The 72,089-nt window shown below is 46.0% G+C and overlaps 1 long non-coding RNA gene across 2 annotated transcripts; it reads right to left on the bottom strand.

The window, feature by feature from the left end:
* Nucleotides 1-20,991: 20,991 nt before the first annotated feature.
* LOC140905145 (uncharacterized) lies at nucleotides 20,992-48,197 on the bottom strand. 2 transcript variants are annotated; one of them, XR_012156769.2, is made up of 5 exons: nucleotides 47,668-48,197; nucleotides 28,603-28,646; nucleotides 25,347-25,568; nucleotides 22,794-22,898; nucleotides 20,992-21,296 (listed from the first exon to the last, which is right to left on the bottom strand). It is a non-coding gene; the product is annotated as an uncharacterized LOC140905145 (long non-coding RNA). The 2 variants fall into 2 exon arrangements; XR_012156770.2 differs by lacking the exon at nucleotides 22,794-22,898.
* Nucleotides 48,198-72,089: the final 23,892 nt, after the last annotated feature.

Raw genomic sequence — 72,089 nt, 5'->3', positions numbered from 1 at the left:
GATCCTCCTTCTTCCCTTTTTTAAAGATGGGCACTACATTAGCCTTTTTCCAATCGTCTGGGACTTCCCCGGATCGCCATGAGTTTTTAAAGATAATGACCAATGGCTCTGCAATCACATCCGCCAAATCCTTTAGCACTCTCGGATGCAGTGCATCCAGCCCTGTGGACTTGTGCTCGTCCAGCTTTTCTAAATAGTCCTGAAACACTTCTTTCTCCACAGACGGCTGGTCACCTCCTCCCAATGCTGTGCTTCCCAGTGCAGTAGTCTGGGAGCTGACCTTGTTCGTGAAGACAGAGGCAAAAAAAGCATTAGTACATTAGCTTTTTCCACATCCTCTGTCACTAGGTTGCCTCCCTCATTCAGTAAGGGGCCCACACTTTCCTTGATGAAGAGAGGGAAGAGCATCTTTGCAAGCAGGCTGGCTAACCTAGTGAGCAGGGCTTTAAACTAGGTTCACTGGGGGAAGGAGACCAGAGCCCTGAGGTAAGTGGGCAAGCAGGATACTGGGAGGAAGCACAGGCAGGAACATCTGTGAGGGGAGGACTCCTACCTCATACTGAGAATGAGGGGTGATCAGCAGGTTATCTCAAGTGCCTATATACAAATGCACAAAACCTTGGAAACAAGAAGGGAGAACTGGAGGTCCTGGTGAAGGCAAGGAATTATGACGTGATTGGAGTAACAGAGACTTGGTGGGATAACTCACATGACTGGAGTACTGTCATGGATGGGTATAAAACTGTCCAGGAAGGACAGAGAGGCCAGAAAAGGTGGGGGAGTAGCACTGTATGTAAGGGGGCAGTATGACTGCTCAGAGCTCCGGTATGAAACTGCAGAAAAACCTGAGTGTCTCTGGATTAAGTTTAGAAGTGTGAGCAACAAGAGTGATGTAGTGGTGGGAGTCTGCTATAGACCACCGGACCAGGGGGATGAGGTGGATGAGGCTTTCTTTCGGCAAATCGCAGAAGCTACTAGATCACACGCGCTGGTTCTCATGGGCGACTTCAATCACCCTGATATCTGCTGGGAGAGCACTACAGCGGTGCACAGACAATCCAGGAAGTTTCTGGAAAATGTAGGGGACAATTTCTGGTGCAAGTGCTGGAGGAGCCAACTAGGGGGAGAGCTTTTCTTGACCTGCTGCTCACAAACCGGGAAGAATTAGTAGGGGAAGCAAAAGTGGATGGGAATCTGGGAGGCAGTGACCATGAGTTGGTCGAGTTTAGGATCCTGACACAGGGAAGAAAGATAAGCAGCAGAATACGGACCCTGGACTTCAGGAAAGCAGACTTCGACTCCCTCAGGGAACTGATGGGTAGGATCCCCTGGGGGAATAACATGAGTGGGAAAGGAGTCCAGGAGAGCTGGCTGTATTTCAAAGAATCCCTATGGAGGTTACAGGGACAAACCATCCCGATGTGTCGAAAGAATAGTAAATATGGCAAGCGACCAGCTTGGCTTAACAGTGAAATCCTTGAGGATCTTAAACATAAAAAAGAAGCTTACAAGATGTGGAAGATTGGACAAATGACAAGGGAAGAGTATAAAAATGTTTCTCGGGCATGTAGGAATGAAATCAGGAGGGCCAAATCACACCTGGAGCTACAGCTAGCAAGAGATGTTAAGAGTAACAAAAAGGGTTTCTTTAGGTATGTTGGCAACAAGAAGAAAGCCAAGGAAAGTGTGGGCCCCTTACTGAATGAGGGAGGCAACCTAGTGACAGAGGATGTGGAAAAAGCTAATTTACTAATGCTTTTTTTGCCTCTGTCTCACGAACAAGGTCAGCGCCCAGACTGCTGCGCTGGGCAACACAGCATGGGGAGTAGGTGCCCAGCCCTCTGTGGAGAAAGAAGTGGTTCGGGACTATTTAGAAAAGCTGGATGTGCACAAGTCCATGGGGCCGGATGTGTTGCATCCGAGAGTGCTAAAGGAGTTGGCGGCTGTGATTGCAGAGCCATTGTCCATTATCTTTGAAAACTCATGGTGATCGGGGGAAGTCCCGGACGACTGGAAAAAGGCTAATGTAGTGCCAATCTTTAAAAAAGGGAAGAAGGAGGATCCTGGGAACTACAGGCCAGTCAGCCTCACTTCAGTCCCTGGAAAAATCATGGAGCAGGTCCTCAAAGAATCAATCCTGAAGCACTTGCATGAGAGGAAAGTGATCAGGAACAGCCAGCATGGATTCACCAAGGGAAGGTCATGCCTGACTAATCTAATCGCCTTTTATGATGAGATTACTGGTTCTGTGGATGAAGGGAAAGCAGTGGATGTATTGTTTCTTGACTTTAGCAAAGCTTTTGACACGGTCTCCCACAGTATTCTTGTCAGCCAGTTAAAGAAGTATGGGCTGGATGAATGCACTACAAGGTGGGTAGAAAGCTGGCTAGATTGTCGGGCTCAACGGGTAGTGATCAATGGCTCCATATCTAGTTGGCAGCCGGTATCAAGTGGAGTACCCCAGGGGTCGGTCCTGGGGCCAGTTTTGTTCAATATCTTCATAAATGATCTGGAGGATGGTGTGGATTGCACTCTCAGCAAATTTGCGGATGATACTAAACTGGGAGGAGTGGTAGATACGCTGGAGGGGAGGGATAGGATACAGAAGGACCTAGACAAATTGGAGGATTGGGCCAAAAGAAATCTGATGAGGTTCAATAAGGATAAGTGCAGGGTGCTGCACTTAGGACGGAAGAACCCAATGCACAGCTACAGACTAGGGACCGAATGGCTAGGCAGCAGTTCTGTGGAAAAGGACCTAGGGGTGACAGTGGACGAGAAGCTGGATATGAGTCAGCAGTGTGCCCTTGTTGCCAAGAAGGCCAATGGCATTTTGGGATGTATAAGTAGGGGCATAGCGAGCAGATCGAGGGACGTGATCGTTCCCCTCTATTCGACATTGGTGAGGCCTCATCCAGAGTACTGTGTCCAGTTTTGGGCCCCACACTACAAGAAGGATGTTGAAAAAATGGAGAGAGTCCAGCAAAGGGCAACAAAAATGATTAGGGGACTGGAACACATGACTTATGAGGAGAGGCTGAGGGAACTGAGATTGTTTAGTCTGTGGAAGAGAAGAATGAGGGGGGATTTGATAGCTAATTTCAACTACCTGAGAGGTGTTTCCAAAGAGGATGGTTCTAGACTATTCTCAGTAGTGGAAGATGACAGAACAAGGAGTAATGGTCTCAAATTGCAGTGGGGGAGGTTTAGGTTGGATATTAGGAAAAAGTTTTTCACTGGGAGGGTGGTGAAACACAGGAATGCATTACCTACGGAGGTGGTGGAATCTCCTTCCTTAGAAGTTTTTAAAGTCAGGCTTGACAAAGCCCTGGCTGGGATGATTTAATTGGGGGTTGGTCCTGCTTTGAGCAGGGGGTTGGACTAGATGACCTCCTGAGGTCCCTTCCAACCCTAATATTCTATGATTCTATGACTTTCTTCTTGTTGCTAACATACCTGAAGAAACCCTTCTTGTTACTCTTAACATCTCTTGCTAGCTGCAACTCCAGGTGTGATTTGGCCTTCCTGATTTCACTCCTGCATCCCCGAGCAATATTTTTATACTCTTCCCTGGTCATTTGTCCAATTTTCCACTTCTTGTAAGCTTCTTATTTGTGTTTAAGATCAGCAAGGATTTCACTGTTAAGCCAAGCTGGTCGTCTGCCATATTTACTATTCTTTCTACACATCGGGATGGTTTGTCCCTGTAACCTCAATAAGGATTTCTACTAAGTGCCTTGAACTCAGCTTAACTGTCAATGTAATTCAGTTTCTTTTTCAAGCTTATCTAGAAACTCTTGCCATAAGGTTTGATTTTGTCAGCAGATACACAGAAAAGGATAAATTCCCAAGCTGCTCGAGAGTTCATTTACTGTTTATTTTAAACACTTTGGATGGCAGCCTCTCAGAAGTGATGTGTGACCTTCATACAGTGTTGCTATTCTTACTAGAGTTGTTTTAATTGCAGAGATGAACTTTAACTTCTAAAGAGTCTTAATCCACTTGTTTGATGCATACGTCATTAGCTTTCTTGTCCTTTATCTATTACAAAATATCCTATTCAAGTTCAAAGCTAGCTAGATGGGTTTTTTTTTTAAATTTTATCTGAAAAAAGTGCAAGGTAATGTGTAATGTAATGCAGCCTTACATTTTTTCCCTTAAGAAAGGATTTGATGATATTGTTATGATGTACTCAGGGCCTCTCTTAGTCACATATAAATGGAGAGTTTAAAAATCAACACAGATTTCTTCATAAAAGGAAAGGTCACTCTTCTAATGTCTTTCACTGTGGTGCACTGAGACAAATATCATAAGATCCAATCATAGAATCATAGAATCATAGAATATCAGGGTTGGAAGGGACCTCAGGAGGTCATCTAGTCCAACCCCCTGCTCAAAGCAGGACCAATCCCCAACTAAATCATCCCAGCCAGGGCTATGTCAAGCCTGACCTTAAAAATATCTAAAGAAGGAGATTCCACCACCTCCCTAGGTAACGCATTCCAGTGTTTCACCACCCTCCTAGTGAAAAGGTTTTTCCTAATATCCAACCTAAACCTCCCCCCCGCAACTTGAGACCGTTACTTCTTGTTCTGTCATCAGCTACCACTGAGAACAGTCTAGATCGACAAGGCTTTGCCTCTTTTTTGTGTTCTTATATATTTAAAAAAACACTCCTTGGCTAACATAAATAACATCTGTCAATAAACAGAATGCAAGAGCAAGAACATGTTTCTAGAGTATTTGTCACTTTGGACTCTATGTCTACTCAGTCAGTAAGCATAATCAATGTCTGCACAAGATGCTTAATCATCAACAGTGTGAACTTTCTACTTGAATTGATTAGTTTAAGACTAAAATCAAAGGAGCTAAACACTAAAGACTCCCATTGATTTTAACAGGCTATGAGTATAACTGCATGATCACATATTTGCAACCCTTGTCCATACCTTCCCCTGTTCTCAACCAATTGTTACTATAGCTCACTTCTTTGTCTGTATTTTAGATTGTAATCTCTTTGGAGTAGATACCCTGTTTTTAATTTGTATGTATAATAGAACTCATTTGCATGCACTTGGGGAACATCTACACTGCAATAAAAGCCCTGTGGCACAACCATGGCTGGCCTGGGTCAGCTGACTCCAGCTCACTGGGTTTGGACTGCAGGACTAAAAGTTGTGATGTAGACATTCAAGATCTGGCCAGAGCCCAGGTACTGAAATCCCACAAGGCGGGTAAGTCTCAGAGTCCGGGCTCCAGCTTGAGCAGGAGCATCTCCACTGCTGTTTTTAGCCTCACAGACTGAGTCCAATGAGCCCGGGTCAATTGATTGGAGCTCTGAGACTTGGTGTCATGGATTTTTTATTGCTGTGTAGAGGTATTCTTAAGGTCTGATTCAAAACCTATTAAGCCAAAGGGAATGCTTCCATTGGCCTCATTGAGCTTTGGATTAGGCTGTCAATGAATACATAGAAAATAAATCAAACAACAGTCCACCAAAAGCTCTTTTTGCTATATAATCTTGAAGACAGAGAAGGGATACTCAGTTTGTCACATAAAGAATCGTTACTGGTATTCTGACAAGATACTATATGTTATGAACTTTAATTATGTATTTTGATTATTTGTTTTTATTATCCTGTACATACTAGTGCTATAACAAAAGCTGAAGCTAAAAGGCTTGAATGTTTGATTGAAAGCATATAATAGAGACTATAGATGTTTAAAAATACTGTCTTTGTTTGCTCATTTATAAAAATTTCTGATGCAAGCTCTAGCTGAAAAGCATGGTCTGATCCCATTCATTAGTATAAGAAAGTTATATTATCATCACTCAAATCAGGATGTCCCTGCTAATATACTCACATTGGTTGTGCAGTGAACATTCTTTCAACATAGCAAATAACGTTGAATCACTAACAGCGTTATTCCAATAGGTCTCCCTCAACTCTTGGGGATCATAGTAATATGTTACACATGGCCAGAAATATTAACATTTAGATGAAACTTGGGTGAAATAATGTCATTGTCTATATGTCTCCTTAAAGTTTGTGGTAAACTATCTATAAACTGCTTAATGGATAATTACCTTATTTTAATCCATGTAGTTAATTACTGGTGATGTTTAGGAAACAGGATTTACTTCAAAAGCCTGTTGTTCAACCAAGGACTCTGCACTGCCCAGGAACTGTCTGAAGGACTCTTGGGACCTGATCCTTTCATCTCAAATCTGCTTATGTTTAATCAGGGGAGCATGAGTTGCAAGACTGAGGTCTCCAATTTCATTTGGATCACCCTGGTATCATCAATTTTATGGACTAATTTATGGATTATGAATTTATGGATTAATTCTAAGAACTCTTTGCAACTCCAAAGCTCACCATCTCTGTTATGAAACTGATCTCAGAACCGTTCTCATGTCTGTATGTATACTGATCTTTTAACCAATACTCTCTCTCTTTTCTTTATAAATAAATGTTAGTTTAGTTAATAAGAATTGGCTGTAAGTGTGTATTCGGTTGGATCTGAAGTATTCATTAACCTAGGAGGTAATGTGTCCAATCCTTTGGGATTGGTAGAAGTTTTCTTACGATGAACAAGATTTTCAGTAATCTCCTTCATATTTGATTTGACTGTCTGGGAGAAAGCCCAAGGCTGGGTTGCTTTAAAGCAACTGTGTTTTGGCTTCTATGTAACCAGTACGGTATTATAGAAGCTGTTTTGTTGCTGGCTCAATGAATTTTAGTATTAAGATAACCACCATTAGTTTTGAGGGATTATCTGCCCCATTCTGTGCAGTTTGCCCTTATTGAACATCCTCAACGTGACCCTTGGGACCCTAGTCACAGTTACACACAGGAATCATCATATTTGACCTTTTACATGAGTAAACTGAGAAGAGACTTGGAGCTAACCTTTCGGGATTTTGCTGAATACATCTCTTGAATTCCATTTCTACCTATGGATTGGGAATTAGTTTGTAAGTGATTTTTTTGTTTGTTTATTTTGTTTTTAAGCCTTTTTGTTTTTAATCCAGTCTTGTTTTCTAGAACAATTTTTTTTTAATTAGTGTTTGCAGAATATTTGATTTTGTGCAAAGATTCCCTCTTGAATCCCATTGTTCTCAGCATTCAGAGTCATTTCTGAATGCTACAGTAGTATTGTCTTCCCTGGAAGAGTGTAAATCTTGATGACAAAATTTTAAAAATTGGCTATAGCTCTCACTGCTTAGTATTAGGCTTGAAATGCTTTAAACATTCATTATCTTTTTAGCTCATAGCACATTTAACTCGGCCTGACTATGGGCCTTTTGCATTTTACATCACTTTCCTCTCCATGTGAATCAAACAAGAATCAAATGTGAAAGGCAATCTGGTTGAAACAGTGGACATCTGAGATAAATCTGACATAAACAGAATACTATGAAACAAAATTCTCAGAAAAGGACATTTGGGTGCCAACTTTAAAACATATGCACTTTAGCAGAAGTTAGTCAGCTTGAAAAGCAAATGCTCTCAAAGACATGATGCCAGCTCAGATGTGAGTTCAAAGCCCAACAAGGGGATGAGCTTTGACCCTACAAAGGATATATGGACTGTGTCCTAGGGCACCTGCTTACAACGGGTTTATGTTACCTAGCCATTTCTTCACCCGCTATAAAATAAATTTAAAGATAATATACCTATAGGGATATAAATAACTGAGAATAGCAGTCCCATAACATGACATTTTTTCCATAGTGTTCCCTGTTGACCGACTTCAAAGCAGTGGCAAAGTTATCACTTACAGAGAGCAATTCCTTTCCCAAGAAACACAGTTTATTCTCACTTTGGATGAAATAGGATTTTTTTTTATTTTTAATATTATCCAGTGCCAATTCTCAAGTACTGCAGCAATACACAATAATAAACACGTGGCAGGATTATCTTGGTATAACTCACTTAATCATTTCCCTGCCATTGGGGGTGGGGGTCTTGGTCACTGGTGCACCCCTGGTCTTCCTATTCTCCGCCTGTGACACACCATAGTCTAGTATCCTGTGGTTGTTGTAATACTTTGGTCTAATTTTGGGTGTTAGTGTGCAGGTGCTGGGTGGTACTGGTGGCCTGGGATATACAGGCAGTCAGACTAGATGATAAGGTTGTCCCTTCTGATCATAAACTTGATGACTCTAAGATGACTGTGGTGTTGATTATCTGAAGAAGGGAAAATATTTTAAAATAGTTCTCATATAAATTAGATAAGCAGCATCCTGCTAAAGCTGTTATTGATATTTAAAGAAGGAAATATTTTTGCCATTTAGAATGATTACAAAGCAGGATTTTTAATATAAAAATTCATCCTCAGCTGCACAAAGTTTGCATTCAGTGCAGGTGAGGAGATGTGGGGAGAAGAAAGACTCTTCTTCTTTATGATTCTGGGCTAGATAGGGGCTATAACAGCTCCTGCTAAAATTTAGAGCCACCTCACGGTTGCTCTACATTACCTTGGCTGCAGCCAGAGTGTCACAATCCAATGGCCCCCGCCCCGTAAGGAGTCCCCTGGGAAGGCAGATTAGTACTGTATATTGCTAATGCTGTTGCAAGCATCACAAAGCATTTTGGGGCGGGTCAGAGGTGTGTGAGTTGGGAGTAGAAGTTTCCTTTGCAGGTACAAGAGGAGGAGAGGGGGAGAGAGAAAGAAGAGAGCAGAGAATGGGTTAATTCAACACTGCAGCTAGTAAGTTCAGTCTGAAGATAAGAAGCTGACTTTAGCCCAAGGCCAGCTGCTACCTGCCAGGACAGAAAGGGGAAAGAGAGCTGGTAGAGTGGCCCTAGGCTTCCATACACATGGCTCTGACTGCCCACTGATCATTTTGGATCTGCATGGGGCTTAGAGATGGGTCCCACAACCTGTTTCATGGCAGTGGGGCAAACCCTTCCATATGTCAAATATTTGCAGAGGAACTCTGAGAGGTTCCACATCATCTGTGGAAATGTTTTTCCTCCCTAAAAGCCTTCTTCTCTGAATGATCCAGTGTTACTGTTTGTTTTTCTTTTCTTTTCTTTTCTTTTCTTTTCTTTTCTTTTCTTTTGGAGTTGCCAACATTTCTGGCACATAGGTAGTACCAGAGGGAAGACTAGAATTAACTCAGGTGAACTTTATTGCTATTTCTAAACACTGCAGTATGTATATCCTTATCATCAGAATTCTACTTCTTTTAACAGAACTGAATAACTACAAACCAATGATGAATGACAGATTACATAGTGGTGACTCAAGCCAGTCATTCAATTTCCTGGTGTGCATATTCTGCATTACATACATAGACCAAAACAACAGCAAAAAAACATTTCCAATTAAATAATGGAAATACTGACCGGTGGTGTTTAATTTTGCTCCACTGAAAGATGTGTGGTTTGAAATTAACTCTGAACAGGGCCAGGCCATAAGGATAGACACAAGTACAAATACTGCCTGATTTCTAGGAGAGTTGGATTAAGCCCTTCATGAACAGCACACATTTCATAGCATTCTGAACCAGGGGTGATGGCTTCTGTCTAAAAGTGGGGAGGGGAGCATGAGGCCTCGCCCCTCTTATGGCCCTGACCCTCCTCTTCCCCCGAAATGCCGTCCCCCAGCCAAGCCAAAAGCTGGAGTTTGGATGGGGGTCCCAAGAGCAGCCCCTTGCCCATGTCCCCACCTCCTGGACCCCCATCCAGGGCAGGTGGAGGGTACATGGCTATGCACAGCTGCCTGTGCAGCTTTTACCTCAACCCAACTCCAGCTTCTGTCCTGGCAGCGGGGCTGAAGACCCAGAGCTGGGCCATGTTAAGAGCTGCTCAGGCAGCTGTGGGGAGCTGTGGACCCTCCTCCAACTGCCCTGGGCGGGGGACCCAGGGGTTGTTGACACTGGCAAGGGACTGCTCTTTGGCCCTCCCCACCCCGGGCAGTTGGAGAGGCCAACACTCCTCACAGCTTCCTGGACACTCCGGACTGCTCTTAGGTGGGCCGGGTTCCACTTTCAGCCTAGGCAGGGGGCAGGCCTTGGGGGGAAGAGGAGGGGCAGGAGGACAAGGTCATGGTGAAAAGTGGAAGGGCCTTGGCCCCTTGGCCCCATCCCTGTTCCGGATCCCCTGTTCTGAATTCAGAATTTCCTTGCAAAATGGAGACACAGAGAGAATGAGTCTCTCTCTCTCTGCTAGATAATAGTAGATAGGGCCAAGTATGGGATGATGATGGCCAGGCTTATGAGGGAAAGGCATAAGTTAATCATGGGTAGTAGGCATTCAGCTAGGGGAAAGGTTCAGATGGCCAGAATTTACTTCTAACTGCCATTGCCTTCTGTGGGATTTGTGTGTGAAGATTGCATTTACTGAGACAATTTTGTTAAATAAAACCTGATGAGTACTGTGATATTTATTATGTTCTGTGCTATAAGCTGAAAAACATTCTTACTCACCTGAGGTCATTTTTTCTAGGTCATTAGTTTTTCCTATAAACTAAAAGCTCTTGTTTAAATATTGCATTTTATTCTAACCTTTAAAACATTATTTTTGAATCAGGGTCTTGAGGATGGCATTAGCCGCCTACAACCTAATGGGGGGCAAGTTATTCCCTGACTGAATGTCAGTCATCTGGCAAAGATTTTTAAAGGTCAGTGACCTTATATTATTGATCTGTCCCTGGTTGATAACTTGATATTGAAGATCAGCCAGAAAAAGGAAGAAAATTATTATGTGGACTGGAGACTGGGGAAGGAAGGAGCCTCTCTGCTACAGACTATTGATCAGGAAGATAAAGATATCTGCGTGGGGCTGGTTCTATCAGACATTAAGTCTGTCAGGTAAGCTGCCAGTGGAAGATGCACATGGAAAACTCCCAAACGACAAGCTTGCAGGTGTTCACTGACAAACCAACCGAGCGCTCAATAATAACCCCTTATATAGCAACAATGGTCATGAGCGAGGGTAAACATAAACAGGGGCAGGGAATTTAGCAGGGAAATTAGAGCACAATTATTGGGCTGAGACCAAGACCAGAATTACCCACCTGGGGACGGGGAGGCCTGGTGATTACAATAAAGGGGAAACACAAAAGGATCTCGGTGCTCACTCCTCGGGATGTGGGGGAGGTAAACGAGTGGTACAGCTGTGCTTCTGTAGGGTGTAGCTGAGTTTCTGCTACAATAAACGTGACCCATAACCGAAGACTCCAGTCTCCATGTGTTCCTGTAAGTGTGTTGGTCATGCCTGAAATGCATAAAGGACTCCCCAACAGTATTCCCAACATTTCCCATTACTCGAGATTTTTCTGATTCATCTTTACCCTAGAAAAGAGCATCTCTTACCCAGTGCTAAACAGAGGAGTTACTAGGGCTGGTCAAAATATTTACAACAAAATGTCATTGAAAAATGGAGTTTCATCAGAAAGTTTTCACTGAAAGATTTTGTTCAACTAAATTATTTTAAAAAACAACTAAAAAAAGAAATCTCTAAAGGATTTTTAATTCAAATTTTTTGCCCAATTTTCCATTCTGTAATAGTAGGAACATCCTTAGTTTAACCTTTTCCTTATTAGAGAAAAGGGATGGGAAGGTCACTTTTTCTCTCACTCGTTTATTTTTTCCCACATGAACTTTTTTTTTTAAGGTTAGGTGGGGATCCACTTTATTGCACTTTTTAACTTTTTCCCAATGGAAGGTGTTACCATCTCTCATTTTTAAAACATTTTTAACCAGACCTGCTCACTCCAGTTTTTTATTGGAAAAAAACTGTCAGTACCCAGCCTCGGCCAGGGAAGCTAATGATCCAGCCAAGAGTCCAAATTTGGTGCTGAATCCTGAATCTACCTGAGGCACAGTGTGCATATGCTAAGAAGAATCAAAATGATTAGGTAAGGCAAGAGGGTATCCCATGCTGAGAAAGGTCATTAAACACTGAACTCCCTCACCCAGGGCAAAATTTTCAGATACAATAATTTTTCACTGAAAAATGCAGATTTGGGTCAACTGAAACCTTTTGCCAATTTGTGTTGAATTCCCTCAAATTGTTTTAGTCAAGTCTTCTTCCGGTCCCCCAAAAAATCCAACCTGCCAAACATTTTGTTTCAATGTTTTCTGAATTAATTGTTTTGGTTTTTTGAATCAAAATGATTTGTTGTTTTTAATTTCACCTCAATGTTATTAAAAATATTTTAAAAATTAACAAAAAAACCCTTGAAAATTAAACACTGTTTGACCTATTTTTTTTTCAATTCAGTTACCAAACTGAAAAATCAATTATTTACACAACTCTTCTTCCACCCCCATCTTCCAAAATAATACAGGCAAATACAACAACAACAAAAATCATCACTTTATAGCAGCTTGGGGGAGAGGAGAAGAGTTCAGACAGACAAGTTCCTATCCTCCTGAACTCTGCCAGACCTGATTTTTGTAACATGCTTCCTCATCTGCAGTAACAGTACCAGTGGGAGTACAGCTGCCAAATACTACGTCAATATGCCACCAAATATTAACCCTTATTGCACTCCCCCCAAAAAGTCTGGGTAAAAAGATGTGCATGCAACTTGCCCTCGAAGTAATCAAATTCATATTTTAGATAAAAGCAGAGGTGAAGAGGTGGGACAAGAATTCAAAATAATGAACGGCTTTTGGAAAACATACTGCTAGCAGCTCCTTTTCTTTTATTCTGTGGGGTCTCCAATTTGAATGTCTCTGTTAACTCCTGCTGTGGCAGGACAGCATAGCGAGAGAAGCTGTATCTCAAATAGGCAGGTCCCTGACCATTTATTGACCAGTTCTCCAATACACTTAGTTTCTAAGATTCTTGAATGTACCCAATGGCTTGATTTCCTCTGATCCAATTACCTCCCCTCTTCAATCTGAGTTTTGTTCATTCCACTCTCAACTGATTTATATTTCTTTCCTCATAAGGAAACATTAGACAGCTTGAACCTCTGCATCTCCCTCCATGAGAAATTTCTATTGCTCAGTGTGTGCCATCAAAATCCCATTGAACCCAGGAAGTGAATTTAGCTCAAAGATTGTAAACCCTTCAGGGTTTGCAATTTGTCTTCTTCAGTGGTTTTAAAGTGGTGGTGCTAAATAAATAATAATAACCTACCATCAGAGCTTATTTTTTGCCAGGGCTGAGCCCTTGCACTCTAAGCTTGGCCGTTTCAAAGCCCCGGCATCCCTGGGCTTGCTGCATCAGTTATGAATGTTAAAAAAATGGCTTGAGCCCCAGCACCTAATTGCTTGAGCCCCAGCACCTCTTCCATTACAAATTAAGCACTGCCTACAATAGAAAGTGTTCAAGACCTTCTGAGGCATGCAAAACTCAAAAGCGAACAAACATATTCATGTAGCTCAGGCCCATAATCAGCACTATTCTTGCTTTATGTCTCTGTCCCATAATGGTTTGGGGTTAGTGTGATGACACAGCAATAAACAATCATATAAAGCATTTTCTACCCTGCTTAGCAAGTGATGGTCCCCAAACTTTGTTGGCAAAATTCAGGCAATGACGTTTGTACAACTCTATTTTATCTAAAGAAGCGTAATACCGTCAACTAGATTAATTAAATTCCATTTTGTAGCTGGGCTAAAATCTGGAAAATGCTACAAATTGCAGCAATTCCCACCAACTTGGAAACCCATAAGAACCAGTCATATGCAAAGAATTAAAGCAACTTTCCCATGTTTACAGCAGTTTCCCATACTAATCTATCCGTACCCAGTGTAATATTGGAAAGCAAGATGTCTTACAACACTCTAACATCTCCCTTGCTGATGATAATCCTGCCTTTGAATTTCTCTGGCAGATTGGAAATGGTAAAATATTGCTGGCCACTTTGCAATGACAGCTGGATGAAGTCATTGTATATACTGAAGATAACTTTCCATATGGCAAGAATTTCTGCTTATTTGATGCTCACCACTGTACTCTCATTAGTACCCAGGGCTGCATAACCTTATTGTATGTGATTGCTTGTTTAGAAGTTCTTTTGTGTTAGGTGGCTCTGTAACATGTTACATCTAGAGATGGGTCCAAGTCATACCAACTGGATCCAAATGTGGATTTTGAAAACCAAAGTTGGGAGCTTTTGGAATCTGGATTTTCCCCCTATCCTGCCAGAGGCCAAATACAAAATTCAGATCCAAATTCAAATTCAGTTTTCACATCCCAAATTTCAGAGCCAGCCTTTTAAACTGGCCCATGAAGAATTATATCAAATTCTATCCAAGACTGATATGCTTGAATTTTGAAATAAATATTTTAAATGCTCCTTTTGCACTTGCTTAGTACCTGTATGATGTGTGAACAAGAGAGAGATACTGATTCCAACTCCTGTTGTGTTAATGAATAAAGCTACTTGGCAGTGCCTCCAGTGAGACAAGGGGTTAACCACTCTAAGGCAGTGGCTGCCACACTTAAACTCACAAATAATTCAAATTCACACAAGCAATCAAATGAAAACACTAACTAGAGACTTCATGTGAGAATTTGATTAAAGAGAGATGTGATGTAATCAATAAAAATATTAAATAGTTAAAGTGATTAGAGATATTAATAATTCTTTTGAATGACTAAAGGCTATGCCAGCAAGCACACTAGGTCATGTGACCTCACACTCCCCAGTGCGTCAAAAACCAAAAGCTCCCCTCACATCAGTTCCACCTGTCCTCCATGTCTCAGGGTTGCCAGGCGTTCGGTTTTCTCTAAAAGTCCAGCTAGCAGCGGAGCAGGGCTAAGGCATCTCCCTGCCTGCCATGGCTCCCCGTGGCTCCCGGAAGCTGCCGGCATGTCTGGCTCCTAGGCACAGGGGCATCCACTGGTACCCCCACCCTGAGCGCTGGAACTGCAGCCAATGGGAGCTGTGGGGGTGGCACCTGTGTGTGTGGGCAGTGCGCAGAGTCACCTGGCCGCCCCTGTGCCTAGGAGCCGGATATGCTGCTTCCGGGAGCCACCTGAGGTAAGTGCCGCCCAGAGCCCACACCCCTAACCTACTCTCACACCCCAACCCCCTGCCCCAGCCCTGAGCCCCCTCCCACACCCAAACTCCAAAACCCGCATCCTACACCCCCTCCTGCACCCCTAACCCCTCCCTCATCCCTGGCCTCACCCCAGAGCCCACACCCCCAGCTAGAACCCTCAACCCTCCTGCACTCCGAGGCTCTGCCCCAGCCAGAGTCCATTCCTGCACCCTGAAACCCTCATTTCTGGCCCCACCAGAAACTCCCTCCTGAAGCCCGCATACTATACCCCCTCCTACACCCCAAACCCCTCATCTCTGGCCCCACCCCAGAGCCCGGACTCTCAGCCGAAGCTCTCACCCCCTCCGCACCCCAACCCCCTGCCCCAACCTGGTGAAAAAAAGGGAGGGTGGGGGAGAGTGATCAATAGAGGGATGGAGGATGGAGTGAGTGGGGGGGGCAAGGCCTGGGAGAAGAGGCAGAACAGGGGTGGGACCTTGGAGAAGGGTGAGCAGGGGTGGGGCTTTGGGGCAGGGGTGGGGCAAAGGTGTTAGGTTTTGTGTGATTAGAATGTTGGCAGCCCTACTCAGGTACCTAGGTGGTGCACATGAAGACATGTTGCAGGCTTGCAAGGTGATGCTGTTGCAAACCCACTTTATTATACTAGGAATTGGCAGGGCAGGTCTTGACGAACCAGGTAGATGAAGTCTCTTTCACAGATGCAATGTGCCTTGATGCAAAATTAAACTCTATCTGTCTAACTATAATACAGTGCTCTCATACAGGTTTCTTTTCTGGCTGAGCAATCAGGAGACTGATGCAGACAAGCAGGCCCTCCCTGGGAATTGCTGGAGAGGGATTAACCCACCTGTTCCCTTCTGGAATGGGGCTAACAGTCTTTAAAACTTGGAACCCACAGGTTCAGTTTTAAGCCGGGCAGGTCTCTGGTCCAAAATCCTAGACCTGGTGTGGGTTGACTGCAGGGCAGGCAGGCTGCAGACGATGGCAGGAGAGATGGGCTGTCTCCTGTTGCCGGCAGAAGGAACATATTGTCCCCTCCTGAGGCTTTTCTGCAGGCTGAGATCACAGATACGCCAACTGCTGGGCTGGGAAGTGTTGTGCAGGCCAGTTGTAGGGAGACCTTCTCGCCTCTCCACTCTATAGCTGGTCTATGCCCTGTGCAGGGAAAACCAGGCTATTAAGAGCCTCCCTCCTGCTTTCTAGGGCACCTGGGGCTCTACACAGAATCAGAGACTGCTTGCAGTCTGCCTGGCTGTCTCTGCCTTCTGATTGACTGCTGGGAACAACTACTGTCTCCCCTCTGTTAAGGGAGGAGGGTTGCCAGGGTGACTGAGGGATCACTGCCCCCTTCCCTTCTCTTCTCTTCTGCTTCTGGGGAACTCAGTGGTGCAGGGCTCCAGAAGGGGTGTCTGTTCTCCCTTTACAAATGGGGTGGGGCTGGGGATATTGAAATAAATATAGTAAATAGACTATTTTTATTTGTGTAAATTAAATCCCCAGTCTCTAAGATCCTTACAGCACATTGATTTTAATCAGGTCATGCTTGTCAATTATGGGACTGATCCAAAGTGTATTAAAGTGAATGGAAATCTTTCCATTGACTTCTATGGGCTTTGATTCAGGTTCTAAATGGTTAATACCTGAGTTATATGAAATTATTAGTTTAAACTCATATTTATTTCTTTTAACTTTATGGAAAGATGCAAGCGGGATTATTGCTATTAAATTAATGAAAAATACATGTTTTGTTTTTTAAGTCCTTAGAACATGAAACAGAGTCACAGAGTTTAAGGCCACAAGGGACCACCAGATCATCTAGTTTGACCTCCAGTAGATCATAGGCCACCAACACCACCCAGCAACCGCATATTAAATCCAACAATTGAAATTAGACCAGAGAAGTACAGCCCATGGGAGACTAGAATATTATATGCCACATGCAGAGAATAGGAGGGACCCAGGTGTACCAGTGTTCGATTCTCCAGAAATAGCAGGGAAAGGATTGAGGTATACCCAGATAATCCTGGCAAGTGACTCTTACCCACACACTGCAGAGAAGCGGACCTGCGCCTCCCCTCCCCCCAAAGTCACTGCCAATCTGACCTGGGAGGAAATTCCTCCTGACTCCACATTTGGTGATCAGTTAGACCCTGAGTATGGGAGCAACAACCAAATAGCTATGTGCCTGAGAAAGAATACTTGGTGCTGTCAAATGTCCAATCTCCAGCTGTAACCATTCATAAGAACATAAGAATGGCCATACTGGGTCATATCAAAGGTCCATCCAGCCCAGTATCCTGTCTTCCGACAGTGGCCAATGCCAGGTGCCCTGAGGGAGCGAACCTAACAGGTAATGATCAAGTGATTTCTCTCCTGCCATCCATCTCCACCCTCTGACAAACAGAGGCTAGGGGCACCATTCCTTATCCATCCTGGCTAATAGCCATTAATGGACTTAACCTCCATGAATTTATCTAGTTCTCTTTTAAACCCTGTAATAGCTCTAGCCTTCACAACCTCCTCAGGCAAGGAGTTCCACAGGTTGACTGTGCGCTGAGTGAAGAAGAACTTCCTTTTATTTGTTTTAAACCTGCTGCCCATTAATTTCATTTGGTGGCCCCTAGTTCTTATATTATGGGAACAAGTAAATAACTTTTCCTTATTCACTTTCTCCACACCATTCATGATTTTATAGACCTCTATCATATCACCCCTTAGTCTCCTCTTTTCCAAGCTGAAAAGTCCTAGCTTCTTTAATCTCTCCTCACAGGGGACCCGTTCCAAAACCCTAATCATTTTAGTTGCCCTTTTCTGAACCTTTTCTAATGCCAATATATCTTTTTTGATATGAGGAGATCACATCTGTACGCAGTATTCTTGACGCTTCAGAGGAAGAAGTTAAAAGAACACTCCACCAAAACAAACAAATAAAAAACAACAACTCCTCCTCCTGAATACACTGTGGGGAGGAATCCTTTCCTGGCCACTGTGGTTCACTAGCTGAAAAGCTGAAGAATGAGCTTTTAGCAACATAGGACATAAACCAGAAGTGAGCCCAGGGCTGCTGAGGTCTGCACCTTACCATCCTAGTAATGCTTGTCATACAATATTTGTCCAGCTCTCTCTTAAAAAAAAATAAGTTGTTTGCCCCCACAACTACTATTTGGAGGGTGTTTTAAAGCCATACCCCTCTGATATTTAGAAACCTCTGTTAACTTCCAGCTTGAATTTGTTTATGGCCAGTTTATATCCATTAGTTCTTGTGTCAATGTTGTCTTTAGCCTAAATAGCGCTTCACCCTCCCTGGTATTTACAAAGAGCAATCATATCTCCTCTAAGCCTTCTATTTGCTAGACTAAATAAGCCAAGCTCTTCCAGTCTCCCCACATTAAAAAACCCCTTCATTCCCTTGATCATCCTAGTAGCTATTCTCTGCACCTGTTGCAGTTTGAATGAATCTTTCTTGAACCTGGATGACTTAGATTATACACATTATGCCAGATGAGGTTTTACCAGTGCTTTGTACAATGGCATTAATACTTCTCTATCTCTATTGCAAATACCTTGCCTGATATATCGTAGGATTGGATTTGCTTTTTTCACAGACACATCTTATTGGTGGCCCACAGATACCTTGTGATCAATCCAGACACTCAGTTACCTCTCCTGTTTTGTTGCTTATATCTGATGAGTCCCCAGCTTGTAGCAGAAATTCCTGTTATTGGACCCTAGATGCATGACCTTGCATTTTGTAGTACTGAATTTCATGCCATTTCTTTTACTCTAATCTTCAAGACCATCCAGATCTTCCTATTCCTATTCTCCTCTGCATTGACAATGCCTCCCATCTTTGTATCATAAGCAAATATAATTAGCACACTCCTATTTTTGTGCCAAGGTCATTAATAAAAATATTGAATAGGATTGATCCCAAGACTGAAGCTTGAGGAACTCCACCAGTAACCTCCCTCCAGTTCAATAATTCATCTTTCAGCATAAGCTTTCATGGGTAAAACACCACTTCTTCAGATACATCTGCAGAACACAATTCCATCCACAGCCTTAGAAACAACTCTGACATCATAATCAAAAAGGCTGACAAAGGAGGTGCTGTTGTCATCATGAATAGGTCGGAATATGAACAAGAGGCTGCTCAGCAGCTCTCCAACACCACTTTCTACAAGCCATTACCCTCTGATCCCACTGAGAGTTACCAAAAGAAACTACAGCATTTGCTCAAGAAACTCCCTGAAAAAGCACAAGATCAAATCCGCACAGACACACCTCTGGAACCCCAACCTGGGATATTCTACCTACTACCCAAGATCCATAAACCTGGAAATCCTGGGCGCCCCATCATCTAAGGCATTGGCACCCTGACAGCAGGATTGTCTGGCTATGTAGACTCCCTTCTCAGGCCCTATGCTACCAGCACTCCCAGCTACCTTCGAGACACCACTGGCTTCCTGAGGAAACTACAATCCATTGGTGATCTTCCTGATAACACCATCCTGGCCACTATGGATGTAGAAGCCCTCTACACCAACATTCCACACAAAGATGGACTACAAGCCATCAAGAACACTATCCCTGATAATGTCACAGTTAACCTGCTGGCTGAATTTTGTGACTGGTTGATAGAGCCAGAAGAGTTCCCAGAAGTCACCTAATACAGGACAGGCCTAACAAGAAAATAACAGAACGCAACTAGCCGTCACCTTCAGCCCCCAACTAAAACCCCTCCAACGCATTATTAAGGATCTACAACCTATCCTGAAGGATAACCCAACACTTTCACAAATCTTGGGAGACAGGCCAGTCCTTGCCTTCAGACAGCCCCCCAACCTGAAGTGAATACTCACCAGCAACCACATACCACAGAACAGAACCACTAACCCAGGAACCTATCCTTGCAACAAAGCCCGTTGCCAACTGTGCCCACATATCTATTCAGGGGACACCATCACAGGGCCTAATAACATCAGCCACACTATCAGAAGCTCGTTCACCTGTACATCCACCAATGTGATATATGCCATCATGTGCCAGCAATCCCCCCCTGCCATGTACATTGGTCAAACTGGACAGTCTCTACGTAAAAGAATAAATGGACACAAATCAGATGTCAAGAATTATAACATTCATAAACCATTCGGAGAACACTTCAATCTCTCTGGTCACGCGATTACAGACATGAAAGTTGCGATATTACAACAAAAAAGTTCAATTCCAGACTCCAGCGAGAGGCTGTTGAATTGGAATTCATTTGCAAATTGGATACAATTAACTTAGGCTTGAATAGAGGCTGGGAGTGGCTAAGTCATTATGCAAGGTAACCTATTTCCCCTTGTTTTTTCCTACCCCTCCCCCCCTCCTCAGATGTTCTTGTTAAACCCTGGATTTGTGCTGGAAATGGCCCAACTTGATTATCATACACATTGTAAGGAGAGTGATCACTGTAGATAAGCTATTACCAGCAGGAGAGTGGGGTGGGGGGAGAGAAAACCTTTTGTAGTGGTAAACACCCATTTTTTCATGCTTTGTGTGTATACAAAGATCTTGTGTACTTTCCACAGTATGCATCTGATGAAGTGAGCTGTAGCTCATGAAAGCTTATGCTCAAATAAATTGGTTAGACTCTAAGGTGCCACAAGTACTCCTTTTCTTTTATATGAGATACAGTATCCCTGAGGGAGAAAGCCAGCCCCCTGCAGACCTCCCTAGTACACAATCAATTGCCTGATTTCTAGGTTGGAGGGAGGATCTACCCAATTAAAACAAACCCCAAACAACCGTGCCCAAACAAGCAAACAACACCCCATATACAGGGAAGTCATTTAAAAAAAAAACCCAACAACTGTAAAACTCTATATACTAAGTAATTCCATAGAACATTTTGACATTAAACCTAAAAAAATAGATTAATTGTTTTGTGTGAATTTTTCAGTAGATATAAAAGATGAAAAAATGATAACACTTAAGACTGGGGACTTGTTTATTCAGATCCTCTGTAAGTAGTAACATTCCACAGACTTTAATAGAACTTTACCAGTTTGCAGCCAGCTGAGCACCTGGCCCCATTGACTGAACAGAGAGAACAGGATTACAAGATCCTTTAAATTATTGTACCATTGGGCCCTGACACTGCCATGGAAGACCAGCTTTCATGGGTGTGGGACAAAATATAGAAGTAATCACCATGTGCATTTAATTCTCTGCGAAAGCTTCCAGGAAGCCTGACAGTTTGGTTCCAGTTTAGAAGGGATTATTTAGCCAGCCAGTCAATTACTGTGCACCAAACACCTTGTTGCAGTATCTAAAATAAAAATACAAGAACTTTAATTGTGTGCATTGTTTCGACAGTACTATAATATGAGCTCTATTCTTGGTGAGGTTGCTTTATGTAAACAGAAACATTCACAGTAGTATTCCAAAGGCTGTCTTTCTTCAGGAAGATATCTAATGGGGGGACAAAGGAGAGGTGTCATAAATATAAAGGGAAGGGTAAACACCTTTAAAATCCCTCCTAGCCAGAGGAAAAACCCTTTCACCTGTAAAGGGTTAAGAAGCTAGGATAACCTCGCTGGCACCTGACCAAAATAACCAATGAAGAGACAAGATACTTTCAAAAGCTGGGAGGAGGGAGAGAAAAAAAGCCTCTCTCTCTCTGTCTATGTGATGCTTTTGCTGGGGACAGAACAGGAATGGAGTCTTAGAATTTAGTAAGTAATCTAGCTAGATATGCGTTAGATTCTGATTTCTTTGAATGGCTGAGAAAATAAGCTGTGCTGAATGGAATGGGTATTCCTGCTTTTTGTGTCTTTTTGTAACTTAAGGTTTTGCCTAGAGGGTTCTCTATGTTTTGAATCTAATTACCCTGTAAGGTATTTACCATCCTGATTTTACAGAGGTGATTCTTTTTACTTTTTCTTCTATTAAAATTCTTCTTTTAAGAAACTGAATGCTTTTTCATTGTTCTTAAGATCCAAGGGTTTGGGTCTGTTTTCACCTCTGCAAAATGGTGAGCATTTTTACCAAACCTTCCCCAGAAAGTGTGTGGGGGGTAACATTTGGGAGGATTTGGGGGCAGGAAAGAAGTTTCCAAACGGACTTTTTCCTAATAATAATACCGGTTAGACGTTTGCTGGTGGCAGCGAAAGTCCAAGGGCAAAAGGTAAAATAGTTTGTACCTTGGAGAAGTTTTAACCTAAGCTGGTAAAAATAAGCTTTGGAGGTTTTCATGCAGGTCCCCACATCTGTACCCTAGAGTTCAGACTGGGGAAGGAACCTTGACAAGAGGGTTCAGTTTCCAGATTGGAAGCCAGACTGTGACTATCAACATAAATCCCTGAACTGTTACTCTTGACCTGAAATGAATTTGAAATAGAAGTCTATGGGTGAAGGGAACTGTTTTTTTTTTCTCTTCTGTCTTTTCCATGCCATCCCCTATGTGTGGAATAGCCTCCCATAAGATAAATACCCTCATATGCCCTTCAAGTTACTCTGTAAAATTCACCTAATCTGCAAAGCCTTCCTATGTTGAACTCCCCTTCAATGTCCTTCTATCTTCTTTTATTATAATAACTAATTTTACATGCATCATTTTTACCTACATAGACTATGTCCTTTAAGCTGGATCTTTCTCTTTATATATCACACATATAGCACTACATAAGTAGTATGCAATATCCATTTCCTTTCCCATGAGCCACCAAGCACACTACAAAGAAGGCAATTAAAGAAAATAAAAACTCAACAGCTCTGATTTAAATAAATCCAAAATACTAAAAAGAATTTAAAAAAAATGCATTACCTTCTTCTCCATTTCTGTTAATTTACTTTTTACGTGTCATTCCTTCCTTGCCTATTTTCTCTCTTTTTAAGACTATTTCCTCCTTCATTTCCATAATACTTGTCTCTGCATGGAGGAGACTGATGGTCAAAATGGAGTCGCTTTAGATAAACAAGGAGTACATCTTTACTCCATGTCTCATGAATTTATCAATTGAAATGACAATTCCACTGGAAAATCGATATATAGAAAGCAAGAGATATTTGAGGTTGTCAGGTAAGCTCAGGAAAACAGACTACTTCAAAATCCCATGCTTAAGTGAGGAGACTACAATATGATAGATTTCAATTATATCTTGCAAAGTAGACTTCTCTTCACATTCACTGATCCATGTTCTCCTCTCCACATGTTCCCTCTATCAATCAAATCACCACCAAAAAAAAAAAAAAATCACAAATGATGGTAGAAACTAACTACATTTTCCATCTTTGGCAAAAACAATGAGGAGACCGGTGGCACCTTAAAGACTAACAGATTTATTTAGGCACTCTTTGTTGTTTTTGTGTATTCAGACTAACATGGCTACCCCTCTGATACTTGGCATCTTTGGCAGTTGTCCCTGTGTTTTCTTCTATTTATGAACAGTTCAAACTTGTAGTGTATCTAAATCTTTAATGTTCCAGACCATCTGGTGTGCGCTTTGTCTGGTTTGCATGCATTTTTGAACACTGTCATTTGAAAAAGTAGTCTGATAAAATATTATATACTTTTCAAGAATGAGTTGAAATAACAAATAGTCATCCAACGTGAAGTACAATGGTGGTATATAGAAGTGGGGCCAATATTGGAGGACAACGTGATTATCAGTGCATTTCACTTACCACTTCTCAAAGCGAGAAGATATTATTAAAATGTGGCTCCACCATGAGACCTTTGAGGAAATTATATGGGATTCTGCAAGTATGAAACTGCATGTACTAGTCTCCTGGATCATCCATGCTCTTGGTAATACAGGATTGGCATAGCTGATCAAGTCAATGTTCCCTCTAGTCTAATATCCTATTTCTGACACTGGTCAATATCAGATGGTCCAGAGAAAGGTGTAAAAAGCCCTGTAATGAAAAATCCAGAGATCTTCAGCTACATAGGTGTGTTCAGAACACTATGTCCACTGTACCCACAGCCTACTTTCTGCTACCTCTATTAGCAGGTTATCTTTATTTTCCTGTCTCCATCATGAAAATTTCACTTCAGTAATGAATATTTGAATATGATACAAAGTGTCCACTATTCTAGAAGTTCCCACCCTCTTTTACTACTTTTTATCAAGTTGTGTTTTCTGGCCAGTTAAGCTTCTAGTTTTTTGGCTTATTTACTTTATCTTCCAGGTTGTTTTTTCTTGTTCAGTGTTAGGCCCCAGCTCTGAAAATTACACTTGTACCAGATTTTACATACAAGTAGTCCGATCAGGTTAAGCACATGCATGACTGTTGGCAACACTGGGGCCTAGTTTGTTAGGGTTTTTTTTAAGCTACAGAAGCACCACATGGGGATTGTATTTCACATTGTGTTTTACATGTGTCTTGTACTTTGGACAGGTGTACTTTATAAAACCATTATAAATAAATATACAAGTATGAGTATATTTGGCACTCAGATATGTATCTACAAAACAGCTGCCTCTGATTTTTCTGTTGGGGATATCCGTGCCCTGATAGATCTAGTAAATCAATACAAATACTACTAATTATTAATGCTGGATATAACCTACTGTTGGAAGACAATTTACAGTAAGGACCACAATGTTTTATCACTTTACAAAATGGCTTTTTTTTTGTTTTCAGAAATTGTTTATGAAAAAGGAGGGCAAGAACTGACAATATGTATTTGTGTAAATTAGGAGGCGTCAATCTTCAACTTTTCCAAATGCTGTGTTTAATTTTATTATGTGTGAATGCAATCTACCAATGGATTCTCTTGTATTGTATTTTATTGAATACAATTGTATTATGTAATCCTCCTGTCTATTGGTAAAAAGATATTTTTCCCATCCCTATATTTGATTTTTGAAACTGTGCTCCAACCTTATTTATTTGTCGATATGTTCTTTCAAAATATTATTTCTTTCCTTCCAGCTGTGCATACAGAAGTACTCTGATTCCCCTATAAGGTCCATGCTTTCCATTGTGAGATTCTTTTAATTGACTTCAATACTCTTCAGATCAGGCTGTGAAATATCTGTGGCCAAATTTCCTTTTATTGTAACATCCACTGAATGCATCAGATGAAGTGAGGTCACAAAAGCTTATGCTCAAATAAATTTGTTAGTCTCTAAGGTGCCACAAGTACTCCTTTTCTTTTTGCAGATACAGACTAACATGTCTGTATCCTCTAGTCTAATATCCTATCTCTGACACTGGTCAATATCAGATGCTCCAGAGAAAGGATAAAAAGTAGGATTTAAGTGGTTCCAAGTAATAACAGACAGAACAAAATAAGTTACCAAGCAAAATTAAACAAAACACGCAAGTCTAAGCCTAATACATTAAGAAACTGCAGACAGGTAAATCTCACCCTTAGAGATGTTCCAATAAGCTTCTTTCATAAACTGGACTCCTTCCTAGTCTGGATCCAGCAATCACACACAGCCCTGTAGTTACTGTCCTTTGTTCCAGTTTCTTCCAGGCATCTCTTGGGGGTGAAAAGGCCATGTCTTGAGCCAGCTGAAGACAAAATGGAGGGGTTTCCAGGACCTTTTATATTCTTGCTCCTGTGGGTGGAAACCCCGTTGTTCTCCTGTGCAAAATCACAGCAACAAGATAGAGTTTGTAGCCACCTGGGCAAGTCACATGTCCATGAATGATTCAGCTTTTTGCAGGCCAACGCCATTGTTTACATGTTAATTTGAACATTCCCAGGAAAGCTCAGATGTGGATTGGCATCTCCCAAAGTTCATTGTCAGTTAGGTGTTTCTTGTTTGGGCACTTACTGAAAATAGTCCTTTCTCAAGAAGCTGACCAGATGCTTCACTGAGGCTACTTAGAATCAAACATATTGAGATACAAGTACACAGCCAATATTCATAACTTCAGATACAAAAATGATACACGCAGACAGCATAATCATAACCAGCAAATGACAACCTTTCTATAGACACCTTTCTTGACCTTCTTTGTACAAGATTTGGTGCAACTATAGGGCCTTGGTTGCAACAATGATCTATACCAGGGGTCAGCAACCTTTTAGAAGTGGTGTGCCGAGTCTTCATTTATTCACTTTAATTTAAGGTTTTGTGTGCCAATAATACATTTTAACGTTTTTTAGACGGTCTCGCTCTATAAGTCTATATATTATATAACTAAACTATTGTCGTATGTAAACAAGGTTTTCAAAATTTTTAAGAAGCTTAATTTAAAATTAAATTAAAATGCTGATCTTACACCGCTGTCCCACTCAGCCCATTGCCGGCCTGGGGTTCCGTTCACCTAGGCCGGCAGCAGGCTGAGCGGGGCCTGCGGCCGGGACCCCGGCTGGCAAGGGGCTGGCAGCCAGAACCCCAGACCAGCAGTGGGCTGAGCGGGGCCAGCCGCCGGCACCCCAGACCAGCACTGGGCTGAGCAGCTCAGCCCGCTGCCTCTCAGTCCGCTGCCTGTCTGGGGTTCCGTCTGCCAGATCCTGCCAGCCAGGGTCCCAGCTGCCGGCCCCGCTCAGCCCGCTGCTGGTCTGGGGTCCCGGTCCTGTCCACCTGAAGTAGGTACCTGTCTTCTCCCTGGTTCTAGCCATTCTCTGCTGCTCTCTGCACTGAGATGAGGGTTGGAGTGTGCTGAGACCAGGCTGGGGGTGAAGAAGCAGGTTGGGATGCAGGGCCTGGCCAGGAGCTAGAATGAGGGAGGGGGCTCAGGGTTGGGGCAGGAGGTTTGGGTGTAGAGCGCTTACCTGGGCAGCTCCCATTTGGTGTGAGGGATGCAGGTGGGAATGTGGGGTGTGTGTGTGCAGGAGCTTCCATTTGGTGCTCAGGGCACGGGGCTGGGTGTCTGTGAGGAGGGTGCAGGAGTCAGGGCAGGGGGCTGAGTATGTGGGGGGAGGTGGTGGAGTCAGGGTGCTGGGGGGTGCAGGGGTCAGAGCAGAGGGCTGGGGGTGTGTAGGGGGGTGCATGGGTCAGGGCAGAGGGATGGAGGGTGTGGGGGGGTTCAGGGTCAGGGCAGAGGGCTGGGGATGTGTGAGGGGGTGCAGGGGTCAGGGCAGAGGGCTGGGAGTGTGGGCTGGGATCGTGGGGGTGCTGCCATTCCCCTGCCCTGAGCAGCTCACGGCAGGGGGCTGGAGGGGATATGCCATGATTCCACCCCCCTCCCCAAGGTCCCCGGAGCAGAGAGCGCGCTGTGGTTCTGCTCTTCCCTCTCCCCTCCGTAGCAAGGGCCGTCAGCTGATCGGCCTCAGGGAGGGAGAGAAGGAGGGGCAGGAACCTGGCACACTGGGGGAAGAGGCGGGGGGAGGGGGAAGCTTACCTGCCCTGCAAGGAGAGAGCGGTGGGCAGAAAAGAGCGGGCCGGGCCAGGCAGGAATTTTAATGGCACGCTGCTGTCTGCCGGGGCCCAGAAGACAGCAGCGTGCCATTAAAAATTGGCTCGCGTGCTGTCTTTTGCACACGGGCCATAGGTTGCTGACCCTGATCTATAAGGTCACAGTTCATGTCAATAACGTCACAGGGGGAACTAAAGTTGGATCTCTCACAGTCTGGAAGAATGTCCTAAACACTGGACTGAACGTTATAAGAGAACTCAGTGCCTCTTCATCCTGGTTGATTTGTGCAGAGTTAGGCAGCCTCTGAGCATGACTATCAGATCAGGTCTTTTGGGTAAAATAGGAGAAGGAGACTCTATCTTCTCCCAACTTGTGGATTACACTAGGGCTTACATGTGAGATAGGCAAGAGGGCTCCTAGACTGAGGTCACACTGCACAAACCCGGAGGCAGAAACATAGATAGCTAGGGATCTTTTATAGCAAAAATTGGAAGTATCTACACATGGTTAGGCAGCAGCCTTCAGGAGGTGTTATATATCACAGTGGTGCTTAAATCTTGGCTTTACCTGCCTTTGTGGATCTGGGCCTTTCCACCTTCCTCAATTATAGTGCTCCAAAGGTGATTGGGGCAGCTGCCTTTTGCACAGCTATCAGGGGGCTGGTGTAAGCTGGGAACTTACACTGGCATAGCTGTGTCTCTGAGGGATATGAAAAATCCACACTGCTGAGAAACGCAGATATGCCGGCCTAACCCCCCAGTGTAGACAGCACTAGGTCAACAGAAGAATGTTCCATCGATGTAGCTGCCACCCCCTGGGGAGGTGGATTACCTACACGGACGGGAGAACCCCTCCCATTGGCATAGGTAGTGTCTACACTGAAATGCTGCAGCGGCGTAGGTACAGCACTGCAGCTGTGCTTCTGTGGTGGTTTAAGTGACATTCCCTAATACTCTGACCCAGGAAAACACTTAGGTCCAGATTATTAAAGGTATTTATGTGTTGCTGTGCTCAGCGTCATGACATCTAACTGATTTAGGAGCCTAAATCTCATTTTCAAAAGGGACTTAAGGTATATCTACAGTGCAATAAAACACCCATGGCTGACCCACAACAGCTGACTTGGACTCAAGTTGCAAGGCTATAAAATTGCAGTGTAGAAGTTCTGGCTCAGGCTGGAGCCTGGGCTTTGGGATCCTGCGAGTCCAAACATCTATTCAGCTGCATAGATACTTAAAGTCTAGATCCCATCGACAATCAATGGGATTTAGATTCCTAAATACCTAAATCCCTCTTGAAATACTACTCACTTGTTTAAAGTTATGCACATGCACATTCTTTGCAGGATCAGGGCCTAAAGAAAAAAAAAACACATTTATTTGCTGGATTGCAGCCAGAGTTAGGAACAGCTCTCCTTGAACATCCTTCAACTTTATCTGTGCTCTCATAGAGTATGTGTACACAGCAATTAAACACTCATGGTTGGCTCATGTCAGCTGGCTCTGGCTCAGGAAATTGTGGTGTAGATGTTCCAGCACAGGCTGGAGTCTGGGCTCTGAGAATCTCCCCTGACACAGGGTCCCAGAGCTCGGGCTAGCCTGAATTTTTACACCAGTTTTACAGCCCAATAGCACAAACCCCATGAGCCGGAATCAGCTGACATGGGCCAGTCATGGTTGTTTAACTGCTGTGTAGACCTACCCTGAGACTCCCACTGAAGTCAATGGAGGTTCATGCATGCACATCCAGTTGCTTGATTTGGCCCTTATTTCATTCAAACCATCTTTAAGGAAACTATCTGATGAACTCTGCCCATATCTCTCAGGTTTTCATTGGTCCTCTCAGCTGGCACTTTTTGATTTCCTTGGAATCCCACACCCTAGTCCAAACTCACTTCATCAATGGATTGTATCATATTGATTTTCTCTCTAATGATATTTTAACAAAAAACAAATTTGGCTGCCTGTGAGTTATTTCCTTCTCACAGAGATCATTGTTATCCCTTCAGATCTCCCATAGCACCAATCTGTTTTTCTTTCTTCCCTGAATAAGATATTTCCTATTCACCCCCACAAGGCAATCACATTAGATGAAAGCTTTATCTTAACATTTCTGCCTCTAAACATGCATTTGGCTTGAAGTCCAACGAAAGTTGCAATCTGCCACAAAATATGTCCTACTATTTTCATGTTAGTTTAGGAGACATAATGAATATCAAAGAAAATTTGGAGATGGTTCACCATAATGGATTTGTGCAATTCTAACAATTAATCTTGTTAATCAGCTTTCAATTCTGAGAGGGATTTAATATATCTTCTGGGTGTAATGTATTATTATAACTATTATTAATTAATTATTAATTGTTATTATTATTGTTTTCAAAATGTATTTTCAAACTAGACTGTAACAACCATTTTGGAGAAAATATGAAGTTTTTCTTATACCTTTGTGACCTGGTAAAAACATTCACGATGGTTTCTGGATACACTCATAACATTTTTCACAGGAAGAAATTTGATGTCTTTATGAAAGAGAAACTTGCATGTGTGCTTTTACAAAGATCACAGTTAATTTCCTTTGATGTACATCACAGCCCTCTCTTGTGCCTATTATATACTCAGGCTACTACACTACAGCTGATGTAAACCCTGAGCATGACTCTGGGCAGTGGGGAGTTTGCCTGGATGGGAACTGTGGTGACACAAATCACCAGCAAATTTTCCTCCACCAAGGGGCATTCAGCCAGCCAACACAGATATCAGCGTGACCATAGCACGCACGGCAATCTGCTTATTCACTGCATCGCTGCTGCACATTTTCCCCCCATGGTATTTAAGTCCATTGTTTAGTTGAAACGTTTAAATTACTGTTTATCATTTTCAAAATAAGATGAATTCATATAATATGAAAATTATTTTGTGACTTAGAAAAAATGAGGCAAGTTCCCTGTATCTGCTTTATAATGAATCATGCGGAGTTTGAAGCAAGCATAATTCCGGCCAGTTATGCCACTTTTCATCTCAGGAGTGCATGCATTTGATGAGACCATTCTATTTATACTCCTGTTGAGAAGATTTTAATCCACCTCTTTTCTCCTCTCATCCCATACTTATGAAGATATCGAGCCGGATCTTCAGTTGCTGGAAATCATGTAGTTCCATTGATTACAGTGGAGCTATGTCAATTCACACCAGATAAAGATCTAGCCCATCATTAGCACTGGCATTAAAAAGAGCTCAAGACAGGGAGCAAATAGAAGCAACAGCACTGCTCCTCAGCAGAAGACCAGAGGGAATTTCCTGGAGGGTTCTGTCTAGCGTGAAGTCAGGAAGGTTATCTCAGGTGACTGTGTGAAGCTCCCTATAGCCGTGTTAGTCCCAGGATATTAGAGAGACAAGGTGGGTGAGGTATTACACCTCCGACGATTGGGATTTTATTTCTCCTAGCAAGAAAAATGCACCCTGTGCTACCTGTGCTTTATGTAAAAAGAGATATGAGTAGAAGTAAGGTGACTGTAAAATTGAGCACTACTCCTAAACTGCTCAATTTGAGTTCCCTTCCAGCAATTCTATCACCAGCTTCCCACACTTCAGAAATGGTCGCATCTGATATGGAAGATCGGCCTGGGAAATACGAAGGTAATAAATGTGGTAAGCTGAATTGCTCTCTCAGATGCACTCTTTGCACTTATAGATTATGTGATGCATTTTCAATTCCATTTCCTTGCTCCAGATCTTATTTCCTCTTCCTTTCCCATCCAGTAATAAAACCCATTAGAAGGAGTGAGTATAACTGTGCTGTGACAGCTAAACCCTTGAATGCCTCTCTGGGCCAGATATTCAGCTGGTGTAAATTGGCACAGCTGCATGGAAGTGAGTGGATGTAAATGAAGTCAGTGAAGCCATGCCAGTATACACCATTTGAGGGTCTGATTCTTTGCCCTTCATATTTAATCTGTGAGGCATATTTTAGGACTGTACTATACTAGAGCACTATTTCTCCCAACATTGTTACAAAAATGCTTCTGTCTGTATACTCAATAAGGGACACATCCTGCCAGAGATGGTGCAAGAGATGCAGTCATGCCAGAGCCCACAAGGGACTCAGCAGCTGGAGAAAAGGCATGCTGAGAGGCAAGAACAAAGTCTGAGCCTAGCTGCACCTCACAGCTTGAGGTCAAGGTTTCTGTGCAGGAGCAGGCACTTGCTTCATGGTGCCTGGAACAGAAACAGCTGCTAAGGGAGGAGGCCAGAGCTCAGCAGAAAGAACTGTTTGCATGGCTGATGCCACTAATGGCTGCAAGTGTGCCGGTTCCTGCTGCATCACCCATGCCACAGCCTGAATCCCCTGAATGGTACCCTGTGACGAAGCCTAGAAACAGCTTTGAAAAAAACTTCATGGCTGGTTGGGTCATGCAATTGGGCTCCATGAGTCGCTGGGCAGCACAACTTTGCCCCATGTAGTTCTCCATACTGACCCCATCCCCATGGATGCCTCTACTCCCTTCCTCCAGCACTAAGTGCACAGCAAATGGGAAAGGAACGGAAAAGAGAATGAGGATAGTAACTCCTCTTATGCCAATGTCATTTGATGTGACTAGTGTCCTAGCCTGTCCATGAATGTAGACTCCTGGTTGGCCAAAAAAAAACTCTGTCATCATGAACTTTCCCAGTGATATCCATGTAGACATTCATAAATCATGCTCTGTGATCCACTAGATCCTGCACAGCAATGGAGTAGTATCCTTTGCAGTTTACATCAGAAACCTCAGCTACAGATGACTTTCCAACACCAAAGTGGTTGTCAACAGACCTGTAGCAGCCTGGGGTAGCCAGCTTTCAGATGGTTACAGCAATATGCTTCTGGACAAGGAGGGTTGGGCAAGCAATTCACCAAGTTCCAGCAATGTAGCTTTCTTCATGCAAAAGTTCTGGACCCACTGCTGGTCATCCTAGGTCTGCCTGATGATGTGATCCCACCCGTCTGTGCTCGTGGACCTGCTCCAGAAGTGCCAGTCTATGCAGGGAGCCTCAGTAGCTGTACCGAGTGACATGACCAGCTTCAGCCAGTGTGAGTCTGCCATATCCGTGTCCTTCTCCTCCTGATCCATCACAAACTCTATCAGGCGCCTTTGGTGGGTCAAAAAATGCTGCTGAAATGTCCACGAGAGTCTCACAGAAGCTGTGCCCATTTTCTGATGTAGAAGTGAAAGCACAAGCAAGAGAAAATCTTCAGAAGTCTCCTCCTCCATGTTACTGGCTTTGATTGCTGGGAATGCACAGACCAAAACGAATCCTTGGCAGGCTGTGTTGGCAGGCTGTTCAAACTTCCTGTAATGTGCAGGGTGGACTGTCAAGTTTTCCCAAAGTACACCATGGTCAAAGGGATAGACAGGCCACATTTTGGGAGGGTGTTTCGGGAATCTGGAGTATGGTTTATTTCAGGTCTATGAGCTGCAGTGTGGACAGCAGAGCCTGGGTTAGAAAAATTTTAATGTAGGTTTTAAAATCGGTGCAGTTGCTCAAGCCCTGGGTTCTCTAACCCAGGGTCAGATGACTTGAGTCCCACTAACTGTGCAGTATTGACATACCCATAATAGAATCCAGGCTCTGGCTGCTGATGCTAGCAGCAGTGGTGTGGCTGGCTCTGCACTAAAGAGCACCTGGTCGCCTTCTCCTTGGCCACCCTGCTCTCCCCACCCCTGAGAGTACAGGAGCTCAGCTTCGATTGCTGCCCCCTCTGTACCAACCTGAAGGCTGAATCATGCGGAGTGTACATGCTGGGCTGCACTGCTGGGCTGCCACTGCTAGCCACTCCCAGCACTGAGCTGCCCCTGCAGGCATTAGTGCAGCCAAAGCCCGGAAGTCTAGATGGCAGTGAAACAGCCCCACAGCCTGAGCCCTGTGAGCCTGAGTTGCCTGGCATGTGCCAGCTGCATGTGTCTAGTTGTTATGTAGACATACCCGCATTGGATAACTTAGGCAGCTCCCCAACTTGTGTGCTGGCTTTTGTGGATCCCATTTTAGGAACGTATCTCCCCTCATACATTGTATAGGGATCCTGGGCACCTAATACAGACTTTGTGGATTTCAGTATTGGTCCTGTGATTTTTCTAGGCGCCTAAAAGTTAAGCATCCCAATGCCAAAGTCCCTTGGTGAATTCGGGCCTAGGCCATGAATAAGGAGCAAGCCCTAAATTGGTAGTAACTATTCATTAACTCACTATCCCTACTGCATAATACCCTCATCTTCAAGACAATGAAAGGGTAACAGCCCCCAAGTATTATGCAGACATTACATAAATACCTTCCATAAACAAAGAAGGCAACTGTTCTACATTATTTTCAAAATGTACCATTGATACTTGGAGGATATTGCTGACAGGATTTATAGCTTGTGTGTTGGTTTTCTGTCTGATGTCCTCTAATCCTTAACCCCCAATTTTATGCAAAAAAAGAATGGGGGGGGACATGAATTCCTCAGGGAACCTGGGAGTGGGGTATAAGTCCTTCATCTGTTGTTCATTAGTTTTATCGAGCAGCTCCTGAAAGCTGTTAACTAGCACTTAGTGACCTACATGAAGAGTAGGGTGAGTTCAGCGAAGCTACTAATGGGAAATGTTCTCATTACAAAACCCATCGTCATAATGGATAGCACTTGGCATCTTTGATGGCAGTCTCAATAGAGACTGAATGGGCATGGAGACTGAATTACCACCTGATCTCTCCAAAGCAGGGTTAAGGAACATCAGTGAGGGGAAACTTGCTCTACCCCGCCAAGTCTGTACCTCTTTTGTGGATAGAAGTTATCCATTGCTAATGCTGTCAGTAAGTGCTGATTACTAATCTATTTTACTCAGGTTTTTATACCTCCTCATCACCACAGTACCTGAGCAGCTTCCAGTAATGCATTAAGCAACATAACTAATATCTGTGACATATGGTTGGCTCTCTTACGGTGAGTTGGTGTTGTAGGGTCAAGCCCCGTCTCAACATGTGGTTCATAGATGAGCAAACAGTAGAGCTCTAATAAAAGGTCAGTAGATTTCCGTGGGACTACTCATAGTAGTAAGCACTACTCTTAGTAGTGAGTGTTTGGAGGCTTGGGTCCTTAAAGTGTTTGAAGTCCTGATATCAGCACTGGGATAACAGGGTAGACATTTTAAAATGGCCTAAATATCAATTTACTCCGCTAGAATCTGTGTGCATTACAATATATTATGATTGTCTTAAATTTGTCTTTTCAAGTGCTTACAGGGTTAATTTGGGAGCTTGAGGAATGGGCTGCACCAATCAAATGACACTTTATTTGTAATTGTTAAGTTCACTGTGAAATAAAATGTACTGATCACTATGATTTTTTTTTTGATATTCTGATGCTTTAATTTGAAAGTGAAATTGCAACATTTAGCAGGCTAGTTAATTAATTAGTACCAAGCTGACTGCTGAGTAACAGTTTGTTTACTTTAAGTACTAATTAAACTGACAATGAATTACCCATGTGTCTTGTTGAAATGGTTGTTCATGACACAATTTAAGCTCTCTAGTGGAAAACTGGTATTTCTTGGGGGAAAAAATAGTCCTAAAAAATGATATGTTGTCATCGACTATACTGGTCGAAACATACTGAAACATTTTTTTTGTTCTAGACTGCTGCACTTATCATGTACTATAGTTTTGTCTACCTGGTAGAGAAATTCTTTTTGACTCCATAAATACAGTACATGTTGCCATGACAATTGTTATGCTCTGCAAATACACAGATTTTTGCTTTGTATCTGAAAAGAATCTCAGCACTTTGAGTCATATTTAAAATTTATTAGTTGCTAAGTGTGGAAGAATGCATTTAAAGGTTCCTATTGTGCATATCACCTGCCCACCATGTTTTATTTATTATTATAATTATTTAAGTTTTTATCCCTGTCACTTAGAGAGCTTTTCATGCTGCTTCATATTAATGAGTGATTAGAAGTAATATTTTAGCTTCCTGTTGGGAAGGGTTAGGGTAGGTATCCTATAGTGTAAGTTTCAGGTTTTGATGGAAGTATATGGAAATGGTGGCCCTGCGGCTCATGTCCAACCATATCCAGACAGAAGGAAATGGGGAGCTGCATCTGTACACTTTCAAAGGTATGCTGCCATTCTTCATGAGATATGACAAAATATGCAAGGTGGGGTGCCATCTACATCACAGAAATGCATCATCCACTGGCTAAAGTGCTCAAGGAACTCCAGCGAGGAAACTTTGTTGTGAAGAAATCATGTGGGAAGCTCAACCAAGTGAACCCTGATAAAAGCCAAGACTGGCTTAATGGCATAGGAAAGGAAGGAAGTGGAATTGTAGGCATCACCAATCATTAGTCAGCCTTCCGCAGATGAACCTTGTCTTGCAACCTGAGAGTCCATAATCACAGCAGACACCAAAGACATGTTCCATGTTGGTTTGGATGATCAACTTAATCACAATGTCAAAAAAAGGCAGCTAAGCAACATGACAGTGAAGATGAGGATGTGTTCTTATGCATACTTCAAAGTTTCAAGGTTTGCTCTGGGGAAGAACCAACCACTTCGTTTCAAAATATTGAAACAAAATACCTGGCTACTGAAGTCATACAAAATACACTGCTGAATGCAAAGATCCAAGAACATGTGCAACTGAACATCTCTGATGCAAGAGGGAGAGTCTTGATGTGTATACAGTCATGATGCACTGCCAAAAATAATGCTCCAATTTTTTCATGATGTATGAGGTGGAAAAAGAAGTAAAAGGAAAGGCCTCAACTATGAAGGACAGAAATATTCTTCAGCAATTTATCACAGATTAGGAACCAGCAAGACAGTGAGTTCACAAAAAAAAAAAATGAAATAATTGAAACTTGCAGTCTGCCCTGGGTGTGGTATTCTCGGTACAGTCCACCCCTGGCACTCGGTTACACTAGCTATCTCTGTGTGTGTGGGCTGCAGCCGGCCAGCCACTCCTTGGCTCTTACCAGCCTCAGGTTTATTGCAGGGTGACGCCAACACTCCCAGAGGTAGATTTCCCCAAAGCAGTGTATGTCCTGTACTGCTCAGCTCTCTCCTGGACAATACCAGTTTATATAAAGTCTGTTATTTCTTTAATAGGTATGATATGCACACAAATAGTGTTTCCCAAACACTTCAATTTAAACAAACTGGATTATATAAAGCAATAAAACAAGTTTATTAACTACAAAGAGAGAGATTTTAAGTGAGTACAAGTAATGAGGAATAAAAGTCAGAACTAGTGACAAAAATAAAGTTAAAATGCTTCTAGTCCCAAGCCTAACAAACAATATCAGATTCAAGCAAAGTTTCTCACCATGTGCTTTCAGCAGTCTTACTAACCTACCCTCTAGGTAAAGAACCATTATCCCAGAAGCCTTTGCTGCTTCAGGTTTAGAGAATTGATGGGCAGGGAGGGAGAGGGAGTGGGAGTCCCTTAAGGTGTTTGCCCCTCCTTTTTCTAGTTGATCTCATTTTTGAAAAAAAAAGTTTCCTGCTGTGTACCAAGAGACAAAATATCTGTGTAGAAGAATGTTCTCTACTGTTTTATTCTCACCTGTCTGAGCTTCTTTTGTCTCCCCTTCCCGCTTGATGACTCTGTTTACTACTTAAATGCAGATTATGCAGAGCTTATTAACCCTATACAGTGGAATCTTATAATTTCACATGCAATGTTGCCACACATTTTATTAGGACAATACTGACCAGCAAAAAATGAGTTTTCAAATGTTACCTGTTAGGGGGCTTATTCCTTCACCCACTTACTTCCCTGGTCCTTCTCGCATGAACAGAGAGCAACAATACCCGAAGTCCAAAGGTGCAAACAATTCAATGTTTATTGGGGTGAACTTCCAGCAAGCATGATTCCAGTTTCCTTCCTTAGTGTCCCTCTTCCCAGCTCTGACACCACAGAGCCTTACACCTGTGTCCCTGTTCCCATTCCTGCCCTTAGCAAAACATGATTCCAATTCCCCACCCCCATACCCCCCACACACACACTTCGTGATTGACTGCAGACTATATAGTAAAACTTGAGTTCTGCTTAGCTATACCTTAACCAATCATTTTACTGAAATTTTTAACTAACCAATCCTAACATATTGTAACATGATTATTTAACCAATGATATCCCACCACCGTAATTAGTTTACACCCAGCAAAATTAATTATACAGCAGACAAGAAACAATCACAGACCCAGACAGAGATTATACAGACAAGCAATAGGCAAATGGGGACTACAGTGATAGAACAACAAAGAAATGAGGATTTCACATCCGAACTATTGATAAGTGAGTTCTTGCCAGACAGGATGCTATCAAACTAAATTTCCTTTTACATCTTCTAGGCACTTCCCTTTCTCTGGAGGCGATATGCGTTATCAGGATAGGACTGTATTCCTAACAGCCAAATAGCACCTTATTTCAACGTGACTAGGTTGGAATGTGAGGATGTAACCATTCATAGAATCATAGAATATCAGAGTTGGAAGGGACCTCAGGAGGTCATCTAGTCCAACCCCTTGCACAAAGCAGGACCAACCCCCAATTAAATCATCCCAGCCAGGGCTTTGTCAAGCCTGACTTTAAAAACTTCTAAGGAAGGAGATTCCACCACCTCCCTAGGTAATGCATTCCTGTGTTTCACCACCCTCCCAGTGAAAAACTTTTTCCTAATATCCAACCTAAACCTCTCCCACTGCAACTGGAGACCATTACTCCTTGTTCTGTCATCTGCTACCACTGAGAACAGTCTAGATCCATCCTCTTTGGAACCCTATTTCAGGTAGTTGAAAGCAGCTATCAAATCCCCCCTCATTCTTCTCTTCCTCAGAGTAAACAATCCCAGTTCCCTCAGCCTCTCCTCATAAGTCATGTGTTCCAGACCCCTAATCGTTTTTGATGCCCTCCGCTGGATGTTTTCCAATATTTCCACACCCTTCTTGTAGTGTGGGGCCCAAAACTGGACACAATACTCCAGATGAGGCCTCACCAATGTCGAATAGAGGGAAACGATCACGTCCCTCGATCTGCTGGCAATGTCCCTACATATACATCCCAAAATGCTATTGGCCTTCTTGGAAACAATGGCACACTGTTGACTCATATCAAGCTTCTTGTCCACTGTAACCCCTAGGTCCTCTTCTGCAGAACTGCTGCCTAGCCATTCGGTCCCTAGTCTGTAGCGGTGCATGGGATTCTTCCGTCCTTTTAAGTGCAGGACTCTGCACTTGTCCTTGTTGAACCTCATCAGATTTCTTTTGGCCCAATCCTCTAATTTGTCTAGGGCCCTCTATATCCTATCCCTACCCTCGAGCGTATCTACCTCTCCTCCCAGTTTAGTGTCATCTGCAAACTTGCTGAGGGTGCAATCCACACCATCCTCCAGGTCATTTATGAAGATATTGAACAAAACCGGCCCCAGGACCGACCCTTGGGGCACTCCACTTGATACTGGCTGCCAACTAGACATGGAGCCATTGATCACTACCCGTTGAGCCCAGCCTAGCCAGCTTTCTATCCACCTTATAGTGCATTCATCAAACCCATACTTCTTTAACTTGATGGAAAGAATACTGTGGAAGACCATATCAAAAGCTTTGCTAAAGTCAAGGAACAACACGTCCACTGCTTTCCCCTCATCCACAGAGCCAGTTATCTCGTCATAGAAGGCAATTAGATTAGTCAGGCATGACTTGCCCTTGGTGAATCTATGCTGTCTGTTCCTGATCACTTTCCTCTCCTCTAAGCACTTTAGAATTGATTCCTTGAGGACCTGCTCCATGATTTTTCCAGGGATTGAGGTGAGGCTGACTAGCCTGTAGTTCCCAGGATCCTCCTCCTTCCCTTTTTTTAAAGATGGGCACTACATTAGCCTTTTTCCAGTTGTCCGGGACTTCCCCCGATCGCCTTCACTTCCCAGCTTATGTCTGCCTCTGCTCTTAGCCAAAGGCCTTAGCCTAAGAACAAGGCCTCAGACTGTCACAGTAAGAGAAGGCTCTTAAACTGGCAGACAGTGATTTTGATTCTTTCTTTTATACCTCTATAATTAGCCAAGTGATAAGAATACTCCTACATTCTTAGAGTATAGGCCTTTACAGACAGGCCTGAATATTGTAACAAAGTTTCTGCTCTACCTTGGTGGGTCTTGCGCTTATTGGCAGATTTGCTTGCCTTGGAGCTTCAAGGCAGCCCTCAGCTTGGCCGTTTTCCTGAATTCACAGTCTAGCTCAACTCCTCCTGTGTCTGACCAGGAGTTGGGAGGATTTGTGGGGAACCCAGGCCTGCCCTCTACTCCGGGGTCCAGCCCAGGGCCCTGTGGAATGCAGCTGTCTAGAGTGCCTCCTGGAACAGCTGTGCGACAGCTACAACTCCCTGGGCTACTTCCCCATGGCCTTCTCCCAACACCTTCTTTATCATCACCATAGGACCTCCTTCCTGGTGTCTGATAATGCTTGTACACCTCAGTCCTCCAACAGTCCACGTTCTCACTCTCAGCTCCTAGTGCCTCTTGCTCCCAGCTCCTCACACGCACACCAGAAACTGAAGTGAGCTCCTTTTTAAAATACAGGTGCCCTGATTAGCCTACCTTAATTGATTCTAGCAGCTTCTTGATTGGCTGCAGGTGTTCTAATCAGCCTGTCTTAATTCTCTCCAGAAGGTTCCTGATTGTTCTGGAACCTTCCCTGTTAGGAAACGGAACGTCTTTTGCTTGCTCCTCAGCTATCTGCTTTCTGTTCTTTCCTAAAGCCCCCTGGCCCGGATTTTTCTTACTTTTTGCACCTACCTTAGTCCCCTCCCCGACCGGGCCAGACGCTTTTTTGTTTTTTCTTTTCATTTTTTGTGTTTTTTTCCGTCTACGTCCTTCGCCGGCCAATCCCCCCCCCCCACGCCTGCTTTCGAGCGCAGCTATTTGCCTCAGCTGAGCCCCAGGAGGAGGGGGGGGAAGATTGCTGATTTTGCTGTCCGGAGGGGGGAGTGGAAACCCCCAGACCCAGCCATTTTGCCAGCAGCCCGGACCTTATAACATTCTTAACATACCGGAGGACTTGGAACACAGCCAACACAGCCGGAGACGGAGATTTCATCGGACAGAAGAAATAATATAAATCATCGTGACGGAGGCCGTAAGATTGAGTAACTTTCTGAATTATACTCTCGTGGGGGGGAGTTGGACTGTGATTACTTGCGTTTGTGGCGGCACAGGGGGTGTGGCGTGGAGACCCCCACCCCCGATCCATTGGTGTCCCAACCCCCCCATCATTATTACAACTGTCACGGCCCCCCCGCAGTCTGTCCTTGCTGGCAATCTGCCATCTCCCTTCGGATCCAGCTGTTTGCTTTGAACTTTGCCTTCCGGACCGGACCTAACAACCGACCAACCGAGACTCTTTGGACAAACGTGTGTGGGTCTGCACCCCCCCCCGGATTGCTTATCCCACAACTTGCCCCTTTTACTGGACCCCGATTTTGTTCCCCCCGCTCCTCCCAGCCCCCCTCCCTCGGCATTTTTTCCCTTCCCGTCCGCAGCCAGCGGAAGGAGGGGCTATTCTGCCTTCTCCCCTCCCCCCTCCTCCTTCCGGTGTCTCCCTGTCTCTCCCTGCTCACAAGGGCGGGGAACGAGAGGGGCGAGACTGCTTCAATAAAATTAGTTGTCCCTTCCCCACCACCACCCCAGCCCAACCCCCAAGGTCCCCCGCCTACTACTATTGTTAAGGTACTTGCCACCCCCCCTGCTGGGGCACCGGTAGCAGGAGGCACCAGGGTGATTGCTGCTGCTGCTGCACCCACCCCCGCCCCAGATTCTAGGAAACCCCCCCCCGGTTCGCCAGAAGGGCCAGGGCGGGTGGAAGGGAAAGGGCCCCGCTAAAACCACTGAGCCCTCCATGGCAGGGGCTGCCCCCACCGCTGCGGCCTCGTCATCAACCGTGGCGCCCCTCCCAGCGTTTCCCTCCACCAGCTTTGCGATTGTCCCTCCCCCGGCCCCCAGGACGTATGCCCGGGCGGCAGCGGGCTCCCCGCTGCCTGCCGCCTCGTTATCTCGCCCCTCCCCTGCCTCCGCCACCATCACCAGCGGCCGAGGCCCTTTCCCCGCCTTGACCAGGAAGCACGGCGTCCGTTGCCTCCTGGTGCCCGCCTCGCCCCGCGTGGAGACATACGTGCAGGCGTTGGCGAAGGTGGTAGGACCCACGGCTATTGTGGCGGCCTCCAAGATGTATGGGAAGGTCGTTTTCTTCTTAGCCTCGGAGGATGCCGCCCAGGAGGCGGTGGAGAGGGGCCTGACGGTAGGGGGGGTGTTTGTCCCCCTAGAACCGTCAGAAGACCTGGGCGTTCGCCTCGTCCTTACCTCCGTTCCTCCCTTCTTACCCAATGCTGCCCTGTTACCCGCTCTTTCCACCCTGGGGAAACTTGTTTCTGTCATCAGCCCTCTCCCGTTGGGCTGCAAGGACCCCACCCTCTGTCACATTTTTTCGTTCCGCCGGCAAGTGCAGCTTCTACCACCAGCAAGGGCGCGTGACGGAGAGGCGCTTGAGGGGTCCTTTCTAGTCCCCTACGAGGGAGCCCGCTATCGGGTCTTTTATTCTACCGGAGATGCCCGGTGCTACCTCTGCCGCTCAGCGGGGCATGTCCGCAGAGACTGCCCTTTGGCGCGGGGGGGAGGGGCACCCGAAATCCCCGAGACCCGGCAGGACATCGGCCCCGTCGCTGCCGACGCCCCTGGCTGCCCAGTGCCTGAAACCAACCCTCCTCCTACTCGACCCATCGCTGCTCCCGTCCGGGCCCAAGAGATACCTTCCCTACAATGCCCGGGCGAGCAAGGGGTTTCCACCCTTGCTAGTACCAACCCAATAGAGCCCATGGAGGAGGGTGTGGCAAGGATATTATCGGGTGTAAGAGAGGGCCCCCCCCAAGGAGAAGCCCCCGCCCCTAATGTTGCCCCACCGCTACCTCCCCGAACCCCTAAACCATCGCCTCCGCCCCCCGACACGACCCCTGCTAACCAACCCCCAGATGATGCTATGGGAGGCTGGACCCTAGTCCAGGGGAAGCGAGGCAAGCGGAAGGCTCGAGCTCCGCTGCATCCACCCGACGCGGAAGCCCCCCGGAAGACCAGGAAAGGAGGCACTGCTATCGAGCCTCCCGCCACGGCCGCGAGCGAGATCCATCCGCCGGTGTCAGGAGGGGAAGACGGACTGGCATTGGAGGGCAGAATCCCCCCTCCACGGGAAACCCTCCCCTCCGAGACTTCTGAGGACACCCCTTCTCCCTGGACGCTACCCGAACCCCCCGCGGACCCCGAGGTGGCCGTTGAGGCGGGTCCTAGAGGAGAGGCCCCCGGGGTGGCAGGAGTTGGCCTCTCCTCCGTGTATGCGGAGACTGAGGCCCTAGATTTAACCCCGGTCACCCAGGGAGGGGATGATTTGCTGCCGGCTGGCCTCGAGCTGGGCAGCCTTACCCCAGCCTCCCTTTCCCCATGCTCCCTCCCCCTTTTTGCCTTCCCGGGTGAGCACCCTGCAGAAGGCGGTCCACCACCTGATGCCGTGACCGCTAAAACCACCATGGAGCCAGCACCTAGCATTATTGGGAGCCCCTCCCCTTCCCCCTTAACCCTTGACTCTGCTCAGGAGGCACTTTCCTTTAGCTGCTCGCCTCCTGCACCCCAGAGCCTTACCCCTGCCCCTGCCCCCACCCCTGCCCCTGCCCAAGGTCCCTCCTCCTGCAATGTTAATGCCGCCCCTGGGGTTATTTCCTTTCCGCCTTTTGCAGACTCCCCCCAGGGGGCAGTCTTTGCACTTTCTAGTCGCGACCCGTTAGGAGTGGCAATTTTTCCCCTGCCATCCCCCTCCACCCCAAGGCGTGAAATGAATTTAATAACCCCAGCCTGTCAGACGCCCCGTCGGTGGTCCGCACCCTGTCTACCTGCCTTAGCGGACCACGAGGCTGTATTAAGAGGCCCATCAGGGAATACCTCGGGAATTGTAACCCCACCCCCCCATGAGCTGTGGCATGCGCTACGGAAGTTCCTAGAGCACTCCCGTGGCGCCCGCGATAGGACACAGCTGGCTCTTCGGCTATGGGGGGACTTTGATCAACTCCTCCAGGCCACAAAGGCCCTTATAAAGGAGGGCAGGGGGCAAGGAAAGCGTGGTGCTGCGGCCTACGAGCGAGCCCGCAGCTTCCGAAGCAATCTACTCACCCACGGGATAGGTCATGGGTTGCTGTGCAACCCGCCGGGAGCCCTGAACCCCCCCGACAATACGAGACCCCCACCCCCCCAGCCCTCCGTATGACGCCTCTTATTATTGCGACCCTGAATACCAGGGGCTGTAGGATGGCTCTCCGCAGGTCCCAGGTGCTCTCTTACCTTCGGGAGGGGAGGTACTCTGTAGTTTTCCTGCAGGAGACCCATACAGACCCGGCCGCCGAGGACAGGTGGCGGCTGGAGTGGGGGGACGGGGTATACTTTAGCCACTTTGCGACCTGGCAGGCTGGAGTGGCAACCCTATTCTCCCCCAACCTACGGCCTGAGGTGCTAGGGGTCAATGAGGCTGTGCCGGGCCACGTGCTGCACCTTCGAGTCCGTATGGAGGGGCTCGTGGTTAATCTTGTTAACATCTATGCCCCGCAAATGAGCTCCAGGCGGCCACAATTTTATCAGCAGGTGTCCGACTTTCTCGGCACCCTGGATTCGCATGAGTGCCTGGTCCTGGGAGGGGACTTTAACACCACCCTCGAGGAACGGGACCGCTCAGGGGCCGAACCGAGTCCGGCCGCTGCAAATATTCTCCAAGGGATAGTCGACCATCACTCCCTAGTGGACGTCTGGCACGACCATCACCCAGATGACACCTCCACGTTCACCTTTGTCCGGGTGGAGGCCCATCAGTCACATCACTCTCAGTTGGACCGTATTTACTTATCCCGTTTCCATCTTTCACAGGCCCACTCCTCCGCCATTCGGCCGGCCCCATTCTCCGATCATCATTTAGTCGCTGTAACGGTTTCCCTCCGTGCAGAGAGACCGGGGCCGGCCTATTGGCACTTTAATAACAGCCTGTTGGAGGACGAGAGCTTTGTGATGTCCTTCCGGGAGTTTTGGCTGGCCTGGCGAGAGCAGTGGCGTGCCTTTCCCTCGGTGTGGCGATGGTGGGATCTCGGGAAGGTGCGTGCCAAGCTCTTCTGCCGTGACTACACTCGGGGCACCAGCCGACGGCGAAATGCGGCGATAGAGCAGCTGGAACGGGAGGTCTTAGAGATGGAGAGGTGCCTGGCCGCCGATCCCGAGGACCCGTCCCTCTGCGGAGCGTGCCGGGAGAAGCGGGAGGAGCTCCGGGCCCTTGAGGACCACCGGGCCCGAGGTGCCTTCGTTCGATCCCGCATCCGCCTCCTTCGGGAGATGGACCGCGGCTCCCGCTTCTTCTATGCCCTGGAGAAAACGAGGGGGGCCAAGAAACACGTCACCTGCCTTCTTGCGGAAGACAGCACCCCCCTCACGGGTCCGGAGGAGATGTGTGGGAGGGCCCGTGACTTCTACACAAGCCTTTTCTCCCCGGACCCGACCGATCCTGACGCTTGCGAGGTGCTCTGGGAGGAACTCCCCACGGTCAGCGTGGGCGACCGAGACCGGCTAGAGCTGCCTCTCACCCTGGCCGAGTTCTCGGAAGCCCTCCGTCGCATGCCCACCAATAAATCTCCGGGCATGGACGGGCTGACCGTGGAGTTTTACCGCGCGTTCTGGGACATTCTCGGCCCAGACCTAGTCACCGTCTGGGCTGAGTCCTTGCAGAGCGGGGTCCTCCCTCTGTCATGCAGGCGAGCGGTGCTCGCTTTGCTGCCGAAGAAGGGGGACCTCCGCGATCTACGAAATTGGCGTCCCGTCTCACTCCTTAGCACGGATTACAAAATCGTAGCGAAAGCAATCTCGCTGCGGTTAGGGTCTGTGATGGCGGACGTGGTCCACCCAGACCAGACCTATACTGTCCCGGGTCGCAGCATTTTCGACAACCTCTTTCTAGTCCGAGACCTTTTGGAACTCGGGCGGAGAGATGGTCTATCGTTCGCCCTCCTGTCTCTTGATCAGGAGAAGGCGTTTGATAGAGTAGACCATGGGTACCTCCTGAGCACTCTGCAGGCATTTGGATTTGGACCTCAGTTTGTGAGTTTTCTCCGGGTGCTGTATGCCTCCGCGGAGTGTTTGGTTAGGCTCAACTGGACCCTGACTGAACCGGTCAGCTTCGGGCGAGGAGTGCAGCAGGGGTGCCCCCTCTCGGGCCAGTTGTATGCTCTGGCGATCGAGCCTTTCCTCTGTCTCCTCCGCAGGAGGATGACAGGGTTGGTGCTGCGGGAGCCGGAGCTGCGGCTGGTCCTGTCGGCGTACGCCGATGACGTACTCCTCGTGGTCCAGGACCCGGGCGACTTGGCGCGAGTGGAGGCATGCCAAGCCATCTATTTGGCAGCCTCCTCCGCCCGAGTCAACTGGGTCAAGAGCTCTGGCTTGGCGGTGGGGGACTGGCGGCAGGTGAGCTCCCTCCCACCCGCACTTCAGACCATCCGGTGAAGTGCGGGTCCACTGCTCTATCTCGGCGTTTACCTTTCCGCCACGCATCCTTCCCCGCCGGAGAACTGGCAAAATTTAGAGGGCGGGGTGATAGAGCGGATCCGGAGATGGACGAGGCTACTCCGATGTCTCTCCCTCCGAGGGAGAGCACTGGTGCTTAACCAACTAGTCCTGTCCACGCTCTGGTACAGGCTCAACACCCTGGCCCCGGCCCCGGGTTTCCTGACCCACCTCCGGAGATTGATTCTAGAGTTCTTCTGGTCAGGAATGCACTGGGCCCCTGTTGGAGTTCTTCATCTACCCCTGAAGGAAGGAGGGCAGGGCCTGAAGTGTCTGTACACTCAGGTCCGCGTTTTCCGCCTCCAGGCCCTGCAGAGGCTCTTTTATAGTGCAAGTAGTTCGGCATGGAGCATACTGGCGCGCGCCTTCCTGCGCCGTTTCCAAGGGCTTCGATATGACCGGCAGCTCTTTTATCTTTCTCCGAGGGGTTTTCCGTGAGACCTCTCCGGGCTGCCGGTCTTCTACCAGGACCTCCTCCGGACCTGGAAATTGTTTCTAACAACCAGGTCCATGGCGGCCACCGTGGGGGTAGATCTCCTCACGGAGCCCCTGCTACACAACCCCCAGCTCCGTGTGCAGGTGGCGGAGTCCCGCTCGGTGCGCCAGAGGTTGGTCCTGGCGGAAGTTACGAGGGTCGGAGACCTCCTGGACTACGACCGGAGAGACTGGCTGGATCCCCTGATGCTCACTCGGCGCATGGGGCTCTCCAGCCTCCGTACCCCCCAGCGCGTACTTCAGGAGGTGAAGGCCGCCTTGACCCCCGCTGCTCGGGCTTATGTTAGCCGAGCCTTGTGCGAGGGCACACCCCGCCCATCCCTTACCCCAGGCCCACCGGACCTTTCCATCGGGCCCCCACCCCCTAGATCCCAACAAATCCCTCACCCTTTCACTGCAAGCCGGCTGCACGAACTGCAGCCGGTTAGCTTTCAAATTGCTCCACGGAAATACTTATATACACTTACGCTTCACACCCTTCATGCCCACACCCTGGTGTCCCGCCCCGATACAAAGTGGCGGGATCTCCTGCCACCTTTGGAGGGTGAGCAACCTCGGTGGGCCAGCCTGTATTCCACCCTGGTCCCAAGGCCCGTCGGGGACATCAGTTGGCGGCTCCTTCACGGAGCTGTGAGCACGGGTGTGTTTTTGACACGGTTTACCCCCATTCCGGACACTTGTCCTTTCTGTAATGTGAGGGAAACCCTGGCGCACGTGTATTTAGAGTGTGCCAGGTTGCAGCCCCTTTTCCGGCTCCTCACAAATATTCTATTACTCTTCTGGCTTCCTTTTTCCCCCCACCTTTTTATCTATACACTTCCCATCCGTGGCCCCACAAAGTCGCGGGATCTTCTGGTCAACCTCCTCCTAGCTTTGGCTAAAACAGCCATTTATAAAACCAGAGAGAAGAGGTTGGCCCATGAAACGTCCTGCGATTGTGGGGCCCTTTTCCGATCCTCAGTACACTCACGTATCCGGGCGGAGTTCCTCTGGGCGGCGTCCACCGACTCCCTTGAAGCCTTCGAGGAGCGGTGGGCGCTGTCTGGGGTTCTCTGCTCGGTGACCCCGTCCGGTTCCCTCCGTCTGACCCTTTGATTGAGGGGAAGAGCGAGAGACGCCAGCCCCAGCCGTTGCCACTGTGGATACCATCATCCCTGTCATCTAGGAGGGGTCCTATAATACATGGGTGTTTACCCCCCCCCTCCCTAAACTGCCCACCCCGCAGCCGTGCCCATCTTACCGGGCACTCTCAGGAGAGGGAGGATCGGTGACACTGGGCGCGGCACTGGGTAACTCGAGGGGGTGGAAGACCACGAGTGTCGAGGAAGCCCCTCCGCTCTAGGCCACCAGGTAACTCAGGAGGGTGGAAGACCACGAGTGTCGAGGAAGCCCCCCCGCTCTGGGCCCAGGCTAGCCTGAACACTTCTCCCTCCTGAAAGCTGCTGTGTTATACCTTCTGATTGCGTTGTTTTGTTGCATAGTTGTTTTGTTTCCTTTGGTAATTCTGTAAGCGTTACCAATAAACTTTCTTTCTGTTTCAAAAAAAAAAAAAAAAAACTTCCCTGTTGGGAAACGGGACGTTCCTCGCTTGTTCCTTAGCTATCTGCTTTCTATTCTTTCCTAAAGCTCCCCGGCCTGGATTTTTCTTACTTTTTGAGCCTGCCTTAGTTCTCCCCCCCGACCGGGCCAGACGCTTTTTTGTTTCATTTTGTTTTTCTGCCGTTTTTCTGCTACTGTTGAGTGCTGGTCAGCTGCCAACTTGCCGCCAGCACCTGCCCCCGCACGCCTGCTCCCGGGCGCAGCTATTTGCCTCAGCTGAAACCCCCGGAGGAGGGGGGAAAGATTGCCGACCCGCTATCCGGAGTGGGGAGTGGAAGCCCCCAGACCCAGCTGTTTTGCTGTCAGCTTATTTCTGCAATTTTTCTCGGCCTGCCGAAAGCCTTGGAATACAGCCAACACAGCTGGAGAAGAAGAAGATAGCAGACAGAAGAAATCACCCAGGGAAGCTACAAATCATCGTGGAGGGGGCCGTAAGACTGAGTAACTTTTTGAATTATACTCTCGTGGGGGGGAGTCTGACTGTGGCTTAATTACGTTTGTGGCGGCACAGGGGGTGTGGCACGGAGCTGCCCCCCAATCCATCGGTGCCCCCCCAACATTATTACAACTGTCACGCCCCCCCCCCCCCCGCCATCCGTCCCTGCTGGCAACCTGCCATCTGCCTCGGATCCAGCTGTTTGCTTTGAACTTTGCCTTTCGGACTGGACATAACAGCCGACCAAACGAGACTCTTTGGACAAACGTGCGTGGGTCCACAAACCCCCTCCTCCGGATTGTTTATCCCACAGCTTGCCCCTATCACCGGACCCCGATTCCTGTTTTCCCCCCCTTCCAGTCCAACCCATTTGGTAACACCCCCCCCACCCCCGCCTGCAGCCCAGTAGGGAGGAGCGGTTAATCTGCTTCCCCCTCCCCCCTCCTCCTTCCGGTGTCTCCCCGTCTCTCCCCGCTCACAATGGCGGGGAATGAGAGGGGCGAGGCCCCTTTACCAATATCAGTTGTTCCTCCCCCACCTCCCCCCCACCCAACCCCCGAGCCCCCCCCCATCACCACCACTGTCAAAATACCTGCCACCGCCCCCGCTGGGGCACTGGCAGCAGGAGGCACCGGGGTGATTACTGCCACTGCTATGCCCACCGCCCACCCAGATTCTAGGAACCCCCCCCTCAGCTGGCCGAAAAGGCCAGGGTGGGAAGAAAGGAAAGGGCCCCGCTAAAACCACTAGGCCCTCCATGGCAGGGGCTTCCCCCACCCCTGTGGCCTCGTCATCGACCGTGGCGCCTCCCCCCTGCTGTTCCCTCCACCGGCTCTGCAAATGTCCCTCCCCCGGCCCTCAGGACATATGCCCGGGCGGTGGCAGGCTCCCCCCGCCTGCTGCCTCATCATCTCGCCCACCCACTGCCTCCACTACCATCACCATCAACCGGGGCCCCTTCCCCACCTTGACCAGGAGGCACAGTGTCCATTGCCGCCTGGTGCCCACCTCGCCCCACGTGGAGACATACGTGCAGGCGCTGGCGAATGTGGTAGGACCCACGGCTATTGTGGCAGACTCCAAAATGTATGGGAAGGTTGTTTTTTTCTTAGCTTCAGAGGCTGCCGCCCAGGAGGCGGTGGAGAAGGGCCTGGGGTTGGGGGGGTGTTTGTCCCCCTAGAGCCGCTAGAAGACCTGGGCGTTCACCTCATCCTCACCTCCGTTCCTCCCTTTTTACCAATGCTGCCCTGTTACCCACTCTCTCCACCCTGGGGAAACTTGTCTCTGTCATCAGCCCTCTCCCGTTGGGCTGCAAGGACCCCACCCTCCGTCACGTCCTTTCGTTCCGCCGGCAAGTGCAGCTTCTACCGCCGCCGGCGGTGTGTGATGGAGAGGTGCTCGAGGGGTCCTTCCTAGTCCCCTACCAAGGAGCCCACTATCGGGTCTTTTACTCCACCAGAGAGGCCCGGTGCTACCTCTGCTGCTCAGCGGGGCATGTCCACAGAGACTGACCTTTGGCCCAGGGGGGAGGGGCACCCAAGACCCCCGAGACCTGGCAGGACATCGGCCCCCATCGTTGCCGGCACCCCTGGCCGCCCGGAACCTGAAACCAACCCTCCTCCTACTCGATCCACCGCTGCTCCCATCCGGGCCCAAGAAACACCTTCCCTACAACGCCCAGGCGAGCAAGGGAGTCCCACCCTTGCTATTACCAATCTGGTAGAGCCTATGGAGGAGGGTGTGGCAAAGATATTACCGAGTATAGGAGAGGGCCCGCCCCAAGGTGAACCCCCCGCCCCTCATGCTGCCTTACCGTTACCCCCCTGAACCATCGCCTCCGCCCCCCGACACGACCCCTGCTAACCAAGCCCCAGACGACGCTATGGAGGGCTGGACCCTAGTCCAGGGGAAGCGAGGCAAGCGGAAGGCTCGAGTTCCGCTGCACTCATCCGATGCGGAAGCCCCCCGGAAGACCAGGAAGGAAGGCACTGATATTGAGCCTTCTGCTACGGCCACGAGTGAGATCCATCCGCTGGTGTCGGGAGGGGAAGACAGACTGGCACTGGAGGGCAGAATCCCCCCTCCACGAGAGACCCTTCCCTCCGAGACCCCTGAGGAAGCTCCTTTTGCCCGGAGACCACCTGAACCCCCTGCGAACCCCGAGGCGACCGTTGAGGCGAGCCCTAGAGAAGAGGCCCCCGGGGTGGCAGGAGTTGGCCTCTCCTCCGTGTATGCGGAGATTGAGGCCCTAGATTTGACCCCAGTCACCCAGGGAGAAGATGATCTACTGCTGGCTGGCCTTGATCTGGGTAGCCTCACCCCAGCCCCCCTTTCCCCATGCTCCCTCCCGCTAATTGCCTTCCCGGGCGAGCACACCGCAGAAGGTAGTCCACCACCTGATGCCATGGCCACCAAGACCACCACGGAGCCAGCGCCTAGCGTCACTGGGAGCCCCCTCCCTTAACCCTTAACCCTTGACTCTGCTCAGGAGGCACCTTCTTTTAGCTGCTCACCTCATGAAGTCCAGAGCCTTACCTCTGGCCCCGCCCCCCCCCCTGTCCCTGCCCAATTCCCCTCCTCCTGCAATGCTAATGCCGCCCCTGGGGTTATTTCTTTTCCGCCTTTTTCTGATTCCCCCAGGGAGCAGTCTTTGCACTTTCTAGTCGCGACCCATTAGGAGTTGCAATTTTTTCCCTGCCATCCCCTTCCACCCCAAGGCATGAAATGGATTTAATAACCCCACCCTGTCAGACGCCCCGTCGGTGGTCCACACCCTGCCTACCCGCCTTAGCGGACCACGAGGCTGCATTAAGAGCCCCACTAGGGAATACTCCGGAAATCGTAACCCCACCCCCCCCATGAGCTGCGGCATGCACTACGGAAGTTCCTAGAACACACCCGTGGAGCCCGCAATAGGGTACAGCTGGCTCTTCAGCTATGGGGGGACTTTGACCAAATCCTCCAGGCCACAAGGGCCCTTATACAGGAGGGCAGGGGGCAAGGAAAGAGCGGCGCTGCGGCCCACGAGCGGGCTCGCGGCTTCCGAAACGATCTACTCATCCATGGGATGGGTCACGGGTTGCTGTGCAACCCGCCGGGGGCCACAAACACCCCCACCAACAAGAAACCCCCAGCCCTCCGCATGACGCCTCTTATTATTGCAACCCTGAATACCAGGGGCTCTCTTACCTTCGGGAAGGGGGGTACTCTGTAGTTTTCTTGCAGGATAACCATACGGACCCGACCACCGAGGACAGGTGGTGGCTGGAGTGGGGTGACGGGGTATACTTTAGCCACTTCACGACTTGGCAAGCTGGAGTGGCGACCCTATTCTCCCCCAACCTTCGGCCCGAGGTGCTAGGGGCCACTGAGGCCGTGCCGGGCCACCTACTGCACCTTCGAGTCTGTATGGAGGGGCTCGTGGTCAATCTTGTTAACATCTGTGCCCCGCAAACGAGCCCAAAGCAGCCACAATTCTATCAGCAGGTGTCCGACTTTCTCAGCACCCTAGATTCGCACGAGTGCCTGGTCCTGGGAGGGGACTTTAACACCACCCTCGAGGAACAGGACCGCTCAGGGGCTGAGCCGAGCCCGGCCGCTGCGAACATTCTCTGAGGAATATTCGAACATCACTCCCTAGTGGATGTCTGGTATGATCATCACCCAGATGACACTTCCACGTTCACTTTTGTTCGGGTGGAGGCCCATCGGTCACACCACTCTCGGTTGGACCGTATTTACTTATCCCGTTTCCATCTTTCACAGGCCCACTCCTCCAACATTCGGCTGGCCCCATTCTCCAACCATCATCTAGCCACTATAACAGCGTCCGTGCAGAGAGGCCGGGGCTGGCCTATTGGCATTTTAACAACAGCCTGGTGGAGGATGAGGGTTTCATGACGTCTTTCCGGGAGTTTTGGCTGGCCTGGCAAGAGCAGCGGCGTGCCTTTCCCTCAGCGTGGCGATGGTGGGATCTAGGAAAGGTGCGCACCAAGCTCCTCCATCCGTGACTACACCCAAGGCACCAGACGACGGAAAAATGCAGCGATAGAGCAGTTGGAACGGGAGGTCTTAGAGATGGACAGGCGTTTGGCCGCCAGCCCCGAGGACCCGTTCCTCCGCGGAGCATGCCGGGAGAAGTGGGAGGAGCTCCGGGCCCTCAAGGACCATCGGGCCCGAGGTGCCTTTGTTCGATCCTGCATCCGCCTCCTTCGGGAGATGGATCATGGCTCCCGTTTCTTCTACGCCCTGGAGAAAATGAGGGGGGACAAGAAACATGTCACCTGCCTTCTAGGAGAAGACGGCACCCCCCTCATGGATCTGGTGGAGATGTGTGGGAGGGCCCGTGACTTCTACACAAGCCTTTTCTCCCCGGATCTGACCGATTCTGGCGCTTGCAGGGTGCTCTGGGAGGAACTCCCCACGGTCAGCATGGGCGACCGAGACCGACTAGAGCTGCCTCTCACCCTGGCCGAGTTCTCGGAAGCCCTCCATCGCATGCCCACCAATAAATCTCCGGGCATGGACGGGCTAACCATGGAGTTCTACCGCGCATTTTGGGACATCCTTGGCCCAGACCTAGCCACTGTCTGGGCCGAGTCTTTGCAGGGCAGGGTCCTCCCTCTTTCGTGCAGGCGAGCAGTACTTGCCTTGTTGCTGAAGAAGGGGGACCTCTGCGATTTGCAAAATTGGCGTCCCGTCTCGCTCCTCAGCATGGACTACAAAATCGTAGCAAAAGCAATCTCACTGCGGCTAGGGTCCTCCCAGACCAGACCTACACTGTCCTGGGCTGCAGCATTTTTGACAACCTATTTCTAGTCTGAGACCTTTTGGAACTCTGGCGTAGAGACGGTCTGTCTTTCGCCCTCCTGTCTCTTGATCAGGAGAAGGCTTTCGATAGAGTAGACCATGGGTAACTCCTGGGCACTCTGCAGGCATTTGGATTCGGACCTCAGTTTGTGAGTTTTCTCTGGGTGCTGTACGCTTCCGCAGAGTGTCTGGTTAGGCTCATCTGGACCCTGACTGAACCGGTCAGCTTCGGGCGAGGAGTACAGCAGGGGTGCCCCCTCTCGGGCCAGCTGTATGCTCTGGCAATCAAGCCCTTCCTCTGTCTCTTCCGAAGGAGGTTGACAGGGTTGGTGCTGTGGGAGCCAGAGCTGCGACTGGTCCTGTCGGTGTACACAGATGTCGTGCTCCTCGTGGTCCAGGACCCGGGCGACTTGGCTCAGGTGGTGGCTTGCAAGGCCATCTATTCGGCAGCCTCCTCCACCCAAGTCAACTGGGTCAAGAGCTCTGGCTTGGCGGTAGGGGACTGGCAGCAGGTGAGCTCCCTCCCACCCACGCTTCAGACCATCCGGTGGAGCACGGGTCCACTGCTCTACCTAGATGTTTACCTTTCTGCAACATACCCTTCTCCGCCAGAGAACTGGCAAAATTTAGAGGGCGGGGTGATAGAGCGGCTCTGGAAATGGATGAGGCTACTCCGATGTCTCTCCCTCCGAGGGAGAGTGCTGGTGCTTAACCAACTCGTCCTGTCCATGCTCTGGTACCGGCTCAACACCCTGGTCCCGGCCCCAGGCTTCCTGACCAACCTCCGGACATCGATTCTAGAGTTCTTTTGGTCAGGAATGCACTGGGCCCCTGTTGGGGTTCTTCATCTACCCCTTAAGGAAGGAGGACAGGGCCTGAAGTGTCTGCACACTCAGGCCCATGTCTTCCGCCTCCAGGCCCTGCAGAGGCTCCTCTATAATGCAGGTAGTTTGACGTGGAGCATACTAGCGCATGCCTTCCTGCGCCGCTTCCAAGGGCTCCGATACGACCGGCAGCTCTTTTGTCTCTGTCCGAGAGGTTTTCCACGAGACCTCTCCGGGCTGCAGTGTCTTCTAGCAGGACCTCCTCCAGACCTGGAAACAGTTTTCAACGACCAGGTCCGCGGCGGCCACCCTGGGAGCAGATCTCCTCGTGGATCCCCTGCTACACAACCCCCAACTCCGTGTGCAGGTGGCGGAGTCCCGCTCGGTGTGCCAGAATTTGGTCCTGGCGGAAGTCATGAGAGTCGGAGACCTCCTGGACTACGACCGGGGAGACTGGCTGAATCCCCTGACACTCGCTCGGCACATGGAGCTCTCCAGACGTCATACCCCCCGGCGCGTACTTCAGGAGGTGAAGGCCGCTTTGACGCCCGCTGCTCGGGTTTATCTCAGCCGAGCCCACCCTCTACCCCAGGCCCGCCGGACCTTTCATTTGGGCCTCTACCCCGTAGATCCCAACAAACCTCTCACCCTTTCACTGTGAGCTGGCTGCACGAACTGCAGCCGGTCAGCTTCCAAACCGTGCCAAGGAAACATCTATACACACTCACGCTTCACACCCTTCACGCCCTCACCCTGGTGTCCCACCCCGATACAAAGTGGCGGGACCTCCTGCCACCTTTGGAGCATGAGCAGCCCCGATGGGCCAGCCTGTATTCCACCTTGGTCCCAAGGCCCGTCGGGGACATTAGTTGGCGGCTCCTTCACGGAGCTCTGTGCACGGGCATGTTTTTGACATGGTTCACCCCCATCCCGGATACTTGCCCTTTTTGCAATGTCAGGGAAAACCTGGCACACATATATTTAGAGTGTGCCAGGCTGCAGCCCCTTTTCCGGCTCCTCACGAATATTCTATTATGCTTTCGGCTGCACTTTTCCCCTCACCTTTTTATTTACACACTCCCCATCTGTGGCCCCACAAAGTCGCGGGATCTCCTGGTTAACCTCCTCCTAGCCCTAGCTAAAACAACCATCTATAAAACCAGAGAGAGGAGGTTGGCCAATGAAGCATCCTGCGACTGTAGGGCCGTTTTCCGATCCACAGTACATTCACGTATCCGGGCGGAGTTCCTCTGGGCGGCGTCCACCAACTCCCTTGACACCTTCGAGGAGCGGTGGGTGCTGTCCAAGGTTCTCTGCTCGGTGACCCCATCCAGTTCCCTCTGTCTGACCCTTTGATTGAGGGGAAGAGCGAGAAACCCCAGCCCCAGCCATTGCTGCTGCGGATACGATCATCACCGTCACCTAGGAGGGGTCCTATCACACGTCAGTGTACATCCCCCTCCCCCCCAAACTGCCCACCCCACAGCTGTGCCCATCTTGTTGGGCACTCTCAGGAAAGGAATAATCGGTGACACTGGGCGTGGCACTAGGTAACTCAAGGGGGTGGAAGACCACGAGTGTCGAGGAAGCCCCCCCGCTCTAGGCCACCAGGTAACTCAGGAAGGTGGAAGACCATGAGTGTCGAGGAAGCCCCCCCACTCTGGGCCCAGGCAAGCCTGAACACTTCTCCCTCCTGAAGGCTGCTGTGTTATACCTTGCATTTGCTTTTGTTTTGTTGCATAGTTTTGTTTTTTTCCTTTTTGGTGATTTTTTGTAAGTGTTATGCAAATAAAATTCTTTTATGCTTCAAAAATTATTCTCCTATAGCCATCTGGCCCAACCCAGTCACAATATTTATATCCTAACATTACCTTACAATACATACTTTGCACAAATATTATTACAATAGCATGTAGGGTGTAGACATTCTGTCACAGTATGTTTCAGATCCAGTCCTGGTCTTAAACTCTATGGGTCACTACAGGGCTCCTCAAAGATATGCTGTCTGTACCTATTATTTGTAGCTGCTGAGTAGCTAGCAGAGCTGTTGTATGCTCTATCTACCCACTCTGTCCCAAGTTCCAAAATGTCCCTTACACCAAGGGAGGAGAAATCATTGGTGTGGAGAAAGTTATGTTTGTTTTGCACAACTTGAATATTCCCCTGGGGTAAGACAGGATTTTCTCATTGCTTTCTATAACTAGCTTGGAGTGGTGTTCTGTGAAAGAATTACTGGAGGCCCATCATAAGTAACCTTTGGTCTTACTATGTATTGGTATAAATTCTGGGAAGTAACAACAGGCATTTGCCCCTGAGTTATGATTCCCATACACTGGTTTAGATAAAGCAAAAATAAGTTTATTAATTATAAAAGATAGATTTTAAGTGATTATAAGTGATAGCAAACAGATCAAAGTAGATTACCTAGCAAATAAACAAAAAATGCAAACTAAACTTAATATACTAAATAGATTGGATATGAATAGCAGAGTCTCACTGTAAGAGATGATACAAGCAGGCCTCAAATTCTTAAGGGCAAGCGGCCCTTGCTTACAGCTTGGAATCCCCATATGTTCCAGTCATAGGCTAAAAATCCCTTTAACCTGGGACCATCACTTCCCACAGTTTAGTAAGGTATTTCCAGGTGCGTTGTTGGAAGGAGAGTGAGGTGCCATCATGATGTCATTTCCCCCTTTTATATCTTCTTCCCACTTGTTGGAAAGCTCTTTTGCTGTGACCTGGGTGACCTGTGTAGTGCTATCTCTGAGAAGTTTCCAGTGTACACAGTTCCTGGGGGTAATCCTTGTGTTTGTGTGCATTTCCTCAATAAACCATTAACACTGTTTGGCCGTTTTACTGTTGTACCCAAAAGGCTGTTTGTAGGTGTTTTCAACCTGACAACATGTTTCAGTAACACATACATAGCTAAACTTCATAACTTCACAAATGATGATCACACAAACAATCCAACGAGATATTAATGTCCAGCAGACCAAGACTTCTAGAATGATACTGCACAAGGAATACTTTGTACAAAATGTCCTAATTACATGACAGGGTGCATAAGGGGGTGTCAGACCTCCCTCCTTAGTTTACTGCAGGAGTGTTAGTCTCTGACTACTTCCCTTGCTCAAAATAAGCAAAAAATAAAATAACAAATGGGTAACCTCTTTGACTGATTTCAAGCCTCTTAAAACTCACTTAAAATCACCACCAGTGTATGAAGTGCAAAACTCATTCAGAGCAACAAGCTGTGCATATAACCCTGCTCACAGCAGCACTCCGACGGGTTCCCCCTGGGGTGCCACATGGAACTGGGGTACCACTGAGCCCCCCAACCCACCAGCCTGGGCTCCCTCTTACACTGTACTGCTGTGACAAGCTGCAAAACCCTCTTCAGCCTTCACTTTCACCAGCATATGTATAGGTAGGGACACACTGCAGTTAATGCAGGATCTCGGACTAGCCCCTGCATGGGAAGGCTAGTCAGGCATGCAACCTTTCTGGAGTATAAACCTAAAATTATACCATTTTGTGCTGCACAAGGAACTGTACAGCGTAAGCTCATAAAATTTGTCCCCTCCCTCAGTGCGGAGAGGAATATGCAACAGCTTTTGCCCGTGACTTGTGATTCTCATACACTGATTTAGATAAAACAAAAATAAGTTTATTAGCTATAAAATCTACACTTTAAATGATTATAAGTGATAGCAAAAAGATCAAAGCAGATTACCTAGCAAGTAAACAAAAAATGCAAACTAAACTTAATATACTAAATAGATTGGATATGAATAGCAGATTATCACCCTAAGAGATGATACAAAGCAGGCTGCAGATTCTTAAAGGGCAAACTACATTTGCTTACAGCTTGGAATCATTCACAGGCTAAAATCCCTTTAGCCTAGGAGCATCACTTCCCCCAGTTCAGGTTTGCTCCTCAGGTGTTTCCAGGTGAGCTGTTGTAGGGAGAGTGAAGTACCATCATGATGTCATTTTCCCCTTTTATATCTTCTTCCCACTTCCTGGAAAGCTCTTTTGCTGTGACCTGGGTCAAACAGTTCCCATTGTTTAGAGCTATCTCTGAGATGTTTCTATTGTACACAGTTCCTGGGATAATCCTTGTGCTTGTGTGCATTTCCTCAATAAGCCATCAGCATTGTTTGACCTTTTTACTGTTGTGCCTGAAAGGCTGCTTGTGGGTATTCTCAACCTGACAACATGTTTCAGTAACATCTACATAGCCAAACTTCATAACTTCACATACAATGAAAGCACACACAATCGGATGAGATATAAATGTCTAGCAGAGCAAGACATTTAGAATGATACCTCACAAGTACAAAACAGATCTTAATTACATGACAGTAGTGAATAAGGGAGTGCCAGGGTGTCACAGTGGATAATAGTTTTCTCTGGCTCTCCAACTTCTGCACTGCATACACAGTGAATTTGTATGCATTGTGGGATTCACAAGTGGAACTTCCAACTTTAGATTCTTGAAACCCCCAATCAGCTGCAACCTAACTTCATAGATGTCTAAGTTTCCACTGGTAAAGTCCACATGACACTAAATTTCTGCCAGTGGGTCTGTGCACAGCCATCTCAATGCTGGAAGCATCAAGCATCTCAAAAACTAACACATGCCTAAGCCCCAGTGGGATTCACAAACTAGGCATTTTCCCCCTATATCTTGACTGTGGAATCCAATCAGGGAGATTTGCTTTAAATCAGCCTTTGAGCATATTTTCCAGATTGTGCCCTCCTCCCCAAAAGGAGGTGGTGATTTTGGCAGTCCTTCCCTTATAATTTTTAGCCCAGTGGTAAAAGAATGAATCTACAATGTGGGAGACCCAGGTTCCACCCCCTACTTCTTACAGAGCAGGGATTAAAACCCAGCCCTCTTACCTTTCAGGGGAGTGCCCTAACCTTGGGACTATGGGGAATTCCAGGGTAGGCCCTCTTAATCTCTCCTGTTGAAGCTGTTCCATTTATTACAAACTATTAAAATAGCTTTGGAGCAGAGACTACCACTTGTTCTCCAACAACCTATTGATCCAACCACAGGGCTAAAGGCTATAAGGGGTGGGGGGCACAGGTAGGACAGCACTACAGCACTACCTCTTCCCTAGCCTGTCTTGAAAACAGTCTGAACTGGTTTAGGAACCTTACTCCAGGAGAGGGTTCCAAACTGTGAATCACAAGTGGAGGGAAGGAGGCACCTACCTTCCTCTGAGGGTCCAGACTTAGGGCAGGCCCTCTCCTTGGAATTTCTTATTGGTTAACGTAGGAAGCAACCCATTCTGCATGCTGGCTTCTATGACTCCTATTCTTAGGTACCCCTAGGGCTCCCTTGTACAGCAAGACTGGGAGCCGAACTTGGGGTTGTGAATTCCACCAAGCAGCCAACTGCAAAAGTTAGGTGCTGCAACGTTCAACCTAAGCCTCCCTTTGGAAGCTGGACTCAGTCTCTCATTAACATGCATGATTTTCAAAGCTAAAAGAATTAGTGGCTTATCCATTCAATGGGAATATTTCTAATGACTTCGGTGGGCACTGATCAGGCTTTTATTGAATCCATAACTTAATAAAGGGATGTATATCTTGACAAACCACTCACAGCACATCACACTGTTTTCAGGAAAGCATCAGTGTGCTTTCTGAATTTCCCTTTTTCTTGGTTCCCCATCTGTAAAATGATGATGATAACCTCACTGCTGTTACTGAGTAAATAGTTGAGAATAAATACTGTTACCACTGTAGTTGAAATATTTCTTCTAATTCCCTTGAAGAGAAATGCCTGGAGTTCTGAAAATATTGAGGTTTGCAAACTGAAAATACTTAGTTACTTAAGGCAACAGGCAATATTATGAATATCGTGGCTATGCCTCCCTTGCAGTAACAGCATGAGGATTAAGTAGTAAATGTGTAGTAGTTTTAAGAAAAAAATCAGTTTACAACTAACTGTTAAATTATAATCATTATTTAAAAAAAAAAAAGACTTCAGGACCTAGATTCTTAATGACTATAGACCCTGCATTTTTCTAATGAGAGAGAGAAAGAGAGAGGACTGATCTAAACAAAACCAGATCTGATAAGGAGTAAGTAGGATGAACACATAATAGGATTGTTTGAATTTTTTTCTCTTCCTTTTTTAGCATAATTCTGTCATGAACAAACAAAAATGAGAGTGTTAATCTACTTTCATTTCTTACTGGTAAATTGTGTTTACTGTAAGCTTATGAGCTTGTGGTTGGTTTCTTCTTCTTGCTATTGTCCAAGCATTTAGAAGAAAAAGAAGGCATTTTTTCACACCCCCGCCCTCAAAATGGTCATAAATTAAATGGAATGCAGCAACTCTGACAACACTTTAAACATCTACCAGGGGCCTTTTAAGGGCTATTTGCTCTTGGGTGAAGGATTACCTATTAACTCTGAAAGAGGTTGCAAGCTAAATACACACCATCTAGTAGGGTCAGTACTCTAAAGTTTAAAGCCATGCAATAAAAGAACAGAAATGCTCTAGGTAGATTGGTAATGTACTGTATGTCTAAATCTGACTGAACAGAGTGGAGGCATTAACATGAAATGGCACTAACAGGAATAGCAACTTTCAACAGTTTTTCAGCACGGCTAAAGTAAAAAGAATAAAGAGAGGGAAAAACACCTTTCCTATGTTCAAATTGAAGTGGAAATAAAACACTTCTATACTGGCTCACAAAGATTATATCTGGTAAATAAATTATATACCTCAAAGCAAGCTGATGGCTTAGGGGGCTGTCACTGGGATATGGAGGGCCAAATTCTCAACCTCTGCAAGGTCACTGCCATGACAGAAAGGAGATTTAAGATGCCTTAAGGCAGCAGCTGTGGATTCTTTGGCATAGGGGCATCCTCAGCAGCAGCCATATGTCACCAATCTCTTCCTGCACTGATGTAAAAGCTGTTCCAGGGTGGGCTGAAAAGGGAGAGAATGCCTGGAGAGTAATACACTTGAGTGATCCTGGCTGACAAAAGTAGCTTAAAAAGAATTGCCACCAGCTGTTATAAATTAGAGCAGTTCTGAGGTTGTTCTAGCTTGTAACTGGACCAGATCAGGCCCCAGATAGTAGTCAAAATGATTGAGATGATAAGGTCCTGTAAAGCCAAATATTCCCACCAGTGACTCCAATTGGTGGAGGAGTATGAATGCGTTCCCCCACCACCACCTAAAAAAAAGGTTTTTCCACTTGTTCAAAGTTCCATATGATGAGGCATCTGGGGCCAATTTTCAGTGAGTGGTGTTGCAACCTGGTGCATGGATTGTCTGTTCCTGTATGTCATAGTGCAGGGGAGTCCGACAGGAACTCGACTCCTGGTGGGGCTGGCTCACACACTGTATGGGTAAGAGTGTGGGGAGATTCCCCAGCTGAAGAAGACCTCAGGTCCCTGCAAGAGGAGGGAGTGAATGGTGTCCCTACTAGGAGGTGATGGTGGCATAGACCAGAATTTCTCTCCTCCCCCCAAAATATTTGAATTGGCACCATTGGTTGCCCACTCTCCCTATGTTTGCTGAGTGCAGTTCTATTATACCCAGAACCATTTGACTCAGGACAGTTGTGACTGAAAATTGTTTCTTGTAGCTATTCAGAGAGGTGGCACAAATACCTTCTTAACGACCATATTTGACCAAAGCACACAGGTGGAGCAGTGTGGAAAGTCTTGCATAGGACCCACCACTGTGATACACAGACTTTATTCCACATGTCAATCAGGCAAATTTCATTAATACTTATTAATATTTATTAATACTTAATAAACAAATGTCATGTTTATTTATCTAATGTATTTATTGTTGGAAGAGGGCAATACCAATGCATAATTACAGGTAACTTTGAGTAAATTAATTGTGAGCTCTCTCTGTTTCAGTCTCTTAGGAGAGAATTCAGGGACTGCATTCCCAATTGGAATTAATAATTCCCATTTAACTGATTTATTGCCACTAAAATGAAAATCATTCTTCTCCTTACACAAGACCTACAGGACCCTCCAGGGGCACCACAGTCTAAAGCAATTTATGAATACTCCCACCACTATTCTGATGAGTACTATAAATAATACAGGATATTCAATGATAAATATTTGAAATGAATGTTTTAAATTCTCCCAACCTGACCTTCCTAAGTGCTTTTGAAAGTCGAATCTTTGCCTTGCCTCAGTTCCTGAGGGGAGAAAATATCTGATTGATAAAGTCAGCAACGAATAATGTTCTTTGTAAAGTAACTCTCTTTCTAAGACAAGTGTATGATAATTTGCCTTCATATCTAGATCAAAGGTGCCAGGTTATTATCCATTGACATTGCTTTCTGTTTGCTTACTTTATCACTAGGCTACGCTCAGTGAGAAAATTAATGACAAATGCAAATTTTATTTTCTTTCACTTTGCACCAAGGGGGTTTAGAATTAGATAATTGAGATAGATTGGACAGTTTGCACCATATCTGACCTTTGTTTTGTTTTCATGTGTTATATATAACATCACCTCTCCCTACTAGGAAACATTTGCAGAGCAGGGAATTTTTCTTAAAGAAAAAACCCTAACATACAAGTTCTTTAAAATAATCTCTAAACAAATAGTAGTTGATGCTTTAAACAGTTTAAAGGATGAAAATTTGTGGGGTTTTTTTTTAGAGTGGATTCCATTCACTTTTACTTGATTAAAAAGGGCAACAGATTATAGCTCATAAAGGATTTCCCCCCAACTTCTCTTCCTAAATATCCTAAACGTTTCATCATTGTCAGATTGTGATACTGCAGCAAGACAGAATGTCTGAATTATCTCAGTGTGTTTATTTTTTCTTCAGTGATGCCTCCTGTATTTCCTATAAATTCTCATACAGTTTATGTTTAGGTTCCTCAATTTATACTTATAAGTGCCAAATTCGTTTTAAGGATTCTCTTCTAGGATACACTTGGTCTCTTATTGAAATGGGTGGTATGATTACTCATTTCTTCCAGTGATGTCAAAGATATTAATATTTCCTTCAGATCCAGTACTAATACTGCCTTAAGCTACTAAGGAGTTCTCTTTTAAATTTATTAATATGCTTACTGTTCGTCACTTCATTCATTTCAGTAGGTTCTTTCAAGATAACGTTCAGAGCTTCCTGGAAATTGCAACAATCTTTTTTTCTAGATCTTACTAAGCTTTGTTCCTAAGCTTTACCCATACGGAAATCAGCTACACCCCTAATTTTAGTGCAGCAGGATTGGAATACATTTTATTAAGTAAATGGCTTTGTTCCTTTCTGATTCTGTATATTTGTTTATGTTTAAGAGTAACTTTTTACTGTGTGGTCCATTCTGTTGACAGATTATTTTATGTGGATGATTTCCTTTCATATGTGATTATAGGAATTATTCTACTTATCTCTCAAACCTAAACCTATCAATTCTTAGTTATATCTGTCATTTTTATGTGTTTATAACTGTATGTTTTCTCTTTCTACTGTAACCATGAGAAATTTCTTTAATGCTACTCAGGGATCTATTTCCACAGGTTTTGTAACTCTAACTGTGTAAACAGCAATATTGAAATAGGCTCTTGAGACTGAGAATGAATCTTTAAAATATCTGCAAGAATGAATTCCATAGCAGAGGTAAATCCAGGATGACAGATCCAGTAGGAACAGATAGTGATTATCGGCTAGTGGGCCTAACCCAGGCCAATAATGCCCAGTTTACAGACTACAGACACAGTACAACACCTGCTGTCACTGTGGGGATGAAGTGGCTCCAGCCCTACCAGTATTCCCTGCAGAACCTGGGTTGTAGCCATCAAAGGCCCTGGGTTCTCACTGAAGATTCTACACCCTTGCATAGCTATATCAGATTGGCCCCATAAAGGAAGGGTATGCAGAACATGTCCCCTAGTTCTTTGCTTTGCTTGCTTCTCTAAGCCCAGTAACAGGTTAAGGACATTGGTTTGAGCTGAGGTATTCGGTGAGACGGTTATATTAGGGAGGAGCCAATGAGAGACAGGAAAATGATTGTGAGTGTAGGGAGGGGATTTCTGATCTGTGTGTGCATTGGAAGTGTTGCGGGAGGGTGAAAGTGCTGGGGGATCCTGACTCATGGCAAGTTTGCTGGGCAGAGCTGGGAGGATGTCAATTTGTGAGATGATTTTTGAGTTGATGGGGGAGTGTGTTCTCTGAGCACTATGAATCTGCATAGGAGGGAGTGGTAGTTTGGAGCCTAGCAGGTTTCTGAGTGGTGGGATTGTCAGGTGGGGAAAGGGGTTTGAGCCTGGACCTTCTGAGGAGGGAGACTGAGGCAATGGTGTGTAGGAGAATTGTGAGAGGAGGAGGACCCGATCCTAGAGAGGGATGGGTTGCCAGTGTTGAATGGAGGGGAAGGGGGAAATAAATGAATTGGTAAGTGGGCTATTGGATTGTGAGGGAGAAATGGTCCTGCTTTGAGCAGGGGGTTGGACTAGATGACCTTCTGGGGTCCCTTCCAACCCTGATATTCTATGATTCTATGATTCTATGAAATGTGGTAGATTGTTGGTGGGTGAGTGGATGAAGGGGTGAATTGGATGTATGTGTGAATAAGTGTGCAGGGTGGGAAATGAAGAGAAACAATAAGAGAGAGATCAGGGTAAAGAGTCAGATTTTGGGGGGAGTAGAAGGGGAAGGGGGAGCAGATGACACAATATCACTAGGACAGGGAGGAAACAGTAAAGGGAGTTGTAGAGGGATAAACAAGTTTTTTTCTCTCCCTGCCCTTAATATATACCATGTCTCAGTTTTACAGTTTAAAAGGGAGTGGATAGTTCAACGGGGGGCTTCTTTTTGATCCCACTGCTATACCAACCTTCCTCATTCCTAACAAAACCTTTTTGCATGACACCCCCCCCACTCGTTTCTTAGGATTTTTTACTGTGAAAATCTGAATGAGGAGAAAACCTCTGTGACCAGCAGCCACACCACTGCTTTTTAGCAGCCATAAACATAGATTTTGTAGATCCCTTCAGCCTTGAGAACTCCTACAGTTGATCCCACAGGGACACAGACTTTTAAAGTGATAACACTACAGACGGGAAGGAGAGGGGGATGCAGGTGTCAGCGTCTAAGCAAAAAGTCCAGTATTTTCAAACATGCATGTTTAAAGTGAAATAGAGCTGGACATATAATGGATTTTTTGGTTTGCTGACAATTTAAATAAAATAAAATGGTGGGGGGGGTATACAACCAAAACATTGCATATTGACCTGACTTGTCATTTTTTGTTCCGGGTTTGGGCATTTTGACAAAAGCAAAGGAGAACTAAATTCATAAAACAGACAGGGGTGGGAGGGAAGAGAGGTCAGTGACGATCTCCCTTATTAACCTTAAGCCCAATGGTTATAGTACTCTCCTGGGATGTGAGAGGCACAGATTCAAATCCCCTCTGCTGCCCAGTGTGGAGAAGTATTTTTAACCTGAATCTCTCACATTGCATTTGCCTGTCCTGTCTATTGGGCCACATACTATTCTGCTGTGGGTCTTTCTAAGTCTCTCCAGTTGGAGCAGTTCCACTTTGTATAACTAATTAAAATAGTCATTGGAGCAGGGACTTGAATGGGGGTCTCCTGCATCCTAACTACAAGGCTAGAGTCATTCTCACCCTCTTTCCCTGGCCCAATGACTATTCATTGTCATTATGAATATGAATTACCAGTATGACTGTCTTCTGGGAGATAGATATTCCTAAATAACTCCATGCATGGATGCTTTTTTTTCCGAATAAGACTACCTGAGTCAAATTTTGTGTAATCCACTTTGCACTTTGAATTCACATCCTAGTTTAATCCAAATTAGTCTTCAAGTGTAGTCTTCAGCTTTATCAAAATCAAAAAGGTAAACTTCTTCCCACTCACAATCAGTCTGAGCTTTGCAAGAAAGAGTACTCAATTGATAAAAATAATTTCTTTCTGTGTATCCAAATAACTACAGTGCTAATCATAATGGATTCCTGAACCATGAATCGGGCTTCAAGGTGTTACTGCAGTAGAAATTAATAAAAATAATAACCCAGATAGAGTCATAAGGAAAAATTATAAAACTTTTTTTAAAATCCTAAGTATGATCCATTTCTCTTATTTCTCTATACTTCAGACATGAGCGTATCTTTATAAGCTGAAATTAATGTGACAATGTTCAGGGCAAAGAAAAAAAAAGCTAGAAAAGAAATGTAAATGTAATATAGAATGCTTTAATGATCTTCAAAGATGGCTCATAATCCCTTCCTGATTTTTTTCAAATAATAAAGGAAGTTTATCACAGAGATCTGAGCCATCTAAGTGATCAGAAAGAACCATCACTTTATGATTTAATGTTATATTCACAAAACTCAAGTATTCTTCAAAGAATTATACCATCCCTAATCAAAGCACATACAAGAGTGCTGTCAGATACAGTTCAAAGTTCATTACTTCTCTCTTCCTTTTTAAAAAACAAAAACAAATTCTCTTCTGAAGAGGTAGTTTTGAGAGCTAAGTTTTTGAGTGTGCTTACAATTACAGGTGATCAAAAATCAGAATTTCCATCCTCTGGGAAATTTCAATAATTTAATACCAAATACAAATAAATAAATGAAGAAGAAGAAGAAGAAAAGCTAGCAAATATACATTCTAATTCACAAACATACTAATTGGACTACTCATGTACACAAAGTTAAGCATGTGTGTAAGTGTTGTCAGGTTTAGCGCCCAAGAGTCAAAGTCAAGAGTGGAATACAGTTTCCTTGTTTCTTCAAATGATGACTGATCCACTATACTCTGAAACTATCCTACAGCTTCTCTAAATAATTCAACCCATTGAACCTCTCTGCCTTGGTTAATTCACCTGAAAAATGTGATGGACGGATCATAATAATGAATAAAATTAACTAGTTATTGTTCAATATTAATTCTATAAGGGCTAGTATTGTTAATTATATTTATTATTATTTCCTATCTCTTTTACAGGGTAGTAACAGCATCTGAAATGCACTGTTTTGGATGGGAAATATAAACACTTGCCTAACCCAAAGCATCTTGAATTTTGAATAAGAAGTATTATGAAGTGCCCATTTCTCATAAAACGTAGTCTTAAATCACTGAATATAGTGATCTGAAAGTATACAATTCCCAAGAGTACAAGAAAATATGCAAAAACTATTTATGGTTTACACTTACCTGTTTACTTCAACAGATACATGCCATATCAAGTAGTAGGTAAACATAAAATGATCTGGTGTTTTACTTTGGTTTGATTGAACACCAATTTTTAAAATGTTGTAGAGGAACACATTAAATCCTTTATTAAACTGGGGGTCACAAAAATGATTTTTTGTTTGGATACAGGATAGGTGAAACTCTTGGGTGACAGATTTGGATAATTGGAGTTGAGAAACTTGGGTTTACTTAAACAGGCAAAAGTTCAAATGCTCAGCCAAACTCTTTTCTCCCTTCAATAAGTATGTAATTTGATTTTTGGAGATTGGGTTGGTTCTTTTTACTGTGCTTCCTTGGACCTTTTTTAAAACTCAGCAGCATCAGTACACAAGGCTTTTCCAGTAGTTTAAAATCTGCTCTTTAATCAAACTAACTGCATCAGTTATCTCCATTTTGGGGCCTTATAATTCATATAACAAGAAGCTCAATTTTATGCTATTAGAATTAAATACACTTCAGAGTTTTTGACATGCTTTCAAAAACTGATGGTTGAATATATATGTCTGCCTTAGAATGTATGTTTTCAAGGGAAAGGATAAAGGACATTGTTACACAGGCTGCAAAAGACATACTGAGACACCCTGTGTGTGTATCAACAATTCATACGAATTCTATTATTTGCTTCCTCTCCCTCCACCCCCCCCTTTTTTTTTTTTTTTTTGCTCTGTGTCTCAACAGTAAGTGAGCTGCCAATCTGGAGATATAAAACACAGTGAGGATGTACTCAAGAAAAAAATACCGTCACTCTGATATAGACATCCAAGAGTAAACTAAAATTCTAAAATAAATATAATGAAATGCATTTAAATAGCAAAAACTCAAAAATCTTCTGCACATCAGCATAACTGTCACTCATAGCCATCTTAACCCTGACTGACACAATTCTTCAAAGAAATTTCAGGATCTGACAATTTCCTCCACATGAGACACAAGTGACTAGGCATTGAACTTTGAGCATGAACAAAATGTTAAGCCTTTCTGAGGTACAATATTTTATACAAATGTGCAGTAACTAAATATAAAACCTAATACAAACTCCTCTATGTAATGCAGACAGAGGCACACATTGTTTAGTCAGCTCTATATTCAGGATATTTCTCTTACCATTGCCTTTAAAGGCCATGATTCTGCCCACCCAAGAGGAGTCCTGACTATGAGAGCATTTTGATACACATCAAAGAATATTTGAATATGTTTGTTCTAACTGATGCTAATTTGCTACCATTTTATTAAATCTCTAAATTCTCCTTTTTATTGATTCATTAAAGTCCTTTTGACCCTTAATAGCCAGTTTCTGAATACAAGAGTACAATTTTATTCCGTTTTTAAGTGATTCTTATTTTCTTCCACTATTTTCTACTTTGAAAGGTCCATGTGACTATTACTGGCATCATTTTTTCTGCATGGAGTGATTCTACATTCATCCTCACTGGATAATATGATGTTGATGAACCATACAGGGAAGTCCATATTTCTTCTCTTTTGCATGTATGAGGTATCTAAACTACGCGGCTGTGTAGTCAATGATAAATACTAGAAAGTAAGAACACTGAGATTGCAATACTGGGTCAGGATCCGGGATCCACGTGGTCAGATATCCTGCATATAGGTATGGTCAGTGCTTCAGAGAAAGGCAAAATTTCCCATAGAGTAATATTGTATTTATGTCAGGCAAATCTTCCTGCCACCCAAAAGCAATCAGCTTATTCCCTGAAGCATGATATTTGGTTTCCCTTATCATTAACTTCCATAGCTACATATGTTACTTATGGTTGTAAACATTATTCTGCTCTTTAAAAAATCCAGTCCCAATATTTGTCTTTCTCCTGTGGCAAATAATAATAAATAATAATAATAATAATAATTAATAAAATAAGCACAGGTTGACTATATGCTGACTTGTATTGATATGGGACAACACAAGCAACTTTATTACCCACCACTAGGCACATCATTGTAGACCAGAAAGCCAGAAGAATAAAATATAAAAGGAAAAAATGTGCAACTCTTGATCTAGGTACAGCATGCACAAGTTATGCCCCAAAAGTGGCTAGGATGCTTCAAATCCACATGCATAGGAATCACTAGCAAAAAACAAAACAAAACAAAAAAAATAAACCTACAAACAAACAAAAACATTGCAGGGATGGTCAGCTGAACTATGTATGGGAAGATAAAGATATAATTTCCTAACTATCATCCCATCATGACATTAATCCTTCCGTTTCCTATTCACTTTTTCTCCTTCCTTTTGGTACCTGTATTGCCTAGCGTGCTTGGGACATTGACAAAAACATGTTCACGCCTTTTCTTTTTTCACGTTACAGCTATTCTTAGCTGGGTGGAGATGTCACTGAGAACAGCTGACGAGTTTAAGAACAGAAAACTACTTCGGGGTCTTGGGAAGTGCTGCTAAGCAGAAGCAGAACAAAGGTATCTAGCACTGTTCAGAAACTTGCATAAAATATGGGAAAAGGAGACCCACATGGTCCATTATAAATATCAGCTTTGTCTGTTAGGGTGATGCGAACCAACTATTGGTTTACTCTATCCTTAATGAGACTAATTGTCAGTTTCATTGAACAGAAGTGAGGCTCGCTTGTGATAGTTCCCAAGAATTCTCTTATTTCTTTTCTTAAAGCTAAGCATCCTGTCAGTGACTTTCCTCTTTTCAGGAACAGTTTTTAGTGTTACCTATCCATGTCAATCTCTCTCTTTCACAATTCATTCCCTTTAGACGACTAAAGAATACTATCTTGCTTGGTGGTTTACTGCATTGGATCTCAAATTGTACAGCTGTATCAACAGTCACTGGTTAAGAAAAAAAAGGAGATACAGAAAATAGTGACATACATTTTTCTTCACTAAGTACACCAGCCAAATTAAAGTTATGTACCACTTTGACAGAAAGGGTTTTCCAATGCTATTTCTACTGCTACAAACATATATGGTACACACACAAGGAAGATGTACAGTTTTGTACTTGAGGGTTGTTGCATTTTTTTGTTTGGTTGGTTGGTTTGATTTGGTTTTGTACTGACCAAGTGTTTACATTCAGAATTCAGAAATGTTAAAGAATCCAGTTAGCCTAACGAATATTTAAGCTCCCTTTTGCCCTGGAACCAGAGGGTTTGTGTAGCAGGCTTATTAAAAGAACTCATCCTAAAAGAAAGTGATGACATTTTAAAGACATACTTCACACAGTTTAATGACACTTGTTGCAAGCAGTGGTTTATTTTTCACAGGTGTCTGCTTGGTCTGAAGATGGAACAGTGCACAAAATCAGCTTGAGAACTGCTATGAAGCATGATGACAAAGAGGTTTTAGAAGCTATTTAGACTTTTATATTATTTTCTCAAACTCATTAAGAGCTCTGTGTTAAATAAAGGGTAAACATTTTTATAAAGAAATCCAATAGGTGCTTTTTGATTCTTCAGTAGCTAGCATTTAGAAATTAACATATTAAAAATGAAACATTTAGAAATTAACATATTTAAAATGAAACATTATGAGCAAAAAAGCCTTATTAGTGGTTTTTTAAAAAATGTATGTGCAGATTAATGTTGCTTTATTAGTAAATGAAGGATTTATCAAACTGTGTTGCTCCAGGATGACTGTAAAAATTGTTCTAAAAGCCAAAAGACTAACATTTACAGGGACAGTCTTTAGGATTAAGACGGCTCTGGAAGAGGAAAGTTTATAAAATAGCAGAGAGAAAGCAATCCCATAGAAAGCACTCTGGTGGAGTTGGTCCTGTCTGACTGCACCAGAGAAGGTAAAATCAATAGGTATGTGCAGACCGGAAAAGTATTAGCTGTGTAATGGCAAAAGTGATGGACAAAGCCAATGAATAGTCGATGATCTTTGCATCAGAGCAATCCCAGCCATGGTTTCAGTCATTAAGTTATGCTCTAATGAGAAACTGGTTACCCAAGAAGCCGGTGATTATATTTAGCATTTCACATAAGACATGTTGTTCTTCTACGTTTAGGTTGTTCACTTTTATCCTTTGAAAGATGTCAAATGACATTTTGTGCAGAAGCTTGAATTGAAAGTTTGCAGATAGATTCCTCTATAAAAACAAACAAACAAACAAACAAACAAACCCAGAGCTTTCGGAACCCTCTATAGCGGAATACTTTACCTTTAACCTGTGACTTGTGCTTGGCCCAGAGTGAGTGTACAGCTTCTACTCTGATTATGGTATGCAACGTACACTATGTCCTTGTGCCATTACCCAGCATATGATCTGGATCGGGGTGGGCAAACTACGACCCGCAGTCTGCATCCGGCCCCTCGGGGCTTTGGATCCGGCCTGAGAGATTGCCACCCCCGTGGTTCCACGCTGCTCCGGGAAGCGGCCACACCACATCCCTGCAGCCCCTGGGGTTGGGGAGGCAGAGAGCTCCGCACGCTGCTCTTGCCTGTGGGTACCTCTCCCAAAGCTCCCATTAGCCAGGAACAGGTTACTGCAGCCAATGGGAGCTTCAGGGGAGGTGCCCACAGGCAAGGGAAACACGCAGAGCCCTCTGTTCCACCCACCCCGCCCCCCAGGGGCCGCACAGGAACGTGGTGTCAGTCGCTTCCCGGAGTGGTGTGGCTCAGGGCCAGGGCCAGGGCTGGAGGAGGCAGGGAACCTGCCCTGACCCCGGTGCGCGTTGCTGCCACTCAGGAGCCGCTCTAGGTAAGCGGCGCTGGGCCAGAGCCTGAACCCCTCCTGCACCCCAACTCCCTGCCCTGAGCCCCCTGCCAGATCCCGC

Source organism: Lepidochelys kempii, chromosome 1 (assembly GCF_965140285.1).
Source record: "Lepidochelys kempii isolate rLepKem1 chromosome 1, rLepKem1.hap1, whole genome shotgun sequence".
Classification (NCBI taxonomy): domain Eukaryota; kingdom Metazoa; phylum Chordata; order Testudines; family Cheloniidae; genus Lepidochelys; species Lepidochelys kempii.
The sequence above is the reverse complement of the archived record's forward strand: the minus strand, read 5'-3'. Positions and strand labels throughout refer to the sequence as shown.